The sequence below is a fragment of the Populus trichocarpa genome, chromosome 2 (assembly GCF_000002775.5).
Source record: "Populus trichocarpa isolate Nisqually-1 chromosome 2, P.trichocarpa_v4.1, whole genome shotgun sequence".
In the NCBI taxonomy this organism is placed as follows: domain Eukaryota; kingdom Viridiplantae; phylum Streptophyta; class Magnoliopsida; order Malpighiales; family Salicaceae; genus Populus; species Populus trichocarpa.
Window position 1 is genome coordinate 22,029,879 of NC_037286.2, and position 72,089 is coordinate 22,101,967.

Consider the following 72,089-nt stretch of genomic DNA (forward strand, 5'->3'; position numbering starts at 1 on the left):
TTTTTTATTTTATTTTAATTATGATTATTTTTATTGTGTTTTTTGTTTTGTGTATTGTTTGTAGATAAAATCTTCAAATCAACACACTATTAAGGTATTGAACTGTTACTGTCCAAGTGTTACTCTCTAGACATTGAACTATTATTGTCCAACTGTTAATATCTAGACATTGAACTGTTACAGTCTGAACACTCATCAGATTTTTAACTATATCTAGAGTTCTAGAACTCCATTTTAAATGAGATTGATCTCGTTGGAAAGCTAAGACATGAGGCTATAAGTTCTCTAAAGGAAGGAGCACCCAGTTTTGCCTCCAAGATAGTCAACATTGCTCATCAACTAATTAGTTCTACTGCCCTACAGAATCAGTCACGACTCAGTATCGGTTGGTGACCCATAACTGGAGCGCTACAACTCCAAATTGAGCAAGACCAGTTTCCTTGGTTAGCTAATATCCAAAACTACAATTTCTATGAGGAACCCGATCCTAATTCCCTCATCCTCCTGCTCGAAATCTCACCGAAAGTCAGTAGACAAGTCTGTCCAGATTCGTCACCCCCTTCCCTTCACACAATACTTTCACAAACTAAATTTTCTGGGTAAATTATTTTGGTTTCACACCCCCCATCATATACCACATATGAATTAACTTAATTTTAACAACAAATACTTTTTCCCCAATTCATGTCTAACAACCCTAACCTATAATTCAATATCAAGGCATCAATTCATTATCGAATTTGAAATGAATTTTAAGATCATGTTTAGAACACCTTACCCAGTACGAATTAAGATTTTGATCTTCAACCAGTTGAAGATTTTCAGCTCCCTCCTTTCTTTTCTAGTGACAGCCGGCCCTCCTTCTTCTCTTATTGTTCAATTTTCTTGTTAATCCCTTGCTCACAAGTGTTTATTCCATCTATAAACCCTTAATCTTGGATGGGTTCTTGAAATTTTAGTATTTCTCTCTTGATTTTGCAATAATGGATACAAAACTTCCTATTTTCTTTCCTTATGGTTGCTACAGATTTTTGGTAAGGAGAAGAGTATTTATACTCTATAATTTCTCTTATTTGCATTTATGCCCCATTTCCTTTAAGTGTATTATTCTCTTCAATTAAATCCAACCCTCAACATTACCAGGTTTATTTATAATGTCTCGAATTATTTCTCCTGGAAATTTATATTCAAAAATTTCTGAATTCCTGTTTTTATTTAACCATATGCATGAATTTCTTCACTTTTATTTCTCATGTAGTTAGTTTGCAATTTAAGCAACTTTGATTATATTTTTTTTCCGGGGTTACAATACCATTATTACTAAGAAACCATGGTGCAAAGACCAAAACACCCTCATAAGCTATGCTTTAAATCCGGAAAGTCAAAGGTCAATAATGTAATTTTACAGTACAAAAATAATGCAAAGACAAATAAACCCCTCCTTGCAAGGCTTTTTTTTTTCTGAGCACCCAAGGGTATAAACGTTATTTCACTTGCAAATTAAAAGAAAAGGATGAAAAAAACCCTTAGCAAAAGATCACCTTTTTTTTTTATCAAATTTCAAGAGCAAAAGAGTATTTTCACTGTGCATTATAATTTGGAATGACATCTTTGCCCCTGATCAATTATGAAATGATATTTAGATACCATGAAAAATATAATATTACCTCTAGTGCCAAAACAATTGTTAAGAGTAATGAAGGACAAAACCATAATTACACGGCTTGAATCCATGCTGATTCTCCTCACATGCTACAACGAAACACGAAACAAGAAGACCTTTTTTCTTTTTTTGGGTAATATGCGCGAATATTTTCGCGGAACTTTTTCAATATGGATCCATTGCCAGGATCAAGAAGAAAATCAAGAAACATAGGGGTTGGTTTTAACGGCAGCAGTTTAACTTTTCCATTCACACAACAAGGAGAGAAAAGAGGCGTCGCTCGAGATGAATTTGCAAGTCTCTCTTGATTCCAAAAAAGCGCACCACAGTGATGGCACTAGAAGCTCTTATCACCAAAATCAGAATATTCCTCGACACCCCCTGCAAAAATATTGACGTGGGATTTTAAAAAGCAGTAAAAAGGGGAAATACTAAGCGCTAATCCAAAAGATGAAAGAAAACATATCACAAAAGCATCCATGTCTGGTCAATTGAAATGGCATACGCTTTCTTCTTTTTCTTTGGTAAGCAGCTTGACCAACCCCTTCTTGACCTGAGGGACCAAACCTAGCTAGGCAGCTTGAAAGGTCATCTGAATTAGTGTTACCAGGAACAACACGGCAGCTTGAAAGGTCATCTGAATTCGTGTCTTGAAAGGTCATCTGAATTAGTGTTACCAGGCACAACACGGCAGCTTGAATGGTCATCTGAATTAGTGTTGCCAGGCACAACACGGCAGCTTGAAAGGTAATCTGAATTAGTGTTACCAGGCACAACACTCGTGCTTTCAATCTTATATGAATTAAGGGGATTAAATGGCGCAATCAATTGACCAGACATGGATGCTTCTATATGATCCACATGCATATTTCTATGAAGGAAATCATTGACATGCGTGGATTGAACCAACGACTCAGAATTTGGATTTGTATCTCGAGGCAGACGGCTTGATCGATGAGCCAACCATAGAAGAATGATTTTAAGCATCCTCGAGAAGGAAACAGGGTAGGTGATGGGTATTATCTGGCGCTGCTGAAGTCTTTTGTCGTCGCCTAGTCATGGTCAGAAAGACATTAAAACAGCATAGAGCTGACAGAAACAACATGTCAAAAAAAGTCTACTAAGTTATTGCTGTTGTGATATGGTGAATCACACAAACGTTAAGAGACATGCTTGATGTGTTGTTTATGTTTTGTCTTAAGAACCAATTTTCATCATACGAGCTAGGTGTTCTCTCGTCTATATTATCCAATTCATATCCACCCGAAACAGCAATCGCATGGAATTGCTTACCCTCTTCATCTGGCACCTAAATTAGCTGATGCTTAAAGAAAGCTCAATAATGTAACTTGACTGGGCATCGAACCCGTTTTGGACATAACTTCCAATCATGGAATTCCATGTAACTACGTTCTTGTCAGGCATATTATCAAACACTTTCCTTGCATCCTTTAAAATCCCACATTTTCTATACGCGTCATCAAGGTTACTTCAAACAAACACACACCTATCAAATTCCATTTTCATTACATCCCTATGAACCCCTCTCCATTTTGAAAATATTAGGTACCACAAAATTATCAGCCAGAATCGCAGTATCTATCATCTCCAAAGACCCATTAAAGCTTCTCTCTGGAAACTCATTCTAAAATTCAAACCAATAATAGCAGCCCAAGAAACACGTTCTTTACACCATAGATATCGGATGTACAAGGGATATATTAATGGAGCCTACCTGGATATTATCCAGGGATGATTTCAGTGAAAAAAAAGAAAGGCTCTAGGCCAAGGTGGTAGGACAAGGTCCTGTAACTGAATTGAGAGAGATACAAAAGAATTGCCACGCAGTTCTAGGATCATAAATTCTTCATCATTGCTTGGAATATGTTATGCCTATTTTCAGTTATCATTTATAAGCAATGCATTCTTCTGTTACAAGGCACATGGTGTAAAAAAGCAAAGGAAATAATAGGTAAATAACATTTATTCTACCAAGCGCTGCGTATTAATCAAGGGAAACGGTGTGTTTAACAATGATCATATTTTTGAAAGACAGTTACTTCAGTCCTTGCATCTTCATTTCTTCGTTTCTTTTCTTCTTCACTTTCAATCAAACCTGTGACAATACCCCCTCCTGCAAATCGACCTTTTCCATAAAGAAGAAAGTGGGAAACCTCAGCAAACTCCCAAGTGGCATCTGCTAGAGATAAACTCTTCTAGTGAATCAATAGCTGAGTTGTTGCTTAATTGCCTCTTTTAACCATTCTTTGATCTAAAAGAGCTTGAGGTTGGAAGGAATGCTCATGAGGGTTAATTGGCACGTCCTTCTGAACAATCTTATGAAGAAGGTAGTTGCAGCTTATAAGTCAGAGTTCCAATCTTCTCCATTCTGCGCACTATTGATATTTTCTGGTTTACTTCTCTGGTAGATAGGACATTCTCTCACAAATTGTCTAATCAGTCTTTGTTGATGCTTCCAATAGAAAAGACCCCCCACCCTCTTGGCAATCACCAAGGCTCCTGAATGGCCATCCATAGCAGTGTCATGGTTTAGGGCAATGAGTTTATTTTGCAGGGTAGGTTTGTGTCCCTCCACTATCTTTCCCTTTTTATTGAGATGATTGTTGACCTGCTGGTAGTGTGGATGTGTTGCAGGATCCTTCTGTAGTTCTTGAATAATTAATGGCCCTGCGGTTGGCATCTGTTTCCCAAGTTCTTCTGATAACTTCCATGATGTCAGTAGAAATGCTAGACATAGCTAATGCACACAATTCACTGCTAACCATTTAGATAAGGCATCAGCTGCCACATTTTCCCTACCACTCTAGTATATATTAAATATCATAATCATAAGCTAGCAACTTAGTTAGCCACGATGTTGAGAGGAGTGAGTTTTCTTTTGGTCCATAAGATATTCAAGGCTTATATGGTCTGTCCTGATTTTGAAATGCCTGCCCCAAAGGTAGTGTTTCCATTTTGATACAGCCTACAGTATTACTTGCATCTCCCTCTCATATGTAGATAATGCTTGTTGTCTAGGTCCCTAGGTCTTGTTGATGAAAACCAATGGATGTCCTTCTTGCATTAAAACTACCCTCATGCCATTACCTGATGCATCATTTTCAATGATAAACAACTTGTCGCGATCTGGTAATGCTAGTACTGGAGGATTTGTCATGGCTCTCTTGAGGTGATTGAAAGCCTCACTAGCTGTAGCATCCCTTTTTAAAGCATCCTTCTTCAGTAGCTGGGTTAAAAGTCAGCATATAGTGCCATAAACCTCTTGTAATATCCAATTATCCCTACGAACCCTCTCAATTGTTTGATGTTTTGTGGCATTGGCCAATCCAATACGGCCTGTATTTTATTTGGGTCAATAGCTACCCCAGCCTGAGAGATCACACATGGCCATGTACTTGACTTGATTGCTGCAGAATTCACACTTACTTTCCTTGACAAACAAATTATGAGTTCCAAGTAAGTCAAACACTCATTGTAGATGCTCCAAGTGTTCTGCCATATACTTACTATACTTAAAGAATGTCATCAAAAAATACCAATATGAATTTTCTGAGGTGCTTTTGAATATTTCATCCATCACGCTTTGAAATGTCACAAGTGTATTGGTCAAGCCAAAAGGCATAATTATAAAATCATAGTGGTCATTGTGTGTATGAAATTCAGTTTTGTAGGTATCCTGACATGCCATTTTTATTTGATGGTAACCTGATCATAGATCCACTTTTAAAAACATCACAGCTCCCATTAGTTCCCCCGGCAATTCTTCCACTAGAGGTATAGAAATTTAAAGAATTGAGTAATCTATTTTACGTTTTTCATTCATACTTTGAATACAAGAACACAAGCTTCTTTATAGTCCCTTGTACAGGTTTATCTCCTAAAGAATAAGAGATAAACATTGTAAGTGATAAACATGAAATATCACTACAACATTATCCAGTTTTACCGACGGATTAATTCCGTCGGTGATAGCAATGAAATCCGTCGGTGAAAACAATACCGACGGACTCACCGACGGAAGTGATCCGTCGGTATAACAGTCGTCGGTAAATCCCATTTCCGTCGCTAATTCTGTCGCAAATAAAAAAACCCACCCACCGACGGAAACACCGACGGTAATACAGACGGATACGCGCGCGCCAAAAAAATTCCCCGTGGGAAAATTACCGACGGCGTTTCCGTCGGTAATGTTAATGGTACTTTCCGACGGCATTACCGACGGCTTTTCCGTCGGTAATTATGGCATGGCTTGTAATTTTGTTGCAACTCTCTGTATAATACCGACGGATATTATCCGTCGGTAATGCCATCGGAAGTTAATCACCGACGGATATTATCCGTCGGTGATGCCGTCGGTAAGGATGGCATGGATGGTAATTGTTCGGCAACTCTCTGTTAAATACCGACGGATAGTATCCGTCGGTATATCCGTCGGTAGGTATTTGAAATATAAAAAAAAAATAATTTATTAATTGTAAAAAACCTTAATAAACAAATAAAAATGCATTAAACATTAAAAATGTAAAAGTAATAATATTCATTACAAATTTAATGTGTTTAAAAAACAAAATTAAACTAGAATAGCGGCGGAGCTGGAGGAGGAGGCGGAGGAGGAGGAGGCTGGTTGTTCCCGGGACCAAACGGCCAAAAAGAAGCTGCACAAGTATCGTCACCTATCTTTGATCTCATCTCCATGACTATTTGACGGAGCTCATCATAATTCGTCGAGAGTTGTTGATATTTTTGTTTCAACGCAATGAACTCCTCAGACTGGGTGTTCGATACTGATGGAGAGCTTCCAACAGTTGAGACACTACGAGTCGAACGCAAGTTGTCAGCCGTAGTGTTGGAGAGCCCGTAGACCCTGTTTTTATCGGGTCCACCAGACGATCCCGCCTCCATCCACAAATCTGGATCGAAATCTGGATGGGTCGACGGATTGTCCCCATATCTCTCCCTCAACCGGCTATTATAGGTCTCCTGAAAATTCCATCGGTAAAAAAATCATCAAATGCAATTCAAGATGCAATTCAAGAAAATAATAACTTACAAAATAAAATGAATGAACGAACATACCACGAAGTGCTGAGCACGGTTGTCCACGAACTGCTGCACCCCTTTTTGGCGGTCTTGACTCCGCACATGCGTCTCTAGAAACAGCTCCATTGGACTCGGTTCACGTCCAAGAGACGCAGCCTGTAAGGAAAAAATAGGTTGAAAGTTAAATATATTATAAGGAACGACAAATTAATTAACGATATATTTCAATAAAATTAATCTTACCATCCGCTTTGCATGTGCGCTGAATGGGACGGATCCGCCAGTGTGCGTGGTCACCGAACCATAAATTTTCCGGTTCCGGTTGTCGGCGCCAGACTGTGAGCGCCGTGAGAACCGCTCTGAGGTCACGTGCTCAATATATGCCGTCCATATTTCCCCCGAGATGAATGGCGGTTTGAATTCCTGCCAAACCGCCACCTCATTCCATCCTTCAAGACCGTTATCCCTCGCATGTCTTTTTTATTTTTTTTGGGTGTCATACCAAAAATCACGCAACCTACTTCCATAGTAACAAATTAGAATTTAAAACATTAAATTATAAAACAAAAATAAATATTATTTTTGATGTTACCTAGTTGCCGCGTGATTCTCCCATACCCTCCTCACAACATTGTTGTCTGCCCTATCCCACTCAAATTTGTTCTGTGTATATAAATAATTCATATAAAATAAAAATAGTACAAGATATAAAATTATAAAAATCATTTATTAAAAATAAGCTGGAAATTAAAAATTAACACCGACCTGAAATCGCTTAAACCATGCATCGATATTAGGTTTCCACTCAGGATGTTTGGAAACCTGGCTCCATTGAAACAATGGAATCTCCATCGACGATTTAAACGCCAATGTTATAGTCCTTGCAGCCTCAATGTTTGTAAACCTTAAATTAAATAAAAGTAGTAATTAATATTAATTAGTTGTTCATAAATTATGTTATAAGTATATAAAAAAAAAAACTAAAACCTAAACAAACTTACATTGAGAGGTCATCCTTCCATTGTGCCTGGTACTTGCGGGTGAATTGACCCCGCTGTGAAGTCACACCGCTTCTGCGCTGTGAAACCGCGCTAGAAGAGGCAGCATCACAAGTTGGCGTAGATTCCTCGCCGTGATCAGCACCTAAGGATACGTCCTCCTCGCTGCTAGAAGAACTAGCTGCAACCGTCTTCTGACGACGTGCTGTAGATTTCATTCTACGCATCTACACACATGTATACGAATAATTAACTTTGATTATTTAAAAAAAAAATTCGACAGAGTCTCCCCTGTACTGGGGGGTCCCAAGTTGTCGACAAAATCATATTACACTTCCAATTTTATTTCACATCCCGATCCAATCATCCTGGATCTCAACCCAACTCATCATCATCAACACAACATTTTATTCAATAACATCATATAGAATTATAACTATGAACATTCATTTAATTATTTTATCCTAAATTAAGATAAACTAATAATTAAATGCAATTCTATATATATAAATTAACATTTTTAAAATAAATCAACAATAACAATTATATTTATAAACTAACATTTTTAACATAAATTCAACAATAACAATTATAGCAATACAAACAATAATATCCTAAATTAAGATAAACTAATAATTAAATGCAATTCTATATATATAAATTAACATTTTTAAAATAAATCAACTCTAACAATTATATTTATAAACTAACATTTTTAACATAAATTCAACAATAACAATTATAGCAATACAAACAATAATTTCCTAAATTAAGATAAACTAATAATTAAATGCAATTCTATATATATAAATTAACATTTTTAAAATAAATCAACAATAACAATTATATTTATAAATTAACATTTTTAACATAAATTCAACAATAACAATTATAGCAATACAAACAATAATATCAAAACTAAAAAACTAAAATTAATAAATAAAATTAAAAAACTAAAAAACACTACACAACACACAAAATTAAAAAACATTATATCAATTCAAAATAAATTTGGGAATAAAAAATGCTTACCTTAATAATGTGTTGAATTTAAGATTTTATCTACAAACAATATACAAAACAAAGAACACCAAAAAAAATAATCATAATTAAAATAAAAAAAATACAAAGATAAAGAAAAAAAAATACATACCTTTGAAAACTAAATGAGAGAAGAAGAGAAAGGGAGAAGAGGAGAAGAGAAGTGAAAGGGAGAAGAGGGGAGAAGAGGAGAAGAGAAAGGGAGAAGAGGAAGGGAGAAGAGGGGGAGAAGAGGAGAAGAGGAGAAGAGGAGAAGAGGGAGGAGAAGAGGGAGGAGAAGAGGAGAGAAGAGGAGGGGAGACGAGGGGGGGAGAGGAGGGGGCGAGGGAGGAGGGGGAGACGAGGGGGGGAGAGGGAGGAGACGGTGCGGGGGGGGGGGGGTGGGAGTGGCGGTAATATATAGGTAAATTCCGACGGAATTACCGACGACACTTAATTTTTCTTATTTTTTATATGTAACCCTCTCAAAAAATCTTGAATTGCAAACTAAAAAACACACACAACACAATAACAACGGCTGACCCTTAAAGAAGAATAAATATTTCATGTTTCAAATTATTACATTATAAAAATAAGGCTTTATAACATGTTTAGTTAGTCGGAATTTTCATCTTCGTCCTCCATTGAATTGTTATCATCAGCTTCATCGCACTCTTCAATTTCGTTATCATCTTCTTCAACAACATTCTTTTTTCCACTAGTGGAGCTTAGAACAACATTCAACTCCTCTGCGTCAACATCAACAAGACTATCGTTGAAAACGCGAAAATTCGAATTTTCTTCTAAGTCAATCGACGGAGCAACTCGGTATGGTTCAACCAACTCACTAGCTTGAAAGACTTCATCTATCACACTTGTGTCTTCGTTCTCATCCTGAACAACCTCGACACGACCCTTGGGTTTTGTTTTTAAAACGGATAACCAATCAACTCTTGATCGGTCCTTTCTAAAGGAAGGGGTGTATGTGTAATAAACTTGTTGGCATTGCTTTGCGAAAACAAAGACGTTGTTTACGTTGCGGTGTCTAGCTTTTGAATTGATTTCAACGAGATCATAGTGAGGATCTACTCTGATTCCTTTGTCAGTTGTGTCATACCAATAACATTTGAATAAAAACACTCTATTTTGCTCGCTATGATATTGCAGTTCGATGACCTCTTCCAATCTACCGTAGTAGTCAACTTCAAACTCACTAGAAGTCGATCCCTTAATACAAACACCGCTGTTGTATGTCTTTCTTCCATGCCCGTATTCTTCAGTATAAAAGACATATCCATTGACAAAATATCCATTATAGCACTTGACTTTTCTTTCAGGGCCCAAACATAGTAAAGACAGTGAAATAGCAGCACTACCTCCCATTTGATAAACCTAGCTTGTAAATTAAATACAACAATAATCAATAAACGGATATTATGTAACATTGACTACAATTAATTACATTGCAAGAGATAATGAGTTTGTGCTAGGACTTACATGTGTTCTAAACCATGTGGCAAATTGTTCATCTTGTAATTGAAAGATCTGGGATTCGATCAGCTGTGAGTTATTGGACAGTAAGTATCGTCGATGTTGCCTGCAAGGTTGTTCCAAAGTATATGAGTGTATGGTATCACAAAACATAAATAGTACACTCTTGACAAAGTTTAAGTCGAACATCTACTTACTTAATAAAAGGTCTCAGCTCATCACAGTTAAATAGGACATAATTGTGTGCTTGTCTGAACTCTATTTCAGACAAATATCTTCCCCTCACGGCATTTTTAGGTGTGGGTCGTCCAGGATTAGAGAATATTGACAAGTTCCCACTTGAATGCACTTCACCACCATCATCATGCCGTGGAACATGGTTTATCCTCGTTCTCAAATGAGGTTTGAAATAGTATGAGATAAATGTTGAGATCTCCTCAACAATATACGCCTCACATATTGACGCCTCAACATGCGCCTTGTTCTTAACCTTTTTTTTAAGATTGAACAAGTACCTGCATATATATATATATTAATAAAAAATTATCAATTAAAAACATTAAAATAAAAATAAAAACATTTAATTATAAATGTCATAGCAACTGTAATATCTAACCTCTCGAATGGATACATCCATCTGTACTGGACCGGTCCTCCAACTTTTACCTCAAACGGTAAATGTACGGGTAGATGCTCCATTGAGTCAAAAAATGATGGAGGGAATATCATCTCAAGTTTGCATATTGTCTCGACGATATTCTTTTCAAGCCTCTCAATGTGATCAACATTCAACTTGCTGGAGCATATATCTCTGAAGAAATGACTAATCTTCGTTAGTGCATCCCATATCCCCTTTGGCAACAAATCACGAAAAGCTAATGGGATGAGTGTTTGCATAAACACATGGCAGTCATGACTCTTCATTCCATATAATCTGCATTCCTTCGTATTAACCAGCCTTGATATGTTCGAGGCATGTCCATCGGGGAAACGCAGACTCTTAAGCCATTTGTAGACTAGTAGTTGTGCGTTTTTCTCTAGCACGAAGCTTGCTCTTGGTTTTGCGACCCGTGACCCATCACAAACCAACTCCATATTTTTACGATTACAGAACAGCGCTACATCCAATCTAGCCTTGATGTTGTCCTTTGTCTTCCCCTTCACATCCATGACGGTGTTGAAAATGTTCTCAAACACGTTCTTTTCAATGTGCATGACGTCAAGGTTATGGCGGAGAAGATTGGTCTTCCAATAAGGAAGCTCCCAAAATATACTTCGCTTCACCCAATTATGGGTCAAACCAAAACCAGGAAACTTCTGCTTACCTGATTGGAGACCAAACACAATTTCACCGTACTCTGACACAACATCAAACAATTCTTCACCAGAAAGACGCGGGGGTGCAACATCATTTTCAACCCTGCCAACAAAGAAATCCTTTCTGTTCTTTCTGTACCTGTGGTTATGTGGCAAGAAACGACGGTGACAGTAAAAAAAAGAAGCTTTACCCCCGTTTGTTAGCGTGAATGCCTTGTTGTTCTCCATACAATATGGACATGCTAGCTTTCCATGCGTGCTCCAACCAGAAACCATTCCATAAGCTGGGAAATCATTGATAGTCCACATCAAAGCCGCTCTCATAACAAAATTTTGTTTCCTCGAGATGTCATAAGTCAAAGCTCCAGAGGACCACAACTGCGTCAACTCATCAATCAACGGACGAAGACAAACATCTATATTCCGCCCCGGACTGCTCGGACCTGGTATGACCATAGATAAAAACATGAACTCCGGCCTCATACACATCCCCGGTGGCAAGTTATAAACCGTCAGTATGACCGGCCAACAAGAATAAGGAGCAGCAAATGACCCGAATGGATTGAATCCGTCTGTACACAACCCAAGACGCATGTTCCTTGATTCAGCTGAAAAGGGAGGATGCATACTGTTAAAGTGTTTCCAGGCTTCACCGTCAGAAGGATGAACCATCACTCCATCAACCGCATGGTGTGATTGGTGCCATGTCATGTGCTCAGCAGTCCTTGGTGACATGAATAACCTCTGCAGTCTAGGTGTGATTGGGAAGTATCTAAGTTTTTTATATGCCACGAGAGTCTTCCCTCTACCAGTTCTGGGTTTGTAACGGGAATGCCCGCACGTCATGCACTCGGTCATCTCGGCATTTTCAAGGTAGTATAACATGCAGAAGTTAGGGCATATATCAATTTTCTGGTATCCTAAACCGAGGGGTTTCATCATGGACTTGGCAGCATAGAAGTTCTCTTTCAGCCTGTTCCCTTCAGGTAAAATACTTCTCGCCCATTCAATAATCTTGTCATAACCGGCCTCACTCAACCCGTGATCTGACTTGATGGTGAACACCTGTGCTACGGCTGATAATTTACTGTGGTTCGTGCAGCCATCCCATAATGGTTCGTCAGAATCTCTCAACAGATCAAAAAACCTTGCTGCATCTGCATTAGGTTCTTCTTCTACGATTGGACATCCCCTGACATTATCTTTACTCATTCTCATTGCATCCATAACCATATTCTTGTAAGGATTACTGTTCTCATTTCCAACTTCATGCATGTTACTAGCACTAGAAGTTGACCCAACCACCTGTTCTTCCATGCTCTCATCAGGAACAAATAGTTCTCCGTGAGCATACCAACACATGTAATCTTCCATGAACCCTTTGGTTAGAAGATGCATCGTTACAACATCTTGATGCAGAAACTTTAAATTTTTACACTTCCTGCATGGACACCTAATACCGCCATCAGTAAAATTCCTCGGAATAGATGTTGCGAAATTAATAAAACCCTGGACACCGTTACAATAATCCATCCTCCGCAATCCTTGGGGTGAGTCCCGATACATCCATGAACGATCATCCATGACTTCTATTGAACCTCTATAAAACATAACAAAAATATTGGTTTTCCCCGACATTATCCAACAAACTAAAACAACACTTATGTTAAATATTCATTATCAATTATCAACTATCAACGTTCATACATACAAATTTATACATATATAAATTTACAGAATTAATCACAACTTCGAAATATAATTGATAACAATTAAACAAGACACTTAAACAAGCTATTAATTATTTATTTCATCACAACGACACATTTAATTTGGTGTAATTCAAACAAAATTTCAACAATTTACAAACAAATATAATTTGACAAAATCTAAAACAACCTATAACAACTACAAAATTATACATTCATACTACAAGTTTCTTTGACAAATAACAATTAAACAAGTACAAACGTTAACAAAATACATATACTAAAACAATAAAGTTCACAATTAAATATTAAAACTAAAAAGGATAGATTTACTTACAAAAAAATGATAAAATCTACAAGAAACGGATATTGTGACCACGTACAAGATATAAGAAACTTGAGTGCTCGTGTTGAGAATAATGGAGAGTTTGGGATGGGTGTTTGGCTGCAGTTTGGGAGGAGTTTGGGAGGGGAGAGGTGGGATGGGAAAGAAGAAGAAGAAGGAGAAACAGAGGATGAGAGTGTCGGCAGATGGGTGCATATAATGGTTTTTTCCGACGGCATCACCGACGGAAGGAATCCGTCGGTGATGCCGTCGGTGACAGCAACACGTCACTGTACGGCAATCTCAGTTTGAATCCCTCGGTACTTTCCGTCGGTAAAATCGCCTGACGTCACTATGCCGTTGCGTATTTCCAGACGAACTGTATATTCTGTCGGTGAAACCGACGGTATATACCGACGGAAATATTCCGTCGGTATATACCGACGGCATTACCGACGGAATCATGCCGTCAGTATATACCGACAGATTTTGAGACGGAATTATGTCCGTCGGTATAAATTACCGATGGAATTTTTCCGTCGGTAATTCCGTTGCTTTTCTCCGGTTTTCTGGTAGTGTATAACCGAACAACTAAGAGTTCTAATCACAACTCTTTAGGAGATAATTAAAATATGAGATAATTACAATCTGCTACACTCCCTCTCAAGTTGGTGCATAAATATTTTGCATGCCCAACTTGTCTAACACTTGGTGAAAGACTTTACTTGATACTGCCTTGATGAGAATGTCAGCAAGTTGATCTTGAGATCGAACATAAGGAACTTCAATTATTTGTGCTTCTAGTTGTTCTTTAATAAAATGCCTGTCAATCTCCACATGCCTTGTTCAATCATGCTGAACAGGATTGTGAGCTATGTCACATGCAGCCTTGTTATCACAGTATAATTTCATAGGAAATGTTGGTGAAATCTTGAGTTCCTGCAACAAATTTTTAATCCATAACAGGTCACATACACCTTTAGCCATACCTCTGTACTCTGCTTCCGCACTAGATCTAGCTACAACTCCCTGTTTTTTGCTTCGCCATGTAACCAGATTTCCCCCAACAAATGTCAAGTATTCTATAGTTGAACGCCTATCATCAATTGAGCCAGCCCAATCTGCATCAGTATAGCCTTCAATATTTAAAGTATCTCCCTTAATGAACATAATTTCTTTACCTGGAGAAGACTTCAAATATTGTAAGATACATATTACTGCCTTCATATGTTCTTCACTTGGAGAGTGCATAAATTGGCTAACAACACTAAGTGAGTATGCTAAGTCAGGTCTAGTATGTGCAAGATACGTCAATCGTCCTACCAGCCTCTGATATTGTTCTTTATTTGCAGGAATCTAATTTGAAAGTACACTCAACTTGACATTTTCAGCAGCAGGTGTGTCACTCGGTTTGCAGGCTAGCATGCTAACTTTATTAAGCAAATCAATTGTGTATTTCCGTTGTGACAAGAGTATACCATGTCTAGATCTCAAGACCTCGATTCCCATAAAGTACTTTAAAGGTCCGAGATCTTTCATTTCAAATTCACGAGAGAGATAAGTTTGCAGGGCTTCCTTTTTAATAGTCATTTCCTATCACAATCATATCATCAACATATATAATCAATATTGTGAGCTTTCCTTCATTGTGCTTTATGAAAAGAGTATGGTCAGAACTACTATGTTGATATCCAAATGCCTTTATTGAGTTTGTAAATCTATCAAACCAAGCTCTTGGTGATTGCTTTAAACCATACAATGATTTTTGCAGTTTAAAAACTTGTTTGCTTCCTTCAACCTGTAACTGACATCCCGGAGGCAGCTCCATGTATGCTTCTTGGAGATTCCTGTGCAGGAATGCATTTTTTGCATCAAATTGATGTAGTCGCACCCGACATCACGGCGGCCTTAAAAATTATCACTCAATTGGAGAGAAAAAAAGAACAGATATCTGGCATCTTGTTCTTTTAAGGGAAAATGTCTTGTTCAAGGGGTCGCTACCTAGTATTATGGTCACTAGGAACCCTAACTGGTCAACAGAGATTCTATGGTACGGGACTGGTTACGCAAAAAGGAAGATGCTATCACCCCTTAAGCGTCCTACCTAAGGCAAACTGCATTGCTGGTTTTGTCTAGAATTGCTAATAATTTGTCCTTTTTTTCCTTTTTTATTCTTCCTTTCATGTTCCTGACTCTGGCATCAGTGAACAATTCTTACGAATATTTCTAAATCTGGCGTTGGTAAATATCGCACAAATCCAAAAAAATACGATACTCCTGACTCTGGTGTCAGTGAATATTTTCGCAAAATTTGAATTAAGAGAAAGAAAAACTATTTTTTTCTTTTATTATTTTTTTTATTTATGTAGCCCGGTCTCAAAACTTAAAAAAAAGGGTCGGGTCACTAGTCCAAACCAGTGACCCGGCTAGCCACTGTTGCATGCATGCGTGAACAATTCACGCATGCAAGCAACATGCTAATTAATTTTAGCGAAACAGTGAAAGAAGAAGAGAACTCTGGCGTGGCTGTGGCTGGAGGCGAAACTGAGGGAGACGGTTGGGCGCTGCTCGCGGTTGAAGATCCAGCTTGTTGTTCACGGTGGAGACAGCTTTGGTGGGGTGAAGATGATCATCTCAATGGTGGCCTTTGGTGTTGCTACGATCGGTGCAGCCTCTGCAGGGAAAGAAGGTTGGCCTTTGGTGTTGCTACGATCGGTGCAGCCTCTGCAGGGAAAGAAGGTTGTTGCCGGAGGAGTAACCTATGCCCGAAGTGAAGATCTCCTCTGCTGCTGCTGGCTTGCGTGCTCATATTGGCTGAGGAATTTGCAATGGCTGGTGATGACTGCACACCTCTGCTACTGGTTGCTCCCAGTGCAGAGAAGGTAACACTGCTACTGCTGGCGATGGGGCAAAGATATGGTGAGGGAGACAACTGGGATCAGCTGCTGGTGCAGAAACGAGGCTGGTCGCACTGCTGGATTGTTGCTAAAAGGATATGCACGCCGTTGCTGGGTTGCAGAGAAGGAAACCACGCTGCTGCTACTCCGACTATGATAATGAAACTCTAGTGTTACCGTGACTAGGGGCAACCAATTCTGCTGCTGCTGCTGCTGCTGATGGGGTGGTTTGGTTGCGGGCCAGAAAAGAAAAAAAAATGAAGATGGAGCTTCTTCCCCTATGTTCTGTTCTTGCAAACCGGGGAAGAAGAAAGGAAGCTCTCTGTGCCAACGAGGGGAGGGGGCGTTTTATGGCTGGTTATGAGACTAGGGAAGAAGAGGAAAAAGCTGGGGGAGGGGGCAGTAGCGGCTGGTCTACGATTAGGCTGCGCCCCCTCTTTTTTTGTATTTTTTTTGTAGGGTTTCTGATAATGGCCTTTTTTTTTTTTGGGGGTTTTCTCTGTTTCTCCTCCTCCCTTATCGTCCTTCTAAGATATGTATTTATAGTGCTAGAGTCCCTTCACGTGTGAGAAACCAAGTTTCAATCAAACTCATTCTCTTTTTTGAAGTTTGAATTTGATTAAGAATCAAATTTGAAAGCGGATAACTATCATTATCTTAAAGACAAGGATTATCTCGAAGATAAAGATTATCTTGAAGATAGGGATTATCTTGAAGATAAAGATAGAATGACAAAAGCATATTGTAGTCCTTAATTTTCATGGAAGTTGACAAATCATACTTTTCATCGAAATAAATCTCAGATCTTTGAATTTTTCATTTTAAAACCCTGTAAAAATTAAATTAAAAGCCAAAGGGCCAAAATTAGGTTATGACAGTGGCCAATCAAAATTTGCAGCTAATGAATACGGACTATGTTTATTTTAGCCATTGGTGCAAAAGTTTCTGCATAATCAATCCCGTATGTTTGACTGTATCCCTTGGCCATAAGTTGTGCTTTAAATCTCTCAATTCCACCATCAGCTTTGTATTTGACTGTAAAAATCCATTGACATCCCATAGGTTTCTTTCCAACAGGTAAGTCAATAACGTCCCATGTTGCATTTCTTTAGAGAGATTTCATTTCTTCGTTCATTGCATTTTTCCACCTAGGATCCTTTATAGCTTCCTGCACACTGTTAGGAACATGTACAGTAGACAATTGATTTGCAAATGATTCACATGCCTTTGATAGCCTATGGTAAGATACATAATTATTTAGTGGGTATTTAGGGGTAAAAGTACAAACAAGTTCATAACTAACTCTACGAACTCCTCTTGTGATACAATTAGGAAGTATTCGGAGTGGAGGTTTAGGATTTACCTGATATTCATCAATTGATGGTGACTCATGAGGAATGGAAGCATCAAGTGGAGATAATTTTTGTTGTGATACATTTGGTTCAACTATATTAGGATGATCACATGATTGAAGCTCAAGTGTTGTTGGCAGTCGAAGCTCAAGTGTTGTTGGCTCAGTTGTTGCATCCATGTGTTCTGGTTCTGCTGGTTCCTGTTCGAGTGGTTCAAGTTCAATTAAAGTGTGACATATGTTCTTAGTTTGATGGTTAAGAGACTGTAAGTCAAGACTTCCCTCCCCCTGATTTGTGGTTGTTGTTGCAGGAAAATACATCTGGTGTTCATGGAATTGTACATCCATTGTGACATACAATTTTTGAGTTGGTAGATGGAAACACCGATACCCTTTCTGATGGAGACCATAACCAACAAAGACACATCAGCGAGCACATGGTTGAAGTTTATGGCAGGTATGTTTTGGTATGTGCATAAAGGTAGTATAACCAAAGACTTTTGGGGGCAGGTTTGGTGTGAGTGGTGAGGACAAACTTTGGTTTAATGTTTCAAGTGGTGTATGGAAGTCTAAGTTGTGGGATGGAATACGGTTTATTGTATACGATGCAGTTGTAAGTGATTCGCCCCCATAATCAAGGGGTATATTGGCTTCAAATAGTGTGGCTCGAACCATTTTCAGGAGATGTCTATTTTTTCTTTCTGCAACCCCATTCTGTTGAGGGGAATAGGGGCATGTAGTTTAATGGATTATGCCCTGACCATGTAAAAATTACTGCATCTCATGATTGACAAACTCCCCACCATTATCAATGCAAATGACCTGAATTGCTGTTTTATACTGAGTAGCAACCATTGAATAAAATTATTTAAAGAGTGAGCACACAACCTGCTTTGTTTCATCAAACATACCCAAGTTATCCGACTATTATCATCAATAAAGGAGACAAACCAACGTGATCCATTCAAAGTTGGAACTTTTGCAGGCCCCCAAACATCAGAGTGTATAAGTGTAAATGGCAAAGGACTTTTATTCAAACTTGGTGGAAAAGGAACACGGTGGCTCTTTATCAATCACAGGTTTCACATTTAAATAATGGTGGAGATGCGTTTAAAAATAATTCAGGAAACAAATATTTTAAATATCCAAATGAAACATGTCCAAATTGCTTGTGCCACAACCAAATATTAGAAGTAGATGTTGAACTGGTAACTGATAATGATTGAGCCAATGCATTTGAGCTAGATGATGTGAGATCAAGATAATAGAGCTTCCCCTTTTATTACCACAACCAATCATCTTCCTTGTCTTGATGTCCTTGAAAACACATTGGTCAGGCCAAAAAATCACGACACAATTCAAAGAAGTTGTAATTTGTGAGACATATATCAAATTAAAATTAAAGGAAAGAAATATAAGAACAAAGTCTAAATTTAGTTTATTTAAAGAAAATGAACCTTTTCCAACAACTGTGACTTCAATTCCATTAGTTGTAGATACAACTTATTTTTCAGATGGTTTCAATTTAGAGACAGATACGGTAGTATCAAAGGACATATGATTTGTTGATCTAGAATCAATAATCCATACACAAGATCCAATAGGTGTAGGTTTATCAAATGACTTACCTGGTGATTCTAAGGAGATGTGTAATGCAGTAGCATTAGTATTGGGTGAAGACATTTCAGCTATGGCGGTGGAAATAGATGGTGTTGCAGGTAGAGTCTTGCCTTTACGTTTTGGAGCCTTGGAAGGATCCCACCATTCAGGATATCCAATCAGGTCATAGCAGCGGCTTTTAGTGTGTCCAGTGTTTCCACAATGAGTACAGTATCTAGATGAGCCATACTGTTTGTTTCCAATATCAAAACTACGAGATGTCGCCATGGAACCAGAGTAAGTTTGTCGGACAGGTGGTGTGTTTCGGCGAGCTAACATGGCCACAGAATCAAAAGTAGTCAGGTCACTAGTTAGAAGGGTTCGATGATTTGCTTCACGATGAATATATGCATATGTGCATTTAAGATCCAGAATTGGATCCATGCGAAGTATTCTTCCTCGTACTTGCTCAAATTCAGCATTAAGGCCATTTAAGAAGATATTTATCATTAATTTTTCAACTGCTACTTTATACATAATAATATCTTCAGGGTCCCTCATTTTTACTTTGTCATGATAATCAAGTTCTTGAATTATTTCAATTAGCTCACCATAATATGTAGGAAGAGAACGACCAGATTGACGAATGGAGAAGGCATGCTGATTGAGAGCGAAGATTTGTGTTTCATCCGATCCATCATAGAATGCTTTAGCAAGAGCACTCCAAATTTCACGAGTAGTACGTAGGCAAAGATACCTCTTCATAATCTCTGAGGTCATTGATATGAGTAACCAGCGTTTAATTTTTTTATTTTCAACATACCACTTGGAGTAAGAAGGGTCTTTTGTATTAGGTTAAGGTGAGTCACCAATAATATAATCGAGTTTCTCACGACTTGCAATTTGCATTTCGATGATTTGGGACCAGGTGTCATAATTTGTTTCGGTGAGGATTATGCCAACATTGAAACCTAAGTTTTCAGTTTGGACATGTATAATAGAAGAGGATGATTCGGTAGTCATTGTATTGAGGGGTAATTTGATTCAGTGGGTTTGCAGGGATTTAGAAAACCTACTCTGATACCATAAAGAATTGAGTAATCTATTTTACATTTTTCATTCATACTTTGAATACAAGAACGCATGGCTTCTTTATAGTCCCTTGTACAGGTTTATCTCCTAAAGAATAAGAGATAAACATTGTAAGTGATAGACATGGAATATAACTGAACAACTAAGAGTTCTAATCACAACTCTTCATGAGATAATTACAATCTGCTACAAAATTAATGTGGAAACTAAAATAAAGTTAGACAAAACCTGATTTAAGAGTTTTATTTTGATACCAACTTGTACAAATCTGGAGGGTAAAAACCTTTAAACCCTTGCATGAATTGTATTAGATCCTATGATTCGTCAACCTAAGATTCAGTTTCGAGCAGGTTTGTTTTTTAAGTTGATTAGTAATGACAATATTCCTGTAATTCATTTCTATTTAGAAAGAAAACAATTTCTTTAAAAAATGATTATATATTTGATTGAATTTACTGTTAAGAAGAAGACTTATACCATAGAACACGGTCTATCCTTTTTGTTGCTAACAAACGTGGTCTCTTTTTTATATATATATAATTTGAGTATGATCTGCACAAACAAAAGCATTTGCTTTACATGCAAGATGTGCATTTCTTTTGATTATGAGTTTGCTTCATCTGTTAATTAAGATATTACACGATTGTACGTCATTACACATGTTTATTTGGGCTTTAACAATTTCTTATTGACTTCCTTTCAACTTATACTAATTACAAGGATACAACCCAATAACTTTTATTGAAAATTTAAAATTTGAACTCCATTTAGCCTTTTCATGTCTATAATTTATATATTTAGCAAGCTAATTATTTGCCCACCTTTCAATAACCAAAGTTCCAAATATTGGTATTTGAAAAGAGGAAGAATGACTATTAGATTTGTTGAAGAAAAAGGCAAAATACTTGCTTTAGGAATCTTCATGTTGATGTTACGTCCAAACCTCACTAAAATAATCAGTTTAGAGGCAGATGCAGCTTTTATTGCATATGAAAACACATAGATAAATCTCACTGTAGCAATACTAGCATAAACTATCTTAATACTTAACCATTGTAAGAGGGTTGGCAAAGGATTAATAAGATCTTGTGAATAGTTGTTGTGCATATGACTAATTAGCCATATTGAAACTAAGAAGCCGATATTTAACAAATTCTGGTAGTTTAATCAAAGACCATTGGAGATAGTTAAATAAAAGGAGTGGAAAGACCTGAGCGGGGAAAACTAGAAAGTAAAATTGCAAGGAATCCCGCAAAGAGAAGTGAAGTGGAAAGCTTCATAGATGAGAGCAACAAATTGCTTGATAAGTTGTGGGCAAAGACGATGGGTATCTTTGATTGGAGTGACTGGATATGTCAATTACGCACCCACTTTGGTTGTAAGGCAAGTTGGAGGCATACAAAATGTGCCAAGGATGGCCAGGTTATCCTAATTTTTCAGGTTATTTAAGGACTAATTTGTTTTGGAAGGATCGGAGAACATCAAGCAAGCTAGGAGCTTCTGGTACTGGTCAACAAGGAATCAGATGGTTTGAGAGATCCAGTTACTAGTGAAAAGTATCCAAAGTGAAGAAATATATCACTAATCACCATCCTTATAACTCTTGGATTTGAATTCAAGACTTCACAAGCTATTTAACCATTTAAAAGAAAGAGGATTAGCAATGAGGAAGAGTTGAGAGAACAACTAGAAAAGTTTCAAATAGTGGTGGGCACTAGTAAAGCCCTCGGGATATTCCTCGAGGAGCAACTCATTACTGAAGAGAAATTGAGAAAGTTTGTAAAGCAACAATTAGAGGAAAAGGACACAAAAATCATATCCTTAGAGAAACAACTGAAAGAAGAAAAGGTGGCTAGAAACTGAGCTGAGAAAGAGTGAAGAGAATTGGGAACACATTGGATGCAAACCAGTATTGAGCTAGAGGCTTTGAAATCCAATTTCAACGATTGCCAAGAAAAGGATGAAATGTCTTTAGGGACCTAAGTTGAGTTATAAAGCTAAATTTAGTAGTATGAAAGGCTATACAAGAAGCATGTGATGCTGGAAAGTGAGTTAGCTGAAGAAAAAGCTAAAGGAAAAGTCGTTGGGGTTTTCAAAATTGATTTGGATAAAAAAAAAATGAGATCAACCTGCTAGAGAAGAAGCTCGACAAAAAAAAGGTCAAGACAAAACATTTGAAAGAAAATAACGGAATGCTCAAATTCCATAACTAGATGATTGACACCAACAACAATGAACTAAATAGGAACAACAAATTACTCCTGGACAATATGAGAAACATGGATGAGTAGATTGACCGAGCCTATGATTATGCCTAAAGAATCTGCCACAATGCCTAGCAGGTTGGAAGTGATGTCCATTGATATCAAGAACCAATGCTTTTCTTAGGGACATATAAAATAAAAGGTTTATCCTTTTTCCCTATAAATGATGATGATGAGTGAACTAGCTTTCAAATATAAAAGTTTCCATCAAGTATTAATGAAAAGGGCTTAAACCGAACCTTTTTAGCAATATCTCTTTGTGATGAGTGTATTTTTATTAAACATTGGCTTAGATTAAATTGTCTCAACAGCTACGAAAGGATCAAAACCCTACATGTTTATACAGGAATGGTGGCCATATATCAGCCTGGGGTATAGTTAATCCATATCCAACATACATCATCACGCAGAATCATGCATCCATATGAATTTATGAATTATGGAATGTGCATGGTAGGTATTCAAAATATAGCCCCCCAACCAGAGTCTATAATATTAAGCTTCCCAAGAAGGATGGAAAACGAAGAGAGGGCTCATATTGAGGCCCACTACCAAAAAAAGCTGGAAGATGTTAAGAATATTATAGCTTAAATGGCTAGCTTACTTGAGCGACTCCTGCGAGCGCAGTCTGGGAAAGGGACATCCAGTCAGTAGCCAACCATGTTATCACCACCAACAACTTTGGTTATCCTTGATTCACAAAACTTGTGAGCAAAACCTATTACTAGACCACAAAGAACAATGAGCATTTTGATGACTCGCCTGATTACGCTTGCTTAATTGTTGGCCATAATAGATCTAACAATGAAGGGATCCCACGAGGTTGAATCCTTTGATCATTGCAAACAAGATAAGTGAGTTGTTTGAAAGGAAAAAATAAGGTTTGTTAAGGGATTTTGCGTCTATAAACTAGTTAAAGCAACTAAGATATGCTTAGTGTCAGATATAGTGGTGCCTAAGAAGTTTAGGGTGTCAGAATTTGTCAAGTATGTGACAATGAAATGCCCTAATATGCACTTGAGGTCGTACTACAACAAAATAACAAAAGTCATACGCGATGAGAAGTTTCTCATCCATTTCTTCGAAGACAGCTTGATCGGTTCTGCATTAAGTTGGTACATGACCTTGGATAACACAAGGGTCAAGAAATGGAGTGATTTTGCTGATATTTTCTTAAAACAATACAAGTTCAATATTGACATTTCTCTGAACAGAACGAGCTTAATGGTCGTGGAGAAGAGAAACAAGAAAATTGTAAGGGAGTACGCTTATAGGTGGAACAACAAGCCAATTCATATACAACCATCTTTATTGGAGAAAGGGATGGTGACTTTATTCGCCAATACTTTCAAGTCCTCATATTATGAACATCTTATGGGTAGTTGCGCCCAATATTTTTATGATGTTGTTATTGCTGAGAAAATAGAATAAGGGATAAAAGCTGGTAGAATATCAGAACCTACCGAGAAAAAAAGGTTTACTGGAAGGAAAAAGGATGTTGAAGTGAGCAATATGAAAATAGGGTATAAAGGTAAGAGGAATTACCAAAGCCAAAGCTACCAAAGCTAAAGTTACTAAACCGTGTTTTCCTAAATATCTAGTATTAACTTTGCTAAGTCTCTTCTGGTAAACCAGCCCACTAACCCATTAGAAAACCAAGCCAAAAACAATCTAAGAAGAGCCTACCAAAGTAACCAATAAAAAATCTCACCTCTACTTATGCCCTTAGGAGAAATATATGCAAAACTACTAAGTAGGATGTATGACCTTTGAAGTGGAAAAGGGGCCACACAACCATACCAAAAATCTCACCTCACATATGAGTACCATGTCAGAAACCTTGGCCATAGTATTGATACTTGCTCATCATTCAAGAGGAAGCTCTTGCAATTATTCAAAGCAGAATGTATAACCTTTGAAGATACCCTTAACATCAATTCCAACCTTCTACCTAATCATGCTTCTAGTAGTGGGGGAGTAAATGTTGTAGAGTTTGGAAGAAAGAAAGAGAAGGTTTTAAGGGTAATTACAAATAGGTTATATGACATGTTAGTGTAAGCCGAGTGTTTGCCAACAAAAAATAAATTAGGTTCAAGAAAGAGTGATAGTTTTTGCCATAAAACAATAAGACATGACATCAATGAATGTGAAGAGTTTCACCAGAAAGTGATACAAATGATAACTTGTGGTTTGTTATAAATAGAGAATGAGGAAAATAATGATGTCGTAGACATGATAAGTTTCAAGGAAGAAAATAGAGATGTGTAGACTTCAACATACCAAGAGTGGTGCATCAAAACTCATCCTAATAAGGCCTATCATTGCCTATAATAGGAAGTATAATGCATTGCCTCATAACTATAAAAATTCTCATAATATTGAGGATCCTGCTTTTGTGTTTCAGAACGAGATTAATAGATTAACTCAAAGTAGAATGTGTTTTACACTTGAAGAACTAGAAAGGTAATGAAAATCCAAATGCAAAGAGGTTCTAGATGTCATCAAATAGATGGAAATAAACAAACCTGTAAGTGATGAAGAAACTAGTGAATTCTTAAAGCTGATGAAGCACAATGAGTATAGTATGGTAGAGCAACCGAAGAAAACCTTTGTCAAGATATCCATAATTTCTCTTATCCAGAGTTCCAAGCCACACCACAATGCATTATAAAAAGTATTGAGTGAGGTATATGTGCCCCAAGACATGCTCCAAAAGACTATGAAGCATCTGGTTAGAAGAATCCATCTTATAAATTACTTATACTTCATTGAATACGAGCATGATGTTGGAGAAACGGGTCATAATAAACCTCTATACATCACTGTGAGGTGCAAAGATTGCACAATTAACAAAGTATTGGTGGATGACGGTTCAACTTTAAATGTACTCTCATAGCATGTGCTGGATGAAATGCTAGTTGATTCGATGCATATGCTACCAAGCACCATGACAACTATGGCTTATGATGGTTCCCCAAGGCAAGTGGTGGGGACCATTGAAATAGAATTGTTTATTGCCCTGCAAGTATTTTTAGTAACCTTGCAAGTTATGGACATCCACCTATCATACATCATGTTATTATAAAGGTATTGGATACATCCTGCTAGTGTCGTGGCATCATCCTTACATCAATGTTTGAAGTATCTTATGAATGAAATATTGGTAACAATTAAGGCCAAAAAGACCTTGGGAATTGTGCATAATATGGTTGTTCCCTAGATAGAAGTTGAAGGGATCAAAGATAAAAATCTTTATGCTTTATTGTTAATACAAAATGGGTGCTAGAAAACATGGTATTGAGAAAACCGATGATTTCTAAAGTCATAAGAATGGCGGCCAAATATTTCTTAAAGCATAGACTTTTTTTTCAATATGATCTTATCTCTGGGAATCCTGAGAGTATAAGTCTGATAAAGTTGAAGACTATAAATTAAAGATTTGGGCTCAACTTTAAGCCTGAAAAGAGAGACTATAAAAGAGATGCTGATATCAAATGAGAAAAAAGATGGGTGGGCTGAAAAGAAGGGAATCGGAAGAGGAAGAGATTATCATCCCCTTGATCCAGGTATCATTCCCCAAGACTGCTTATGTAATGCACTTTGAAGATATGACAGATGTCCCTTCCCAAGGCTTGGCTGTTATGGGCATCAACACATTGGAATAAGGTGATAGTAAGGTCAAGAGCTGCAGTGAAAAAGGAAAGGTTGTGGAAAGGAAAGAGTTGTTACAACAACTAACTGTCCACACCATGGAAGAAACGTCTGCAAAGACCTTTATGTGAAAACTGACAAATGGTGAAACGTTTCAAAATTGGGTGATCTAAGAAGCTCTTATAGTCTTAAAAAAGTCAATGATAATGTTGTTCTTGTGTGCTTTTTGTGCTTTCTGTGTTTGTCCATGTTTTTGTCTTTACTTTCATACTAAGTTGGCAATCTTGGCTCAAGATATCAATATATGGTTTTTGTTATAGTTAAGCCTTTCCCTTTTATCAATGAAATCATGCATTTTCATAAAAAAATTTGTCTCTTTATCTTTGCAAAATACACATTTACACTGAAACACCTTCTGCATTTAGAAAATCTAAAAGTGGATCGTCCACAAAATCATGAGTACATTACACTAAGAAATAATGACCAAATTTTAATGAGTAGACAATTGCAATGGAAGAAAATGAATGAGAATAGGATGACGTAAAATAATTTGCTAGGTTAGTAAAGTAATCAAAGCAAGCTTTGAAACCGACAAAAAAAGGATTAAAGACAATTAATGTTAGTATATGGCAGGATGAAAGAGAATTGAAAATAAAGACTCTAATCACTGCTAGTGAAAGGGAAAACTTGATCTCACTGCTACGTGGGTATATTGATGTGTTTGCTTAGTCCTACGCAAATATGTCTGGTTTAGATTCTAACATTGTAGTTTATAAGGTGTCATTAAATGAAGGAAGTATACTTGTGAAGCAAAAATTATGAAGAACCCATTCGGATATGGTGCTCAAGGTGAAAACCAAGATAAAAAAGTAATAGGATGCTGATTTTTTGGAAGTGGTTAGGTACCCACAATGGGTATTTAATATAGTAATAGTTTCCAAGAAAGGCGATAAAATAATAGTATGTGTAGACTCTAGAGATTTAAATAAAGCAAGCCTAAAAAATGACTTCCATTTGCCACACATCGATGTCTTAATTGATAATATGACGCAAAGCTTAACATACTCCTTCATGGATTGTTTTTTTGGATCAAACCATATCAAAATGGTCAATGAAGATAAAGAGAAGACAACCTTCATTACTTCTTGGGGAACCTTTTGTTACAAGGTGATGCCATTCAAACTGAAAAATGTTAAGGCCACTTATCAAAAAGCAATGGTAACTCTATTCCATAACATGATGTATAAAGAAATTGAAGTGTATGTGGATAATATGATTGCTAAATCTAGAGAGAGAAAAAACTATTTTCAGAATCTGAGAAAGTTGTTTTAAAGGTTGATAAGATATCAGTTGAAACTAAACTTTCAAAATTCTCATTCAGGGTAAAATCTGGAAAGCTGCTGTGATTTATGGTGAGTAGCCAAGGTATTGAAGTTGACCTAATAAAAGAAAAGCAATTCAGGCCATGTCTACTCTTAAAGCAAAAAAAAAATAAGAGGGTTCTTAGGTTGTTTGAATTACATTGCTTAGTTTATATCTCAAATGACACTAACTTATGAGCCAATCTTCCGAGTCATTTGAAAGAAAACTCTTGGGGTATGGAACGAGGAACGCCAAGAAAGTTTCAATAAAATCAAGCAGTATTTGCAAAGTTCACTTTTGTTGTGCCTCATATTCCTGGCAAACCATTGATTCTATATCTAACAATAACTGAAAAGGCAATAAAATGTGTACTTGGGCAACATGATGAGTCTAAAGATCTATTATCTGAGTAAGAAGTTCACAAATTATGAGTCTAGATACACAATGGTAAAAAAGCTTTGTTATGCACTTGAATAGGCTACAAAATGATTTTCAACAATACATGTTGTATTACAATACATGGCTAATTTCAAAACTAGATCCTCTCATACATATCTTTGAAAAGCCTTATTTATCAAGGAAAAAAGCAAGATGACAGGTGTTGTTGGCTGAATATGATATAGTGTAGATGACAAGAAAAGTTATGAAATGAAGTGTTATCGCTGATCATTTGGTAAACAATAAAATTAAAGATTATAAGCCTTTGAATTTTGATTTCCCAGATGAAGATGTGTTGGTGGTAAAAAAAAAAGAACTAGACTGGTGAACAATGTATTTTGATGAAGTAGTAAATATAGTGGCAATAAGGTAGGAGTAGTGATAATTTCTCCTAACAGAAAGTAATACCTTGTTTTGATCAAGCTATAGTTTGAGTGCACCAATAACACTACTAAGTATAAAGCTTGCACCCTCAGATTAGAAGTTGCATTAGAAATAAAGATAGAGAAACTTGATGTCTATGGAGACTCAATGCTTATAATCTGCCAAATGAAAGTTGAATTACAAACAAAAGATGAGAAGCTGAGGCCATATCAAAAATATCTATAGAAACTAGCAAAAGAATTTAATGAGATAAAATTCACTCATATAGGGAGAGACAAAAACCAATTTACTAATGTTTTGGCCATTTTAGCTTTCATGGCCAAAATTGATTATGGGAACAAAGTGCAACCTATAGGTATTGAAGTAAAAAATTCTTTGGCTCAATACTGCTTAGTCGAAGGAGAAGTGGATGGAAATTTATGGTATTGTAATATCAAACAGTTTATCCAACACTAGAAGTATCCCTTAGGGGCATCCAATACATATATGAAACCCTGCAAAGATTATACATGGACTATTACCTAGATGCAAAAGTGTTATACAAAAAGTCATCCAATGAAACTTTGTTGAGATGTTTAGATGGGATAGAAGCAAAAAAAAAAAGCACTTCAGAAAGTTCACGAAGGGATTTGTGCAACTCATGCTAGTAGACATATGATGGATAGGCAAATACAGAGGTCAGGGTATTTATGGATGAACATGGAAAGGGATTATATAGAATATGTCAAAAAAAGCCACAAATGTCAAGTGTATAGTGATAAGATAAATGCGCCTCCAACTCCTCTATTCAATTTGACATCTTCATGGCCATTTGCAATGTGAAGAATTAATGTAATTGGGCCTGTCGATCCAAAAGCCAGCAACAAACATCGGTTTATCCTAGTGGCTATTGACTACTTCACAAAATGGGTGGAAACTAGTTCATATGATCATGTAACCTAGAAGGTAGTGTAGAGATTCATCGAATGAGATTTAATCTATTGATATGGAGTACCTGAAAAGATAGTGACTGATAATGTTAAGAACTTCAATGGAAGGATGATAGTACAACTTTACACAAAATGGAAAATCAAGCACTCAAATTCATCTCAATTTAGACCAAAGATGAATAGTGTTGTAGAAGCTGTCAATAAGAATATCAAGAAGATTATGCAAAAAATGGTAGTTATGTACAAGAACTAGCATGAAATGCTCCCTTTTGCTTTACATACATATCACACCGCAATAAGAATGTCTACAGTAGCTACACCTTATTCCTTGGTTTACGGGATAGAAGTAGTAATGCCGCTAGAAGCAAAAATCTCATCTTTAAGGGTATTATTGGAATAAAAACTTGAGGAAGCTGATTGGGTTAAGATGAGATACGAGCAATTAAATCTGATCAATAAAAAAAGGTTAGCTATAATTTTTCATCACCAGTTATTTCAACAGAAAATGGCTAAAGCATATGACAAGAAAGTCAGACCCATGTTATTTCACAAAGGAGATCTAGTGCTGAGAAAGATCTCACCTCCACCCAATAAAGATCAAAATAAGTGGGCACCCAACCATAAAGGCCCATATATAGTGAAGAAAGTGTTCTCTGAGGGAGCTCAGTTATTGACGAGAATGAATGAAGACGACTTTTCTAGGTTGGTGAACTCTAATTCTATAAAGAAATATCATGCGTAATGTACTCATCTTCTTTAAATCAATAAAGTTCAATTATTTATTCTCATTACATCTTTTTTATTTTGCAAATGATCTCAAAAGGCTAAAAAAAAACCCTTTTTCAAATATCATTTTCTCTTAAACAAGGTTTTCAAGATTTGACTTTGGCTAATGATTTTAAGAAAAATCAATGATCTGTCAAGAGCAACGATTCACACCTAGCAAATCTTTAGGAGATGCCTAAATATCTAAAAACCTAAATGGATGACCCAACTATCAAAGTTTGTTTTGCAAAAGCTATATGAAACAAAGATGATGAAGTTTTCATGAGTCATGAACTCGCAAAACAAATTTGTGCAAATCGCTACGGTAATGAGGTCAAAATTTATTAGTCCTAGCCAATCTTGCCTAAAATGAGAAAATGTTATTTTTGATATCCCCTAGAGATGAATATGCCCCCTGCAGTTCCAATTTAAGCTGAAGTGAATTTTTTCCTTTATAAAATAACCCTGACTAGGATCACACCCCATATTAGGGACAAATATTAAAAAATGATGAGAATGAAGGTATTTGAGAATGTCCACTAACGATGAGAAAGTGGTCAGAGAACTCAAAAAAGGTAGAATACATGTGAACATAATTCACAAGATCTTGATTGAGGCCGCAGAGTAGGATAACCTAGCAAGCCCAACAAAAAAAAGGGGCTTTGCTAAATGACAAATCTTGAAAAGACACACAAGTATCTAAAAAACAAGCAAAAGCTTCTCATGCAGCTTTGACGACCAAAAAAAAGGAAAATCGTTGAGGAACTTATAAATAAAATAGAAAAAGGGCGTTGGTATCTTGATATGAGCAAATAAAGAAATTTCAAGAAAGAAAAGTCGATTAGGTGTTCGATCAAAGGTTTAAAGTGAAAAGAAAAACCTGGAAAAATCCATTGTCTCAAAGAAAAGGTATTTGATAGCATAACATATCCTAGAAAAATAACAAAAGATGATGAAAAGGCATAAATGAGTGAAAGTGATCCTAAACCCATAAAAACCCTCAAATACCATTTGAGCCTATGAACTCCTTTTCTTTGGTAGCCATGAAACTCAGCCTTCATTACATGCCTTGAAAAGTCTATTCTAATCAAGTAAGTGGGAAAACACACTTAAAATGTAAGGAACCATTTATAAGAATCATGATGAAGTGAAAAGGTATTCGTCTTTGTTCATGTTGAGAAAATCCAAACACAAGACTTCAAACAAGAATTTGATCTTTTTTTAACCCAAAGCAAAATAGGCCATCTCCTAAACCAATCACCAAGATGAAATATCTTTCTTCAAATAGTAATATAAATCATGAGAGATGCATGAACGTTGTTATTTGACATGTCATTGAAAAATCTCAAGTTTTCAAAAAGACAAAGTAAATCTTGTGAAATCTTTATTAGGGAAAACACCCTAAAAAACCAAAGTAATTGTTAAAAGCACACGAAAAACAACGTTGTCATAAGACAAAGAGTTTTAATTCATTCCCAATTAGGAAAAATATGATAGCATTTGTCATGGCCTAAATACTCACAAAAGAAGAAGGATACAAAGGCAGCTTGACAATCAAGATTTGAAAGTAACTTGCATGAACTTGCTCGAGTAAACTAGGAGGGTGAGCCGATAAGGGAGACCACCTTAAAAATTATAACCCTCGGCAATAAAAAAAGAGATTATGAAGAAAAGAGGGGCCTATATTTCGAAAGGCATGCATTGCATATGGTTTAAACTCAATTTTGAAATTTTTTAGGCAGTGAAATTTGCACAGGTGAATAGAATTGATAAATGAAAAAGAAATATCATCCATAGGGTGTGGACAACAAAGGTCATAAGACAAGGTGCTAGTTTTAAGAGTTTACCCTTGGAGAGTATGTTTTTCAATTTTAGAAGGATCTGATGTGGATCTTAATATTTGAAATTTGAAAAGGATAAGTCAACCGTGAAAATAAGCCAATTTTTTTAATTTCAAAATGAGCAGGTCACCCATGAAAATAGACCAATTTTAGGGGAGCATGGATGCTTGCTGAAATTCTTTTTGGAATTTGAAAAGAGGCAGGTCGCCCGTGAAAATAGACAAATTTCAGGAAAATATAGAGGCTTGTTGAAATTCTTTTTAGAATTTGAAAAATGGCAAGTCACCCGTAAAATAGATCAATCTCAGGGAAACATGAAGACTTGCTGAAATTCTTTTTGGAATTTGAAAATGGCAGGTTTCCCGTGAAAAATAAGCCAATTTTTTAATTTTAAAAAGTACAAGTCACCCGTGAAAATTGACCAATTTCAGGAAAGAATAAAGGCTTGCTGAAATTATTTTTGGAATTTAAAAAAAGGGAGGTCGCCTATGAAAATAGATCAATCTTTGAATATCAAAATGAGCAGGTCACCTATGAAAACAGATAAATTTTAGAATGTCAAAATAGACAAGTACCTGTGAAAATAGACCAATTTTTGAATTTTAAAAAGGGCAGATCACCCATGATAATGAGATCATTTTCTTTATAAAAAAAAGTCTTTGGAATTCCAAGATGGGTGGATCACCCAGCAAGACCAACAAACACTTTTTTCTTTACAAGCTCATTATGCAAAACCTTGATTAGAATTTGCTTTGTAAGCATTGTAAAGCCTATCTCTAGCTTTATATTGTTACTCACTTTTGACCCTACAAAAAAATCAAGAAAAATAAAGAAAAATAAATTCAAAATACAAGAGGATATACATGAAGAAAGCCTAGAAGATTGCTCAAGTTGGTAGTGAAGGACCAAAGTGACAAGTGGAAAAGTTAGAGGATCAAAACATATAAAATTGACAAAATTAGCAACCCAATTATGTTTGACAAAATGCCTCATTGGTTAAAATAGTTTTATTTGGGGTAAAGAAATCCGAATTTGGATAAGTAAGGATTCAATGAAAATTTTGGAACGACTTAATTGGAAGAAAATTGATTTTTGAAGTCAATTTAGGCTTTAATTAGAAGAAATTAAAGTTTGGAGCTCGAATTGTAATTTTAAAGAGTTAATTTGGTGAAATCAGGGACTTAATTGCATAAATATTAAAGTTTGATGGGCAATTAGGAACTTGATTAAAGAAATCCAAAACTAAGGATCAAACTGAAAAGGGCACGTGATTATAGGAGTTGAAATTGACCAAATCAGGGGCCAAATTGAATAAAATTGAAAGTTTGATTGTCAATTAAGGGTCCAAGTGCACAAATCAGAAACTGAGGACCAAGATGAAAATAACGCTAAACTTTGGGACTAATAATTGATTTTGATAAGGATGAAATTGCATGAAATTAAGAGTTTGGGAGGCAATTACAAGTGCAATAAAAAGCAATTAGAAGAATATGGACTAAAATAAAATCTATTAGATCCCAAATTAAAAATCCTGATTTCTATGGTTTAACCTAGATGACGTGTCATTCAACCACTGTTTAGCTACTTCGTCGATAGTTTTTGCTAATTGAATAGACAATTTCAGATAAATGAATGTAGCATTTTAAACCACCTCTAGGTTATAACCACCACCATTCAATTAAGAAACACCCCCTCTACAAAGATTAGCTACTCCCATCAAACATTTACATCTCATATTCTTCAACGAACTGAACAACATTTTGTCCCTGATTAACCATCATTGCATTTTTAAATTTCTAGGTTAATCGAGTTAGCACTTTCAAATGAATAAATGTGGAGCTACATACCTCCAAATTGAGCAAGGTTAGATCTAAATAAAAGTTGTGCACCCCCTTTACCAATATTAGGTGGTTTTTAGCAATGATGATGTCGAAGTTGTTCCGTCAAAGTCTTAAAAGTGGTTAACTCATTCATTAATGGATGTGTTACCCATTTCATAGAATCACTAATCTTTTGTTTGAACCTATCAAAAACCCTAGAAAAATTCTATAAATACCCCCTGAAAATTAGAGCAAAGAAAATTAAAAAAAAAAAAGGGAGAAAAGGTTGATAAAGGAACTCTAAATGTGAAGGTTTAAGAGTCTAACACAAGGATTTCTTAAGTTTTGAAAGAGTAGCAAACTTATGGAAGCAATACTTTACAATGAAAGCTAAGAGAGTAGTAGCTACTCTAGAAGCTTGATGGTATACTTTCTAACCTAAAAGTGGAATCTATGTCACCTGCTTTAGTGGGTTTTTTTATTTTCATTTGGTTTGTATTTATGTTTACAAGCATGGAGATAAGATTAGAATACTTGGCAAGTAGCGTTGTGGTTGCCCATTTTGTTACTATGATAGTTTAATTATGTTTTCTGAAGTTTTTTATTATTATTTTTTAGACGTAATATAAGTCTTCTATTTAAATTGTTTTTTTATAACACAATGTTGTTTTAGTTTAACTTAAGCAATGCATGTTGAAGCAATGATGTTTATCCTAGATCTGTTAGGTCTGTTCATAACCAAAATGAGTTTAGAAAAACAAATTTTGAATCCAAATTGTATGAATATGTAGGTTGTTTAAGTTGATAGTTTTTGGATTTGGAAGATCTTGTATAATCTTAATGATTTGATGTTGTTTGTTGGTTCTTTTAATTCAAATATGCATGGTTATGGTAATGTGGTTTGTTGGAACTAAGAAAGCATGTTTTATGGGCCTAAAATGCCATTTCTGGATTTGATAATGGCTGGTTTTATTTTTGGGCATTTTTATGGTAATGTGGTTTGTTAGAACTAAGAAAGCATGTTTTATGGGCCTAAAATGCCATTTCTGGATTTGACAATGGCTGGTTTTATTTTTGGGCATTTTCTAGGTTTAAGGCAATGTTCTTCGTGTTCTGGGAAGAACATTGCCTTGGCCCCATGATTTGAATTATTTTTTATCCAAATTTTGCACAAAACCCGTTGGGTAACTTTATTAGTTAATAATCTAAGGTTTATTTGCATCAATAAAATGTTTTCGATACTGAAACCCATTTTGACAACATCATGGTTTTTTAATGATAATCGAAGTGCATGAATGCTAGATTATTGATCCTTCCATGATTTTCACTATGTTTGTGTCCTTGGTTTATCCATATCTAGTCTTATTTGAAATCTACGTTGTTAGGTTCATGTTGAATGTTCTTCGGTGTTCTTCATATTCTTCTTTTTTCTGGGTTTTGATCCGTTTTGATAAAAAGTTTTTGTGTTTTTTTTTGTTTGATTTTATTTTGGATTCTGGTTTTGGTTTTGGTTTGTTTTATAGTCGAATTAAAAGTTTTGGGTCAACCCTTTCGGGTCAAAATCAGGTCAACGGTTAAGACCCTGATTGGCTGGCAATGTTTTTGCTAAAGGTTTTTTTTTTTTTTTTAGCTTAAGGGTGTGTTTGACAAATATCCCCTGAATCTATTTTGATAATTTTGGTTTTAGGGAAAAATAGGGTTTTGTTAAACATGGTTGTTTTTTTTTTAAAAAAAATGATTTCTGCCTATTGCATACGGCCCCATCCTTACAAAAAATATTGCATTTTATTTATAAAAAAAGGGGAGAGAATGATTTTTTTAGCATTGTTTTAGAAAAATTGTGTGTTTTTTTTTTTGAATTTACAATAAGTTTGTAAAATTCTTTAAGCATTTGGTCAATATTTCAATAACCCTAAATTGTTTTTTTCTATAAAAATTAATGGTCAATATTCTGGTATAAATGTTGAATCTACAAGTAGGCCGGTATTCAAATATTAGAAGTTGATTAGAAAATTCTTAGAACTATTTTGAATATTCATCAATTTTAATTGAAAGTATTTTTCACCATATTATATGAGTTGTGGAAAACGTTTTTGCCATCCGGGATTGATGAACTCTATTAGAGCACCTACATGGATTCTTCCTATAAGAATTTATTTATGCATACGAACCCATAATAAATTTGAAATGCCAGATTTATTTATAAGTGTAAATCTTTGTTTGAAATTATAGACGAACCACCGGTTAGGAATCCATTAACACTTTTAAACCATATTCAGACCAAACAACACAACTTAACTGAGGTAAGGTGCGCTAGAGGTGCTAATACTTTTCTTAACGACAACCAACTCCTTACTCTAAAATTTCAAATAAGACTACTTCATTCAGGTCTTCTAATAATCCTAAACCAAACAACTAAATGTAACTCCTTTACCTTTATATCCCACCACAAAAAGATAAAGAAAACAGGAAATAGAAAAACCTTTGCTCGCCTGATACCCACCCTGTTTAATATCTAAGGCCACATATCCTCACTCTCTTATGATTGAATGATTTTGATAGGTAGAGTGGTTGTTGGCTACGGGAGTGGGGAAGAAAATGACTGGTTGAGTTGTGAGAGAGAGAGAGAGAGAGGGAGGAGGGTGGTTGTCGTTTGAGGTTAGGTAATTAGGGTTTCTTAATTTCAATTTTTATGTAACGTATTCCTTATGTACTCGGCTTCTTTTTTCTTTTTTTTGGTTCAGCTATGATTCGGTCCGGTCAATTTCAGACCTTTTAAATTCAAATCGAATTAAACCAAAATTATTTTTACATTTTTCAATTGGTTTTTTTACTTAGTTCAATTTTTTGCAGTTAATTTTTTCTTGATTTTTCAGTTACTCAATTATTTTAAACATCCTTAATAATAACATAACACAAGGAATTGTAATCTTTCACCAATAAGACCTCGTTCTAGAGTGAAACTCAAATGAAAATGGACCAAAATTCAAAAAATTAAATATTAAAATTAAATTTTTTTTATTTTTAGATCATTTTAATATATTTATATCACAATTATTTCAACATATTTGTAAACAAAAATTACTTGAAAAAAAATAAACCCCCCTGTTTAAAGATAAGCATAAGCATGGAAGAACTGTCACAACAGCTAAAGAAAAAGCATGGAAGAACTGTCACAACAGCTAAAGAAAAAGAAAAGGAGTACCAGACTCTTCACAGGGAAGTTGGACCGAGAGGAGGAAGTTGAAATGGGTGAAAAAATTTGTTGACGGCATATCACTTTCACATTGGCATTGAATGTATCTGGTGGATCTGTCTGTTGACAGTTAACTCAAAATCAAATTAAAATTCAGTTTGAATTTTTAAGATTTCTTCTAAAAAACATCATTTTAACTTTTAAAAGAAAAATACTAATTGACTAAGATCATCCTACCAAATTTAGGTTTAAAAATTTTACTTTTGATATTATTAAAATGATTTAAAAATATTGAAAAAAAATATTTTTTTTTTCAAAAAAACATTTTTTTAAAGTGAAAACAAAAGTATCTTCACTTTTATTACAGTTGTTAACTTTGGACGCGTATGAATTTGGTCTACGAGTGGGAATCCACCGAGTAGTTAACAGAAGGAAATCATTTGCATGCAAGTTGGATAGCCAATGCTTGCATCTCTTTCCTAGGATGGATGCCTTTTCTACTTTGAATTGCCCAATTCCCACCTCAGCCTGTCTCGGGTGGGGTAACTGGGGACTCCCTTTGCTTCCTCAATTAATGCTCTCTTTCTCTCCCAAAACTGTGCATCTCGTTTTTCTTTATCTTGTTTTGACGTGTACCAGTGATGTGTTAGAGTACATGATTCCCACAAGTCCATGTTCATCTTCTTGTTTGAATTTTCTCATTTGATATTATTGGCCATCAGTCTCCAGCCAGTCTCCCCTGTCCTCACCAAACTCATTTACTGTTTAAAGATTTTTCTTTTTGTGTGTGCATGTTCATACATATATATTTCTAGTTTGTTGCTTCTCTTGCTGTAAAGTTACACTAGTCTCTCTTCAATACATCAAGAAACATAACCCACTTGGTCATTTTTTCAGCTCACCGTTTCTTGAATCCACTCTTTCTACTCTCTTCTTCATCAATTAGAATTCAGGCTTTTTAAAGCTTAAATTTTAGGGGGTGGTCGAGTCCCCACTGCGAAGGTCTTTGTGTGTGTGTGTGTGTAACTGGAGATATGAAAGAGCTTGTGATCCTCCTACTGTTCGTTTCTATATGGGTAATTGTCAGTGGTTTCGTGTGCTGCCAAAGACCTGCTGTTGTAAATATAGGTGCAATTTTCACCTTTGATTCGGTTATTGGTAAAGCTGCAAAGCCAGCCATGGAGGCTGCAGTGTCTGATGTTAACAATGATAGCAGAATTCGGACTAAACTGAATTTGCTCATGGATGATGTAAATTCTAGTGTGTTTTTGGGGACTATTGACGGTAACTTTCAAATCCTCTGTCTTAGTTTTTCTCTATTTACCTTCTTTCTCAACTTTGCTGTTCTCTCATTGATAGATATATTTTTCAATATCTACAGTCATCTCAAAAGTTAGCTAGCATGATTTAAAGTAGTAGAGCTAGAATATGGATTGGGATTCTCAGGATTTTGTTTTTCTGCTTCTGAATCTTCCTCATTTTACTCTTGCAGTTTATTTTATCTGTTTGATCTTTTGTGCTTATAGTTCTGGTAAAATCCTATCTTATATATCTTGAGTGAACCTCCCCTTTTTCTGTCAGCTTTTCAGCTAATTGAGAAAGAAGTAGTGGCCATAATAGGCCCTCAGGTTTCTGGAATAGCCCATATGATTTCTTCAATTGCCAATGGTCTCCAAGTGCCTCTTATATCATATGCTGCCACTGATCCAACTCTATCTGCCCTCCAATTCCCCTTTTTCGTAAGAACTACTCAAAGCGACTCCTATCAGATGGCTGCAATGGCTGATTTAGTTGACTTTTTCAGGTGGAAAGAGGTCATCGTTGTTGGGGTTGACGATGATTATGGGCGGAATGGGATAGCTGCTTTGGAAGAAGAGCTCAACAAGAAAATGGCAAAAATTTCATACAAGTTGATGTTGTGTAACCAACTTGATGAAAGTGAGGTCATGGACAAACTCAGCAAATCTAAATTGCTTGGGTCTCGTGTTTATGTTGTTCATGTTAATCCAGACCCCAAATTGAGAATCTTTACCGTTGCCCAAAAACTTCAAATGATGACCGACACTTACACATGGCTTGCAACAGATTGGCTTTCTGCTACCTTAGATTCGTTCCCTCCGACAAAGAAAACTTCACTTGGTTTCCTTCAAGGGGTAGTTGGGCTTCGTCAGCATACCCCAGAATCCAGCCAGAAGAGAGCTTTGATGTCTAGGTGGAAGAGAATGCAGCAAAAAGGGTCAGCAAGTTCTGAGTTGAATACCTATGGACTTCAAGCTTATGATACAGTATGGTTAGTTGCATATGCCATTGATAGGTTCCTTGATGAACACAAAAACATCACATTTTCTCCCAATAGCAACATACTTCATATGAAAATATCCGGATTGCAGATTGAGAAGCTCAAAGTCTTCACTGGTGGAAATGATTTGCGTGACATTGTATTGCAGACAAACTTCACTGGTCTAAGTGGTCAGATTCAGTTTAATGAAGACCGAAACGTTTTCAGTGGTGGCTATGATGTCCTTAACATCGACGGGGTGTCTATTCGTACAGTGGGTTACTGGTCTAATGCTGCAGGTTTCTCACTTTCACCCCCAGATGCTCGGAAAGGGAAACAAGATAGCAATTGTTGCCTAGACCAGAGGCTTCACAATATTACCTGGCCAGGTGGAAAGTCTAAAACGCCACGTGGTTGGGTAATTGCTGTGGATGAAAGGCCATTGCGAATTGGAGTGCCAAACAGAGCCAGTTTCACTGATTTTGTTACTGAAGTACATGTAAGCCATAAAATCAAAGGATATTGCATCGATGTGTTCCTCAAGGCACTGGAATTAGTCCCATATCATGTACCTTACATGTTCCAGCCTTTTGGGAATGGTCGGTCCAACCCCAAATACGACGATCTTGTAAAAATGGTGGCGGCAGATGTAAGTACATCGTTTTGGCTTTTACAATTGCAGAGTACAAAACAACAAATAAATATTAAAACATGGTTTATGGGAATTCATTAAAGCAATGCATGCTGAATCTCTGGATTTGCCACACTTAGGCAGTGTTTGAATGATGGGGCTATCGCTATCCGTTGCCTGAATTGTAAACAAATGGAGTTTATAATGGATTGCATGGTTCTCATTCTTTTTTCTTTTGGTAAACCTTGGTTTGAGTTACATCCATGCAATGGAATCTCTATTCTGAACCTTGTATTCATAAATGTATGCGCTTCTATGTGAATTAGATGGGCAAAGCTTGTTTATTCTTTAAATGTTTTGATGTCAGGTGTTTGATGCAGCTGTTGGGGACATTGCTATTGTGACAAACAGAACAAAGATAGTGGATTTCTCTCAGCCTTATGCATCTACTGGTCTTGTCATTGTGGCTCCAATCCGCAATTCAAAATCAAGTGCTTGGGTATTTCTTAAACCATTTACAGCGGAGATGTGGTGTGTCACAGCAGCTTCGTTTGTGGTGATTGCAGTGGTTATCTGGGTTCTTGAGCATCGTGTAAACGATGATTTCAGGGGTCCTCCTAGAAGACAACTTGTGACGATGTTCATGTAAGCTCTGTTAATGTTCAACTTACGTCTACTTGTATTGTCAGCCCAACTTTACACTAGCAATACACAACAGTTTTAGCTGTTCTATATAATGATTTCTTTTTTTCTCCTTCTTCCAGTTTGTTGTACAATATGATGAACCTAATGCATGTACAATAACTAAGCTCTTAACTTTTTTCAACTTTTGCATGTGGCAGGTTCAGCTTCTCAACTCTGTTCAAAACAAATAGTGAGGAATTCTTGACTTCTATAACTTATGTTGGTTTATTTTTCCAAAGCAGTGTATCTGTCATGAAAGGATACTTGATAGATGGCATAAGGCTACCCTGAGCATCAAAACATGTTTCTTTTTAAAGCCCTTTCCTGGATACATACCCTGAACGGCGTAGAAGCACAGAATTTCCTCACTCTTTTGCTATTTACATGGTAGTAAATGGACAAACCATTGCAATTCTGATTGAAAGTGATGTGCAAGTGAAAATATGGACATAATTTCATTGATAAGTTGCTTTGAAATTCTCCTCTTTACCTCAAGTTTAGTTTGGTGTGGATTCCATGGGGTTGGATGCTTATTTGCACATGTACCTTCCTGATTTTTTGCAAATTCCTTTCTACAGTGTTGCTGGCATTGCAAATCCTCTCATGAAACAATTTGGTAATTGTAAAAATGCAGTTAGGCTATTGTCACGAAGTTTTTTGGGGAGTGTTAGTTTATGTCTAGCAGCATTTCCTTGCATATTGAAAAGGAATTTTGTATTGCGATCCTGTTGAAGGAAGTAAAGGAAGCAATACTTGAACATCTGTCGCTGAAAGATGGCAATTCTTGGATCCCTGATAGTTTTAATTTTAAGTCTTTGTGTTATCATTTAATTGCAGAAGAAACTACTGTAAGTCCACTTGGAAAGCTGGTGATGGTGGTATGGCTTTTCCTTTTGATGGTGATAACAGCGAGCTACACTGCAAGCTTGACTTCAATCCTTACAATTCAGCAGCTTTCATCACCAATCACCGGAATTGAAAGCTTGATTGCAAGCCATTGGCCCATTGGATACCAAACAGGCTCATTTGCTTATAACTATTTATCAGAGACTCTTTACATAGCTCGTTCAAGACTTGTTCCTTTAGGCTCCCCAGAAGAGTATGAAAGTGCATTGCGGCGAGGGCCAAGTGACGGAGGGGTGGCAGCTATTGTAGATGAGCTTCCATATGTAGAGTTGTTTCTTTCAAGCCAAAAGGATTTTGGGATCATTGGGCAACCATTTACCCGGGGTGGATGGGGATTTGTAAGTACCTTTCTCTACAAGCAAATGCATTCATCCATATTTACATATAAATGAACATGCATCATGCCTAATGCCTCTTGTATTATTGTAGTCATGGACCTTGATTCAAACCATGAGATTGTCTCCCCTGAGTCATAGTGCATTTAGAGCATTCAAATCATTGTTATGAAACTTTGAAAAGTTTACGACACTTCATTCTAAGTTATGATGATGTAATGGAACAATCTGCTATTTACTTTTGTTTTTGCCACTTTAAACCAGGCTTTTCAAAGGGAATCTCCACTTGCTCTTGATATCTCTACAGCAATTTTGAAACTTTCTGAGAATGGGGAGCTGCAAAAGATCTATGAGAAATGGTTCTGTAAGATGGGATGTCATGGAGAGAAAAAACACGGCGACGGGCCTAATCAACTCAAACTGACCAGCTTCTGGGGTCTATACATTCTATGTGGTGCCTTCGCTCTCACTGCCCTTGTTGTGTTTCTGCTACGAATGGTTCGCCAATTTGTGCGCTATAAACGTAGACAGTTGCGCTGTTCCTCTCCGTCCTCAATTTCACCAAGCACTCGCTGTTCTCATGTCATCTATCATTTTTTCGACTTCATCGATGAGAGAGAAGAAGCTATCAAGAAAATGTTTAATCAGCGCGAGCATCCTCACCCTCAGGCTAACCCATAGACACGCATGTCCATTTCAAGGAAATTGAAGGATCTGCCATTGGTGCCATTTGAAGAGCTTGCTATTGAATAGAATTTAGTCCCTGTACATAAGCATTATATTATATATGTCAATTAGAAGTTGGGAACTATATATGCCTGTAAAACAGTAGACTCTGCAACTCCGAATAAAAATTTCTCCTTTCCCTTGCATTTTGTCATTCCAGCTAGCCATTTTCTTCGAGTCTTCATCTTGGACATTCAAGAATTTAAAAGTTCTTGAGGTGATCTTGTTGATAGTAAATACACCTATTACGTGATGGCTCAGACAGTTCATTGAGGTAATCCTTTCAGCAATTTTTCCCTTTCCAAAGCCTTGAAATTTCTGGCCAGGGATGAGCTTATTTTTCATACACAAGACTCCCATTTCATACCATTGATGCAGCTGTACTATACAATTTACGTTTACAACAGGATAGAGAGGGCCATATCGCAGAAATTTCTTTTTTTTTTTAATTGTAGATTCTGCCCTTTTACTATAGATTATGTTAAAGATCTTACCATTCTGTCCAATTTCATCATAAAATCCGAAATCTGAATTAGTAAAAATATTGAATAAATGGTGTGTACTTTACCCAATTCTAATTTAGTTTTTTTAATATTTTTTAATTTTTAATTTTAGAAACCCATGCCTTTTTTTCTAATTAAAGGGAAAAAAAAGGTGACACTTTAAGCAGTAATTTTGTTTTAATTTATTTAATAAATTATGATTTATAATATAAAAAAAAACACACTTTTTCCCTATAATTTTAATTTAATTTCTTTGATTTTCATATTTGTGTTTTCTTCTTTTTTCTTTAATGTTTTGACTATTTTTTCTAATTTTTCACATGTAATTTTCTTATGTATAATGCACAGTTATTTGACACATGACATTTCGTACTGACAAAGACCTTAACAAAACCTAAAATACAAGGATGGAATCCATAAAAAGAAATTCAAGGACAAAACCATAATAACATCATAAGTAAAAAAAAAAAGATCGTAATATGTTTTTCAGCTATTTTATTAAAACATACTCTTTTAACTTGGTCTCCGTTTAGGCTGGTGATTTCAATCACGTTCCTTTAAATTTAAAAAAAAAAATTATTTTTTTTATATTTTTAATTATTTTAATATACTGATTTTAAAAATGATTTTTAAAAAAAAAAAAAAAATATTTTAATATATTTCTAAACATAAAACATTTTAAACCTTTTAAACCATAACTGGCAATCTTAAACAAATCATTAGCAGTAGTAAAACAATATGTGAATAGATGCCAATGCTCCAAACTTTCTTGGACAATCCAAGACTGCTGCAACTAAAATAACACTAAAGCAATTATTTAGGTGGTGACCCAGTGGTAAGAGCTTGGGACTAAAAGGTTTGCTCCCTCTGTGGTCTCAAATTCGAGCCCTGTGGTTGCTCATATGATGGCCACTGGAGGCTTACATGATCGTTAACTTCAGGGCCCGTGAGATTAGTTGAGGTACGCGTAAGCTGACCCGGACAACTACGTTAAACTAAAAAAAAATAACCCTAAAGCAACCTGAAAAGGGTTAGCAGGGAATCTGTGCATGTGGGCGAATTGTAAGAAATTTGTGATAAGTTACTTAGCCACTCTCTCACACTTGTTTGAAGATCTTTCTGGATACTTGCATAGGAAGTTTTTGTGTTGCATCGATTCTCCTAACAGATGCTAATTACTTTTCTAAAAGTTTGGTGTTATGCTCGACATAAACTCATTCTTTGGAAGCTTAATAAGCTATTTACATGGACTTTGCAACAGGAAAATTAATATTCAAGCATCATTTTGTACTATCTCGTAAGTTAAGAATGAAATTGTTGCTTTGTTTGTATCCTCGTTCAGACCATCATCAAGGAGCAGGTTCGGTAGTTTAAAAAAAAAATTGATTTCTTTTTTTTTATTATTATTATTTATAATCAATTTTGATATAAAACATGTAGTTAATGTTTAAGTTGATCCAAAACCACACCTTATTAGTCAATAAAAAAAATCTTCATAGACAAAATTTTTTTTATGAAATTAAGTTGAACATAATTTTGTACTCTTATTGTTACATCATCCAGTCTTCTATGCATGACTTAACCCCAAAGATTGTAATTATCTGACTCACAAAAAATAATAAATTACCAGGTTTTAAAATACAAGAGTAATTAATTAGTTTTTAAAATCAGAAGGGATATTTTATTTATTTTGAAAAGGTATAGAAAATAATTTATAATTTTATCAATTTAAATGTCATAATTATCGGAAACAGAGTGTAGGAGGAAGAAAACAAATCAACAACTCGATGACTTGGATGCGGTAGTCTTGGCTGTCGCTTGCAAGTTGATGTCCATGGGGCGTCACTCGTAAGGTTCTTTCCATGATGGAGGACCAAGAAACTGCAAGAAAATGCTGGGAATCTACTTTAAACAGGAAAATATCTATGAGCCAGGACAAATTCATTAATATGCTATCACCTCCTGCGTTTGAGATCCTCACGCACATTTGGTAGAACTTTTGGGAAAATTATAAGGGTTAAAAAAAGTATTATCAGTTTGAATATAATTGTTATGTTGTTTTAAAATTTATGTTTCATTCAAATTAATTAATATGTACAATAAATAATTTAAAATTTTATAAAGATTCAATTGCCAATAAATTAGATTTAAGATTCAAGATCCAATAAACAATAAAAAAAAGGAGATAAGCTGATGTGGTGAGAGAGAGAATAAATGAAGAGAAAATAAAAGAATAGGTCATTGAAAACATATTGAAGCTCTATTTTTAGCACATTCAATAGCGTTACAAAGATTTTGACAAGATAATTCTAACAATACTATGATAAACTATCTAACAAGATCATAATTGCTTAGGGATTTTATTCGGAGTTGATTTAGGGTTAATTATGATTTTATTTGGTGGTCTTTCAAGGTGTGGTTAAAATTGTCTCGTTGAAATCTTTTTAACAATACCAAGTTTGTCAAAAACAAAACTCCAGTGACACATTATTTATTTGTCTTGTTTTTCCTTTCCTCATTTCTATCTTCTACCACATTATAATGTCTCTTTTTTTTTTCTTAACAATTAGATCTTAAGTCTCATCTTTTGATCCTTTGATCTTTATAAAATTTTGGGTTAATTTTTGTTCATGTTAATTAATTTGTATAAGACGTACATTTCTATTTTGAATAAACAATCGATATTGAGAATAACGGTTGCATATAAAACTAATATTAAAAAATATGATTGTGTTATACTATTTCTGAAATACATTTTCAATCTATATCATTCTCCTATAATTTATACCAAATTGTATTATTTTTCAAAAAAAAAAAGAAAAGAAAGATTTGTGGAAGACTACAGCATACATATGACAAAGTCAATTAGTTAGACATAGAAACCCATCTTTGGGGTTAAGTCATATAATAGAAGACTGGATGATGTAACATTCCACTAAAAAATTATGTTCATTTTACTAAATTATACACTGGTTTTTCTAGAACTCCTCAAAAGATAAAAAAATCTTAACAATTAAAGAAATAATAAAATAAAAATAATTATGCAAAAAATAATAAAGAAAGTGCCCCTATCATAAAACTATATAACAATTTATTTTTTAATTTTTAACCCTTTATCTAATAATTTACTAAGGTGTCTATGCAACAAACATATAAGCACTCCGTTCTATTGAATTAAATTAATAAAAATAAACATATTATAAGTTATTTTTCATACATCAAGATAATATGAATAGTATATCATTTGCTTTCAGTGCATCTAGATTATATGGTTGGTCTAATTTAAATATTGTTATTTAATTTTTTTAATGAGGTATTTGAGACAATAATAGTAATTGTTTTTTAAAATATTTTTTGTTTAAAATACATTAAATTAATTTTTTTATTTTTAAAAAAATTATTTTTAATTTTAACACATCAAAACAATTCAAAAAATCAAAAATTTATTAATTTTAAAAAAATCGGAATTTTTTAAAACTCCACTATTGAGCAGAGCAGCCACTCCTCGACACGCGTAGAAAAATTAAATCTAGAATAGAATAGAATGGGAGATTTTATTGGACAGATTTTATTGGACAGGATGATCAGGTACCTATAATTTGTCATGTAGTTGAGTTGAAAACCCACGTCTGTGTTGGGAACTTGTGCTGGGAAGCAAGAACGTTGACAGATATAGTGACGGAACATGCATCGCAGCCAACGGACGACAATTCATGGGGCCTGACAAAGATCACATAGTTATGTCATGCTAGCTCGTGAATGCGTGTATTTTATTTATTTTACAAGAGAACTGGGCAGCATCCTCGAATTGACATTGATTTTAGAGATATCATTTGCGATTTTTTTAAATTATAAAAATGGACTAATATAATTAATAATAAAAAAAAGAAAAAAAAATTATTTCAAAGATATTAAAACTTCGATAATGCCACCACCAATATCGTTCAAAAATATTAACAAGATGAATCTAAAAATAGTAAGGAAGGTCACTAACGACAATTGAAGTGGGTCATACAAGTCATCTAAATATGTTGAGGTATGTGTGGCATACTCTAGTCACCATTAATGATTTTTTTTTTATGTCGTTGAATTCATCTCTTCGAGATTTTTCTAACGGTATTGTTGTTGTTGTGACTAAAGCTTTGGTATGTTTCTGGGATCTTTTTCTTTTTTTCTCTCTCTCTCTTCTTCTTGTAATTTGTGAACAGAGAGGAGAAAGTAAAAAATAAAATAAAAAATTTTTGGAGGCACATCGAAACTCCGATGATAACACCAACGACACCGTTGGAAATATCTCGACAAGAAAAATTAAACGACATCAAAGAAGGTTATTAATAATGACAAAAGTGTGGCACACAAGCCGTCCGAAAACAAATGAGCTCCGACATATTTGAACGCCTACTCCGGTCATCATTCTTGACTTTCTTTAGTGTTTTTAGATTCATCTAATCAATATCTTTTCAATAATATTAGTGGTGTCATTATCGAAATTTCAGTGTAGAATGTCTTTTTCTTTCTTTCTTTCTTTGTTTTTCTCTCTCTCCTATTTGCTTTTTTTTTTATTGTAAATTGTATCAATTTATTTTTAAAATTTAAGAGAGTCATGAATAATATCATTTACACTCTTTAAACTGTACTACTTTCCTAAATGTTTTCTATACTATTTTATTTTATTTTATTTTATTTTTGTTAAATTCTAGAGACAAAAATATTCTAAAAGAGCAGCTGAAGACCGAATTCCAATTTTTTTGGGTTTTTGTCGTGCGGTCAAATGTTACAATATATCAGCAAATGAATAATATATGCCCACATGTTTCACACTGGACCCACTTCTTTTAAGGACAATATTTTTAATTTAATGTAAGAAGTAGAAGAGCCGTTAGGTATGAAAACATCAATTACTGTTGTCTTCTCTCAACTTTCCAGATAACGTGGACCGAATCTTAACCACAACTTGGGTAATGAAAAACAAATAAAAAAAAATCTAATTCATACCTTTATGTCCCAAGTTTCGAAAATTGGCTATAGTTATCCACAATCGAGTTTCTAACATATTCATTTTCTATTCATTAAATTTAAAAAATCAATTATACAAGTATGATTTATTATTCAATATAAAATAAAAAAGTAATATATATATATATATACACACACGTGTGTGTGTTTTTTTTTTTTTTGAGAAAAAGAGTTATGTTAATATTAAAGTATGCATATATATTATTAGATAGATGACTCGTGTTATGCTACTTGGCTTACTTGATTTTTTTTTAATATAAAAAACATGCTAAGACAATGCAAGTGTTTAAAAAAAAACAAAAAAAAGACAGTTTAACAAGCCTGGCTAATTTAATAACATGATTTTTTTTAAAAAAAAATACAATGATTGTAAATAAGGCAAAGAATATGACAATAATAAAAGGTAAAAAAAACTCTAATCGAGCCCATCTTGATTAGTATGTCAAATATACAACTTAGTTATGACACCAAGATAATCATGCCAAGAGTAAATTGAATAAAATCATGAATGTCAATTATAAAACAACTCAATGTTAAAGAGTGATATTTTTTTAAAAAATAAACAATGAAAAAAAAAACTTAATTTAAACAAGGTTAATCCAATAACACCATGATCTTAGGTATAAAATTGAGATCACCGCATAAAAAAAAGTGGAAAAAAAAGTATCAACACTAATTCCCGAACAAATCCAAAAAACGTTTGCGGAAAATTCATTCATAATATTTATATTTTAAACAATAAAAAAATAAGTGAAAAAAAAATATTAATTTCTAAACAATTATATATAATATATACGGAGTTGGGTTTAAATGGATTTCATTCATACTATTTATATTTTATCAATTATCTATCAAATAAGGAAAGTATTCAAAACAAATCCATGCATTCGGGCAACATCTATCGAGTTCAAGCAAACTTGCTATCCCTAAAAGTCACCATACATGTATGACTATAGATTCAAAACGTAAGAGTTGATATCCCAAATTATGCTGAGATAAAAAAAAAGGTGATTTAACTAATTTTTAAAACTTGAGGGATGACATAATGAATTTCTACCTATTAAAAAAATATAGAGTAGAAAGTTAAGGTTTCATATTCTGAATATTAATATTAATTAAATATTACTATTATTATATTACTATAATTTATATTATTATATTAAATTAAACTTGTATTAAATGCTAGCTAATATTCAGAACTAATAAAATAAGCCGACATGAGAGAAAGAGAGAATCATTCCTTACTTGAGCTTGCAAGACTTTTTAGAGCTCCTTTTCATCTCATCTCCAGAGTTTAACTATGATGCACTCGAACTGTTCAAAGCTCTCTAGCTAGCTAGTTTCCATATTCGGTGGGTTTCACGGTAAATAATATATGCTACCATTTCAAGGTAAATAATATATGCTACCATAGCTAAACCTTAAAGCCACACCAAAATATTTCACCATCTCTCTTCTTAGTTAATATCCTCCCTTCTCTGTTTTCTTCTCTTGCATGTGCGCTTCACAACTAGTTCTTCTACTTTAATATATTTTCTTGTTAATCATATTTCTGTTCTTGATGTTCGTTGATATATATGTTTGCTGTCTTACATCATTGGCAGGTGCTTGTTATATTGAAGAAACTAAATGGTGGTTGGACTTGGAGAATCATTTTTATATTTTTAATTTAATTTGCAAGCTTGGTTAGATGCCATGGCCATGTCTTTGTTGAATATTTCAGGTGGTAGGGCTAGTATGAAAAGAATGTTGTTGTTGATGTTGATTGCTGGTATTTGTGTGCCCATTGAAGTTGTTTTTGGTCAGGCAGCTGCAAAGGGAAATGGAACTGCTGTTTCTTCTTCCTCTTCTTCAAGGCCGAGTGTTGCAAATATAGGAACTTTATATACTTATGATTCAGTGATAGGGAAAGCAGCTGGGCCAGCTATTGCAGCTGCTGTTGATGATGTCAATTCTGATCCAACCATTCTTCCTGGGACTAGATTGAACCTTATTTCTCACAACACTAATTGCAGTGGATTTCTTGCAACTGTTGAAGGTATTTCTTTCACAAAATCATTTTCAAGATATTCTTTTTCCTGTCTTTGAATCTGGGATTGCTTTGCCTTTTCTTCCCTTCAAATTCTGGCACTCTTGTTGTAATTGCGGTCTCTGTTTCCATTGCCTGCTATGGTTTAGTTCTCAAGCTCCATTTTTCCTTACTAGCTTTGCAGTTACAATTTCCATTGACAAAATATGATTAACACTGTCTCTAGCTCTAAAGATGCAGCTTTGAACTATATTGGTGTAGCTGTATGATTGTCTTGGGTACAGTAGTGCTAGCATTTATTATCAATGCCTGCAAAAATCTCCCTTTATTTTTTTCAGAACTTTGAAAGCCATGGAAATGTTGTAATTTCAAAATGCGAAACAAATTTGAAGCTCATGTTTGGTGGTTGTAGTTATAGGCAAATTTTGGAGTGAGGACATAATTCAAATCATATCTAGCTTGAATTTTGTTGAGATGTTCATGCCAACTAACTGGTAAGTGTGACTATTAGATCCTGTTTAATTAGGAGTCTCGAACAAGAAAAGAACACACTAGGATCATGTGCATAACATCCTTCCCTTTGCAACACAGAGAACATATTGATGAAGATTTTGATGGAAGTTTCCTTGCCCATGATGCAGTTTTGCAGCTGATGGTAAATGACGTTGTTGCTGTAATTGGCCCCCAATCTTCTGGAGTAGCCCATATCATATCTCATGTTGTCAACGAGCTTCATGTTACACTTTTGTCATTTGCAGCAACAGATCCCACCCTTTCTGCATTACAGTACCCATATTTCCTCCGCACCACACAGAATGACTATTTCCAGATGTATGCAATAGCTGATATCGTTACGTATTTTGGGTGGCGAGAGGTGATTGCCATTTTTGTGGATGATGATTATGGAAGAAGTGGGATATCTATACTGGGTGATGCCCTGGCAATGAAGCGTGCCAAGATCTCTTACAAGGCTGCCCTCGCCCCAAGAGCTTCTAGAAGTCAAATCTCCGACTTGTTACTTAAAGTTAACCAGATGGAATCTCGGGTTTATGTTGTACATGTAAATCCTGATTCTGGTTTGTCACTTTTTTCTACTGCTAAAAGCCTTCATATGATGACCAAAGGCTATGTTTGGATTGCTACAGATTGGCTACCTTCGGTTTTAGATGCATTAGAGCCAGATGACACTGACACAATGAATCTTTTGCAAGGGGTTATTGCTCTTCGCCATCACACTCAAGATACTGATCTCAAGAAAAAATTTATGTCCAAGTGGAGCAGCCTAAACCACAAGAATAGCATTGGTGCTTCTGGTTTCAATTCTTATGCACTCTATGCCTATGATACAGTATGGTTAGCTGCCCGAGCTCTTGATGTTTTTCTCAATGAAGGTAGAAATCTATCATACTCAAGTGATCCAAAGTTGAACGACACAAATGGAAGCGCACTGAACTTATCATCAATGCGTATTTTTGATGGAGGCCAAGAGTTTCTACAGACACTTCTTAGAATGAACTTCACTGGTCTAAGCGGTCAAATTCAATTTGACATGGATAAGAACTTAGTTCATCCAGCCTATGATGTTCTTAACATTGGTGGGACAGGGTCCAGAAGGATTGGTTATTGGTCAGATTACTCTGGTCTCTCAACTGTTACTCCAGAGGTCTTATATACAAAGCCTAAAAATACTTCTGCCAGTAGTCAACATCTTTACAGTGCAATATGGCCTGGTGAAACTTCGCTTGTACCTCGAGGATGGGTATTCCCTGAAAATGGGAAGCCACTGCGCATTGCAGTGCCCAATCGTATAAGTTATGTACAATTTGTCTCTAAAGACAGGAATCCCCCAGGGGTTAGGGGATACTGCATTGACGTCTTCGAAGCTGCAATAAACTTGCTGCCATATCCTGTCCCGCACATGTATGTGTTACACGGAAATGGCAAGAGAAATCCAGTCTACAATGAGATTGTCCAAGCGGTTGCGGAAGATGTGAGTATCTGGCTATAATTTGTAACTTAGTTTTTTCATTATTTTGGAGCTATACCTTTGATGATTACATTATAGTAGTTTTTTTTGTTCTCTTCCTCTTCAGCGTTATGATGCAGCTGTTGGAGATGTTACAATAGTCACAAATAGGACAAAGATTGTCGATTTTACACAGCCTTTTATGGAATCAGGGCTGGTTGTAGTAGCTCCGGTCAAGGAGGTGCAGTCTAGCCCCTGGGCTTTCCTTAAGCCATTTACTTTTCAAATGTGGCTTGTTACAGGTGCCTTCTTTCTTCTCGTGGGAGCTGTAGTCTGGATTCTTGAACACCGAATCAATCATGAATTCAGGGGTTCACCAAGGCAACAACTTATGACAATATTCTGGTTAGCATGCTTTGAAGTCGTTGATATTTGATAGGCCCTGGTTTTGTTAGAGTTGCACTTCTTTTTAGTCGTAATTTCAGAGCAATTAGGCAACGTCCCTCACTGCTGCACAGGTGCCTTGAAGTGTCCTGGTGATCCCGCAGAACTAATACATGAAGTAGAAGTACATGCAATGAAAATCACTATTTTAGTATGCACATAGCATGAAAGTAGCTGAGAGATCATGATGTCGGTTCGTTTTAGTTCAAAGAAAGTAGTCTAACAGATCATGATAGAATGTGGAACATGCTAGTAATCAACGATAAGTAAATATATTTAGGCAGTAGTAGGCACAATGTAGTCAGCCGGTTTAAAGCCTTAGTTTTAAGCATTCTTCTGCCAAGGAGGTACATTTATGTTATGTGCTTTGCTTCACAAATATTAGAATGCTTCTAATAGACATATGTGTTGATCTTGCAGGTTTAGTTTCTCAACAATGTTTTTTTCACACAGTAAGTGAGCTATGCCTATCAATTTATTCTCTCTTTACTTGGTCCTTCACATAAGCTTTCTAGTGGAAACTCCTAACAATCTCAGCTGCTTGGACGTGGTGTAGGAGAGAACACTCTGAGCACCTTGGGACGATTTGTGCTGATCATTTGGCTATTTGTAGTGTTGATTATCAATTCAAGCTACACAGCAAGTTTGACATCCATCCTCACAGTGCAGCAATTAACATCACGGATTGAAGGGATTGACAGCTTGGCCGCGGGTAATGAACCAATTGGAGTTCAAGATGGGTCATTTGCAAGGAACTACCTGATCGACGAGCTCAACATCGCAGAATCTAGACTTGTAATATTGAAAAGCCAGGAGGAATACAGTACTTTCCTTCAACTTGGACCAAATCGTGGTGGTGTGGCTGCCATTGTTGACGAGCTTCCTTACATTGAGCTCTTCTTGTCTGCCTCCAATTGTGCATTTAAAATTGTGGGGCAAGAATTCACAAAAAGTGGATGGGGATTTGTAAGTATCTACGTTATTTGTCAGTCTAAGCTTGAAAACATCATTAGTGCAACTAATCTTGTACCTAGGATTAGCTAGATTTCTATAAATGATTTCTTTCGCATGGATGCTGCATCCTTGTTTTCAGCTTATTTGGGCAAAATAATAGGCATTTGATATTTTTCCTTCATTTTGTGTTCTTTCTCCAATGGATGGGCGACCATAAAGGGGGCAACCTCTCACTTTCTTGATCTCTCCCTCTCTTAAGTTAGAACCAGTACTTAGTAAGTTAACACAGAATCTCCCTGTTACAAAGGGAGAGACTAGGACCAAAGGACTGGTGGTATGCTTTCTATAGAATTTGAAATGCTTGCAGTCAAAGTCCAGAATAGGATATGAAATGTCTGTAGGGAACTCCAGAAATTTTCTTACAATCAGATTTTCTTGTTACAGGCGTTTCAAAGGGACTCTCCTCTAGCAGTTGACTTGTCAACTGCCATTCTTCAACTTTCAGAAAATGGTGATCTCCAAAAAATCCACAACAAATGGCTGACACATGCAGATTGCTCGGCGCAAGGCAATGAAATTGATGAAAATCATCTCTCCCTGAAGAGTTTCTGGGGTCTGTTTCTTATCTGCGGCATTGCGTGCTCCATTTCCCTTGTCGTGTTCTTCTGTAATATCATTTGTCAGTACCGTAGATTTACTCCAGAAGATGGTGAGGAGGCAGAGGTGGATGAGATTCAGCCACCAAGGCCTCAACGCTCCGTTTGCTCAACTAGCCTCAAGAAATTGATCGGTTTTATAGACAGGAAAGAGGAAGCGATTAATGAGATGATTAAACCAAAGAGTACTGACATCAAACGACAAGGTAGCCCGAGCTCCGATGGGCACACCATTTCATCAGCTTAAGGAAAAGATTTCCCTGCTGAAGTTTCTTAATACTCCCTCCTCATGACAATAAAATCAATTTCAGATTCCCCACCTCCTCTCCTTTGATTCAAAAATGTTAGGCAGCTAGAGCCAAAATAGAAAAATATCAATTACTGATTAGAGGTAGATCTTACTGTAACATACTCTATATATATTATTAGATTATTAGTGAAAGTAATGTATTGAATTATTTAGCTTTTCATGTAAATCAAGAGAATACTAAATTAGTTCTCTTTTTAGAGTTTTCTTTAGTTCTTATGATTGTATTTATTTTCTAGCCCTAAATAACTCTTGGTTTCACAAGTATTTAGAGAATTTAAACATTTTAAAAATTTCAAAAACATAATCATATTTTTCACTTATATAGATGATTTATCATTAAAAGTATTATATTATATTCTAGTTCATAAGTCAAGATATAAAAATAATTAAGAGTACATCTCACCATTTTTATGTTAGTTAATTTTGTCATGTTAGTTAATTTTTATGTTATAGTTAGGACCCTTTTTATTATAGAAGTATCATGAAATTATTATTTTTTAGTGTTATTAAAAATGCAACAAGACTTGATTTTTTATTTAAACCTAGACCTTAAGATCTTTATTAAAATAGATAAGATTACCATCATAATATGCTTTCATCTTTAAAAGCTTCAAACCCATTCCTTTTGATAAACCATATATACATAAGCTCTCTCATTAAGTCTTTTATATGATGTTCCACAATATTTTCCTTCGACTTTACGTAATCAATAAAAATAACATCATTTGAGATCAAATGTTTAATAGTATTTTGTTTATGATGTATATATCTAGATTTATTACTATACATACTATTTTGTGTCATTATAGTTGCTAACTATTTGTCACATGAATATAGATTGTAGACACTAGCATTAGAAAACATGAAATATCATTTAAGAAATTCATAAGTCATATGGGTTTCTTTCTAGCTTTATCAAGAGCTGTAAAATCTAATTCCATTATAAATCTTGCAATGCACATTTTCTTAGAAAATTTCCAACACACATCTACTCCATCGAGTACGAAAACATACCCACTAGTGATTTTTAAATCCTTGGTATAATATATTCAATTCGCGTTACATTACCCTTCTAATACCATTAAGTACCCAATATAATACAATCCATAGTCCAAGGTATACCTCAAATATTTAAATATCTTATTTTATTTCTTTTTAATAATTCATACTAAGATTATTGGTAAATTTACTCAATTTGCTATTTAAGTATGTAATATTTGGTCTTGTATAGTTCATAAAATACATCAAACTCCTAATTTCACAGACTTTACTCCTAAGGCTACTATCGTGTGAATGTGAATTGGTTTCAATATTAAATTCGCTTGATGATAAGAAATTGATTATAGAGCTTTGTCTAATTAATTTACTCATAATATCCTCGATTTCTCTTAGCTTTAAGGGATATCAAATTTATTTGCTTGACGTGAAAGAATATTTATTTTACTTTGATGACCAATACACTTATAGGAATGGATGTGTGGACCCTTGAACTAAGTTAACGACATATCAATTTATTATTTTTATTTTCAGAATTTTGTTTCTTTAATTTTTTATTCAAATTTTTTATTGTTTCTTTAATTTTTTATTCAAATTTTTTATTTTAGTATTTTATAGGAAAATTAAATGGAATCCCCCTTGGGGTCAACATAGTTTTCACAATCATACTATGAATTTATTTTGTTTGTGATAGTAAAGTCAGAATTATATTTTGAAATTTCCGACGACCGACCAAAAACTCTAAAATGACTAACGTGTGAGATAGTCGACAGATGAACGAATATTGTTGTGAAAAGGTTTTTGAAACCTTGATACCTTATTCAACAAATTTATTATGCCAAGTAATGGAAAATATGTTAAATGTAGTATGTTCTTATTTTCATATTAATATGCATGGAACTAGTTACCTAATAATGGGGCCAGTGCCCGACAATGGGTGGTGAAACTAGTTATCCTGGTTAATGCGACTAGTGCCCTGGTTAATGGGCTATAGAAGAAACTAGTTATCCTGGTTAATAGGACTAGTGCCCTGGTTAATAGGCAATAAAAAAAACTAGTTACCTTAATTAATGAGATTAGTGCCATAGTAAATGGACAATTAGAGAGACAAGTTAATTTAGTAATGAAACAAATGCCTGGTTTGGATTAGAGAGGACATTGGTATGTCGTTAATTTGTGCTAATTATACTGATTTGAAGGTTAAGGATAAAATAAGAAATTAATTGTTTCGTAATTGATGTGGTAAATATATAGAAGAGATAATAGCAAATAATCATTATGTATAAAACTGATTATGTTGGATATTAAATAAATTTTCAAATACCTTGCAACATTGTGCCGAGTAGTAGATCATGTATTTGGTATTAATAATAACATGTAATGAAGCAAGGTGTATATGAGTTTGAATGTGTTAACATGTTAATGATTAGGTATTCAATTAGCCCTGCCAATAAAGTTTCATGAAAAAGAAAGATAATTTGAGCACGGCTTGCAAGTATAAAAGTAACGGAAAGTTATGTGATAAATTATAATAAATAGAATTGGACATGAAATAAGTGGAATGAATAATGAATTGAGGAAATTTCACAATATAACAAGGATGTTATATGAACTGAAGTACAATGTATCATAGATGAAATAAATTCTAGGGAAGTAAAAAGGCGGCATGAATTAAAGATGTTGTGAATTAAATAATGATGTAAATTAGACATGCTTATGTAATGACTTACAATATGTATTAAAGATAGTTGGGAGAGGAAAATATCATATGAATTATATGTGTTAAAAACAAATTATGAGGTAAATTCCATGAGTTGTTAAATAATAATATTAATATAAATTGAATATATTCATGAAGAGGAAATAATTATGAAATAACCTCGATATGAAAAGGGATACTGTATGAAAGTGGTTGGAGAAGACTAGTAAATTTTAAAGTTGTAAGGAATATAACGTATAATGATGAGTTAAACTAGATTACAAAAGAAACAATTATCATGATGCAAGGATGATAATGTGATGAATAAAATGATGAGAAGAACATTTATTGGGGAATAATAAAAAAATAAAAGATGTTGGAAATTATATTAGATCAACATTCTTAAAAAAAAATATATGAAATTGGTTCTAATCATATAATTGTTAAATGTTAATAACTCGGAAGACACAAATATTTAATATGATATATTTTATAATTTATGTATGTCACAGGTAAATTCCATGAGGACATCCATTTTGTAGGGTCATTAAGCTACCCAATATTATACAAAAAAAATATTTGTATTTTAAGAAAAGAAAAACTTATAAATAGTTAACATGGATGTAATTCTTAATAAGAATTTTAATAAATTGTGTACATTTATAAAAAAAATTGGAAGGTTATTGGGTCTTTCCTTCCACACACACACCATGTTTTTGATGGGTTCAAGCCTTATAAGGTTGTTAAAATACTTGGTTGTTACATTTTCCCACCGTCTAGTTCACATAAATTTTAAATCACCAATATTCGAGTGAATTAAATCTAGAAATTCACCGCTTCTTTTAATTATTTTTTTAAAAAAATCTTTGTGAATTTTGATTCTACATAAACTTTATACTTATATTTTTGTTTCAAAAACTAGTTGGTAATAGCTCAAGATTAATTAATATTTGTATCAAATCATAATTTACATGTCCTAATTTATCATGTCACGTATCATAATACTCAACCAAATAAGAAGAAGAAACATTATTTTTGTTATTATTCTCATCCTTGATTACCATGATCATTATATTCATTTTAAAAAGACCATCACTTATATACCTTCTACCTATAAATATCATACTTTTAGTAAGTAAGAATATATCACTTTAAAAAACTATCTTGAAACCATAGTTTTGAAACCCGACCCGGTCATCAACCCGGTCAAGTAATCGGGTCACGGGTCAGATGGGTTGACTTGAGTTGACCCGGGTCAACCCAAAAATAAACACCTATAAAAAAACATAAACCAAATTTAAATTATAAACCAAATAAATAGAATCTTGGGCATCAGAACAAGCATGAAAGGCAGATGAGTTCTACTAGTTTTAGGGAGAGATTCCTGGATTCTTTAAATGCAAGGAATGGAGGATTCAATAAAAATGAACACATTACTCAGGTACCAATCTTAATTTTCTGGAACTTGTGGGTAGAATTTATTTCTAAGCAACCAAATCTTTGCATTTTTGTTGGTGATGCAGGTCAATGAGAAGGCCTTGGAAGGACATTATGAACTTGAGGAAGAAGAGAACCCTCAAGTTTTGCTCTACAAGAATTTGTGGCTCGAGGCTGAAGCAGCTCTTTGTTCCATGAAGTATAAAGCTTCTGTTCTGGGTATGAAAACTGAGATGGCAAAGATAAAGATGACAATAAGATAAAAGATATTGTAATTACCTGAGCTCTCCCTTAAAGGCTTTCGATGCAACCTTCTGTTCTTCCTGCCCTCTGCTGTGAGGTTGGTGATTTTATTGTAAAGTTCTTGCGTTGGGAACCCACCTTGCATCCAGATGTAATAAGCATCAAATCAGACGTCCTCAGATGCTCCTCAGCTGGGTTTCAAAGAATTAAGTTAATTAGGTTTGCAAATTGCTTCGTTCTTCTTCACTTTTCGGTCTTCAGCGTTTTGGCCTTTTAAAAGGCCAAAACGACGTTGTTTAATGACTGTCAATATAAAAAAAAATTGACCGGGTGGACCGGGTCCCGGGTCGACCCGCCGGGTTGACCGGGTTTCACCGGGCCAATTCCCAAACGAGTTTTTGCCTCCACCCAGACCGATCCCAGGCCCGGGTCGGCCGGGTCCCGGGTCGACCCGCCGAGCCGGTCCGGGTTTTAAAACTCTGCTTGAAACTATATGTGTTCAACAATGAGCTAAATACTAAATTAGTTCTAATGTCAACAACATAAATCACATTGTTAAGGGTGAGAATTTTCATAAGACTCATCTTTAGTACGAACCTTCTAATGCTAAATGCCTTTGAGATTGATGAATTCTCCATGTTTAGTTGTATACCATCTATTTTGTTATAAGTGAAGAACATCCTCCTTTTAGGCTAGATATGTCTTATAACACCAATATCAACCCATCACTACTTATAGTTGTTGATTAGATTAATTTCAGAGACAATTGTAGATAAGATCATCTACGACACTTTAGTTGTGAGGTTATTTGCCTTAATGACATTGTCTTATGCAATCATTCTTCTCTGAGAGTTGCCTTGTTGTTTCCTATTTCTACCATCCTTGACTTAGTATCTATTCTTATTACAGTTGAAGCATTTACCATTTACTTTTCTTAGCAATGCCCTTCCCCTTCATCATAAGTTCTTTTGGTTTCTAGTGTAGTTCTTCATTACTTGTTCAATATTCATTTATGGGTTATAAAGAAAGTGTTTGCTCTCTTTTTAGAAAACTTATTGTTCTGTTTTATCCTAAACCTTAGAATAAAGTCAACCATTCCTATTTTTTTATGTTTATGCTGAAGGTACCTCTTTAAGTTTTTCTAAGATGGTGGAAATTTTTTAATAATTGTAGTCACCTAAAAGAATTCAATTAAAACCATCCTTTCAGAATGAATGTCATGCAAGATGAGTTGAGAGTCTTGAACGTGGTTGATTTTAGTTCTTGAATCGACCATCTTAAAATCCAAAAAATTACCGACTATGAACTTTTTCACACTAGCATATTTGGTCGTATGTTTTTTATACAAAGCTTTCCATAACGGCTTTGCACTTTTGATTAAACTATATAAATTAAACAATGTATTTCCTAAACTATTCAAGATGTAGTTCTTGCACTTGGAATCATTATGATTCTATGTGTCCACAACTTCCATAACAACAAGATTAGATTCATCATTTAACAACTTTAATGCATTGTTATTCAATAACTTTTTCAACTTCAAGGTGGTAAGATAAAAAACAATATCTTTTACCACCACCTTTTAAATTTCAGTCCATTTAGCCTTTTAGGTTTCTCGCCATGAACCATAAAAGACGACGATGAAATCATCCCTTTCAAAATAGTACTTGCCCAAGCAGTATTGATTGAAGTAACCATAATGACTAGAAGGCATACTTGATAATTTTCTATAATAATAGTCAAATATATATCTAATTAAAAATTGGACTTATCATATGCGAGAATAATTAACAAATTGTTTTAGAATAATAACAATAACAATAACAATAATAATAAATCACGGTAATTAAATTTAACAATTTACACAATATGGTTAATGCCTTGTCAATTCGCTTAGTTCAATTAACAACATATAAAAGTTAATTTACTAGTACAATTAATTAATAAGATTATAAAAAACACATAATTCATTCTATTTAGATTAACTTAGCATGCAAATAAATTTAAATTAACTTAGCATATAATAATAAATCACGGTAATTAAATTTAACAATTTACACAATATGGTTAATGCCTTGTCAATTCGCTTAGTTCAATTAACAACATATAAAAGTTAATTTACTAGTACAATTAATTAATAAGATTATAAAAAACACATAATTCAGATTAACTTAGCATGCAAATAAATTTAAATTAACTTAGCATGCAAATAAGATCATGGTCGATCCATCATGATTGATTATAATCAATCTTGATCAATCATAATCTTTTAATCATGATTGATTATAATTAATCTAAATTAATAATATCCTAATCAATCATGATCGATCTACTAGGTTATGTTTAAATTAATATTAACACTTTTTTTTTGAATAAAATCATCATGGATAGACTTGCTGTAGAATTACATATGATCAAAGAAAAATTAAGTTATCGTCAAGGATTCAACCATTTATCTTTAAGGTGTAATTGCTTACAACTTCGTATCAAAGGTCTCAATGTAAGTTGCCTAGTTTAAAAACAAACTTAAATTCTCTCTGCAAAATAAATAACCTAAAGCTCTAGAATACACGGAAGACAAAAAAGAAATTAGAATAAAACAAAAATAGTAGGAATTAAAAGGGTGTCGATAGCATTAAAGATTAATTTGATTGCTATAATCCGTTACTTCCCAACCTCCTCCGTCTCCTTTTTCTATAGGATTTAATAGGATGATATAAAATAAAACTCGATAGTTTTAGAATTAGCTAAGATCACTCATTTCTAATTAAAGGTTTTGTTGCTCTATAAACCTAATTTAAATTTCTTAAAGTTTCAGCATATAAATTTCTTCTAAAGTTTTTAGTCTTCCAATGTGGGATATAATATGATAGATGTGAATTTGATCAACTAAGAGTTATTTAAAATGGCACTTGAAGTCGTGGCCTAGTGAGGGAAGGGCCTTGTTCCCTTCCTCTGCACCCGGGTTTGATTCTCTCTGTGCCTGCCTGTCACCCCAGCGGTGCCTTACCTGTCCATTGGGCTTGCAGGGTGTTCAGTGGGCCTGAGGATTAGTCATGGTGCGTGTAAGTTGGCCTGAACACCCCGGTTATTAAAAAAAAAAGTTATTTAAAATGATTTTCTCATTAATCCACTTATGGCTTCAGAAATAGTAAAATTTTATGTTAAATTAATTACTTTTGTTGGGGAACATTTCCCAATTGACTCTAAATATTTATTTGAATGGACCTGATATTTATTACACTAAAAAAATTGGCATTTAACCATGTTTAATGACCATTTTCCCAACAGCTACTGCAACAGTTCTTTCGTACAATAATCTCATTACTATCTAGCAAGAGTATTGCCCCGTACCAAAGCTAAGGCTGGCCTATATATCTATATGCTATTTTTTGGCAAGCAGATAGGGGCCTAGGAATATAGATGTGGGGGACTTGCTGGCTTCACGGCAAGGTTGAGGCCGCTAGAAATTGTAGGAGAAAATTAACTGGAGCTAGCATCATCCCATTATAACTTATACAAGTATACCTTTCGTTTCTTGTGAAAATAACGTGAAAACAGACAGGAGCCGGCAATTTGTACCATAGGATCGATCATGTCCACATATTAGGTTATGGTCAATTGTATTCCTGTTAAAGTAGTTACATAATTGATTAGCAGAATTGATAAAATAATAGCTGAAAATTTAATTATCATGTTTAAAAAATACCCATGATCTTTGAATGATATACTACAAGCTAGCTAGCAATTCCATTTTTTCTTTTATGGCCAAAGGGATACACATGCAGTCCTTGACGACCATTGCCAAAGAAAAACGGTAGGAATCAATTATGTCAAAGAAAAATGGTATATATTTTTTTAATATTGTGGTAACAATTATTTTTTAAAATATTTTTTTATTTAAAAATACATTAAAAATATATATATATTATTTTTTAAAATTAATTTTTGACATCAGCACATTAAAACGATATAAAAGAACCAAAAAACTAATTTGAAGCAAAGAAAAATATATATTTTTAAATTTTTTCTAAAATCACTTTTAAAACACAAAAACAAATGGGCTTGAATGATCGTTAGAAAGTACATTATATAAATATGAGATTACATTCTCAAGTGTTCATTATGGAAGCCTATTTGGTATTGTCGCACGTAATCACATCTCCCAGAGAACTTCTTCCTTGACTTCAGCTACCAAGAAGAGAGTGCCAAGTGCAACACCATCAGCATAGCCACTATGATGATGACTCAAACTTGGTTTCCTTAAATATTAGCCTTTTAGGTGATTGCCAAAATGGCTAATCTATATCTTAAGTTGTATTTTTGTATAGAAAAATTTGAGTTATATATTTTTTTAGTTTGTTTAACTTATTTAGTAATGCATCTAAATAAGATGATATTATTGGAATCTTAAAAGGTTTATTGCATATATTCTATTTCAACCAACTGATTTAGATACTTTTACCTAACTGGACTTCCAATAGCTTATCAATCAAGTACGACTCTTGACTCAAATGGTGCTAGCTACTCAGGGGCGGAATCAAGTTGTGCCACTATAACAAGTCTCAACTCTATCAATAACATCAACACGCCACTCTGAAAGCTTTAGGCAAAATGACCTTCGAGAATGCAACTCGCATCAACATCTATCAAGTCCCTTAAGAGGCAGTTTTCACCGTTATGCCGCCCCTACGCAAAACGGGTATTCAAGGTATGCTGCTTCTCATTACCGTGGGATGGATGGTAGCTATCAATCTCGTCATTCCACACAAGAATACTTAAGTCCCCCGGAACCAATTAGACAAAAGATGGAGGGGAGATCAACTTTTGAGCGCATCATTGGAGACTTATATAGCCCTCATCAAGTACGAGGCACCACTCTATCTAGGCAGGTTCTGAACACATGAATTTCTTGGGACTATATCTCTACAAAGATGTGTCTGGATAACCACAATGGTCTTACAGATTCAAGGGGACATGTGCAAAATATGTGTAGTAGCTTGGAGTTTGTGATTCAGGAGAGTGACACAATGTGTTTGATATAGAAAATTGGAACCAGGTTCTATAGAGGGATTTCACTACTAGAAATTCGCCTAAAACCAATGGAATTACCGACAAAATGATTCTGTCGATACTATTCCGTTTGTAATTCGGTAGGTATTTACTGAAGGAATAATGTGATCGGTATATACCAACAGAATTACAGACGGAATATATAGAATTTAAAAAAGAGGCGGTTCGTTGACGTGGAAGTTTTTGCGGGCGATTTCATCGACGGAATCACCGAGGGATTCAAACCGGGATCTCCGTATAGTGATGTGATCAAATCACCGTCAGAATTGCCGACGGAACCACCGACATCATGAGTCCGTCGATGATTCCATCGGCAAAAGTTAATATATCACAACTCTGCCGACTGTCTCCTCCCCTATTTCTCCTTCTTCTTCCCCATCCCAACTCTCCCCTCCCAAACTACAAACAACCACCCCCCAAAAAAATCCCTCTCTTCTCAACACAAGTTATAGTTCTTTAAGTTCTGTGGTCACAATATCCATTGTCTGATTTATTGTGGATTTTATCATTTTTTGTAAGCAAATCTATCTTCTTTTTTTAATTTTAACATTTAAATGTCAATTTTATTGTTTTTTAGTATATGTATTTTATTAGTGTATGTACATGTTTTATTGTTATTTCTCAAACAAACTTGTAGTATGAATGTATAATTTTATACTCGTTATGGTTTGTTTTAGATTTTATAAAATTGTATTTGTTTGTAAATTGTTGAAACTTTGTTGAATTACTGAATTACATGTGTTGTGGTGAAATAATTAATAGCTTGTTTAACGGATCCGTTTTAATTTTTATCAATGCTATTGTAGAGTTGTAATTTCCGTAAATTTATATGTATAAATTTGTATGGACGTTGATAATTGATAATGAATATTTATGAGAAATTTTAATTAGTTTGTTGGATAATCTCGAGGTATATGAATATTTTTGCAAATTTATTTTCCTAACATAGTTAATTAATACATGTTGTCATCATAATTTTATAGAGGTTCGATAGAAGTCATGGATGATCGTTCATGGATGTATCGAGATTCACCCCAAGGATTGCGGATGGATTATTGTAACGGGGTTCAGGGTTTTATTAATTTCACAACATCTATTCCCAGAAATTTTACTAGAGGCGGTATTAGGTGTCCATACATGTCAAAATAAAAAGTATCTATATCTAGATGTTTTAATGATACATCTTTTACATAAAGGGTTTATGGAGAATTACCTGTGTTGATATGCACACGGAGAACTATATGTTTGTAATAAGAGCATGGGAGAAAGGGTGGTTGGGTCAACTTCTAGTGCTAGTAACGTGCATGGAGTTGCAAATGACAACAGTAATCCTTACAGGAATATGGTTATGGATGCAATGAGAATGAATCAAGGTAATGTCAGTCAATGTTCAATTGTAGAAGAAGAACCTAATGCAGATGCAATTAGGTTTTTTGATCTGTTGAAGGATTCTGACGAACCATTATGGAATGGCTGCACAAACCACAGTAAATTATTGGTTGTAGCACAGGTGTTCACCATCAAGTCAGATCATGGGTTGAGTGAGGCTAGTTATGATAAAATTATCGAATGGGCGAGAAGCATTTTACCTGAAGGGAACAAGCTGAAAGAGAACTTCTATGTTGCAAAGTCCATGATGAAACCCCTCAGTTTAGGAGACTAGAAAATTGACATGTGCCCTAACTTTTGTATGTTATGCTACCTTGAAATTACTGAGCTAACCAAGTGCATGACATGAGGGCATTCCCGTTACAAACCCAGAACTGGCAGGGGAAAGACTCTCGTAACATATAAAAAACTTAGATACTTCCCAATCACACTTAGACTGCAAAGGTTATTCATGCCACCAAGGACTGCTGAGCACATGACATGGCACCAATCACATGATGCGGTTGATGGAGTGATGGTGCATCCTTTTAACGGTGAAGCATGGAAACACTTTAACAATGTGCATCCTCACTTTTCAGTTGAATCAAGAAACGTGCATCTTAGGTTGTGTATAGACAGATTCAACCCTTTCGGGTCATTTGCTGCTCCTTATTCTTGTTGGCCAGTCATACTCACGATTTATAACTTGCCACCGGGGATGTGTATGAGGACGGAGTTCATGTTTTTATCTACTGTCATACCCGATCCAAGCAACCCGGGTCGGAATATAGATGTTTGTCTTCGACCGTTGATTGATGAGTTGATTTGACTTATGATATATCGAGGAAACAAACTTTTATTATAAGGGTGGCTTTGATGTGGAGTATCAATGATTTTCCAGCTTATGGAATGGTTTCTGGTTGGAGCATGCATGAAACACTGGCATGTCCATACTGCATGGAAAACAACAAGGCATTCACGCTAACAAACAGAGGTAAAGCTTCTTTTTTTTACTGTCATCGTCGTTTCTTGCCACCGAATCACAGGTACAGAAAGAACAGAAAGGATTTATTTGTTGGCAGAATTGAAAAGGATGTTGCACCCCCGTGTCTTTCTGGTGAAGAATTGCATGATGTTGTATCAGAGTACGGTGACATTGTGTTTGGTCTCCAATCAGGTAGGTAGAAGTTTCCTGATTTTGGTTTGACCCATAATTGGGTAAAGCGAAGTATCTTTTGGGAGCTTCCTTATTGGAAGACCAATCTCCTCCGTCATAACCTTGACGTCATGCACATAGAAAAGAATGTGTTTGAGAACATTTTTAACATTGTTATGGATGTGAAGGGGAAGAAAAAGGACAACATCAAGGCTAGATTGAATATAGCTTTGTTCTGTAACTGTAAAAATATGGAGTTGGTTTGTGATGGGTCATGGGTCGCAAAACCAAGAGCAAGCTTCGTGTTAGAGAAAAAGGCACAACTACTAGTCTACAAATGGCTTAAGAGTCTGTTTTTTCCCAATGGATATGCCTTGAACATATCAAGATTGGTTAATATGGAGGAATATAGATTGTATGGAATGAAGAGTTATGACTACCATGTTTTTATGCAAACACTCATTCTATTAGCTTATCGTGTTTTGTTGCTAAAAGGGATATGGGATGCACTCACGGAGATTAGTCATTTTTTTAGAGATATATGCTTCAGCAAGTTGAATGTTGATCACATTGAGAGGCTTGAAACAAATATCGTCGAGACACTATGCAAACTTAAGATGATATTTCCTCCATTATTTTTTGACTCAATAGAGCATCTCCCCATACATTTACCGTTTGAGGCAAAAGTTAGAGGACTGGTCCAGTATAGATTGATGTATCTATTTGAACGATTACATATTACAGTTGCAATGTAGTTCATATATAAAAATATTTTCTTTGTTTTTCTTATTTGAAAATATATGATTAATTCAAAGCAGGTACTTGTTCCATCTTAAGAAAAAGGTTAAGAATAAAGCGCATGTTGAGGCTTCGATATGTGAGGCCTATATTGTTAAGGAGATCTCAACATTTATCTCGTACTATTTCGAACCTCATTTGAGAACGAAAATCAATCGCGTTCCACAACATGATGATGGTTGTCACATGTCCCTGCACAATATTTGTTGGTGATTTTCGTTCATTTGCTTGATTTGAGGAGTCGCCACCTAGTATTTGAATGAAGGTTACTAGGAAACCCGGATGTACTGGTCTTTGTCAGAGATTCACGAGTAAGGAACTGGTTAAAGCTAGGGAACGTATTAGTACCCTTAGCGCACCCTACCTGAGGCAAGCTGCTTCGTGATTTGATGAGATTTAAAAGGTTTTGAAAGTTGTCTTGCCAATGACTTATTAAAAAAAAAAAGTTATCATCGATAAAGAGATTCTTATCTTATCAAATAAAGAAAACTTAATTGCTCTAGCATTAATAAAAACAAAATAAATTTTTTTATTTAATATTAAGAATACATCTTACGTATAAGATTGTAATCTTCAATATAAAAAAAAAAACAAAAAAGAATTTTTTTTAAAAAAATATAAACTAAATTCAATTCAAATTAAATCATTTAATTTTTTTTGTTTTTTTAATTTTTTTTGTCTTTTTAGCTTTTATCATTCAAAAACATACATAAAAAAAGTACAAACACACACATTATTTTTTACTATATTTTGCTCACACCCAGAACTACATATTACAAAATAATCAATAAAAACAAAACAAACTTTTCTATTTAATATCAAGAATACATCTTACGTATAATATTGTAATCCCGAATATAAAAAATATAAACCAAATTCAATGCAAATTAAATCATTTAATTTTTTTTGTTTATTTAATTCTTTTTGTCTTTTTAGCTTTTATCATTCAAAAACATACATAAAAAAAGTACAAACACACATATCATTTTTTACTATATTTTGCCCACACCCAGAACTACATATTACAAAATAATCAATAAAAACAAAACAAACTTTTCTATTTAATATCAAAAATACATCTTACGTATAAGATTGTAATCCCGAATATAAAAAATATAAACCAAATTCAATGCAAATTAAATAATTTAATTTTTTTTCATTTTTTTAATTCTTTTTGTCTTTTTAGCTTTTATCATTCAAAAAAATACATAAAAAAAGTACAAACACACACATCATTTTTTACTATATTTTGCCCACACCTAGAACTACATATTACAAAATAATCAATAAAAACAAAACAAACTTTTCTATTTAATAACAAGAATACATCTTACGTATAAGATTATAATCCCGAATATAAAAAATATAAACCAAATTCAATGCAAATTAAATCATTTAATTTTTTTTTTGTTTTTTAATTCTTTTTGTCTTTTTAGCTTTTATCATTCAAAAACATACATAAAAAAAAGTACAAACACACACATCATTTTTTACTATATTTTTCCCACACCCAAAACTACATATTACAAAATAATCAACGTTCAAAATAATCTAAACAACACATTAAACTATTGAAATTTACAAAAAGAGGCCCCAAAATAAAATCAGGAACAATGCTGGGAGCCCCAAGTCACGACAACAATGTTTTTGAAACCTCAAGGACAGTAGGAAACATGGTGGCGTGTTTGCTCCATGCGCCACTGGCGGTGCGTGGGTTCATGCACCGCTGCAAGAAAATCCAGGCAACGGGGGAGATCTGTAATGGCTTGCTCCCCTCTTCCCTTCCTCGTCTGCGGTGACCTGCACAAACAGCAAAATTGCAATAACTAGTTGATTTTAGTTTTTTTCCCTTTTTAGATCTGTTCTTGGTCTTCTTTCTTCCTCTCGGTTTGCTGTGAAGGGGAGCTGCTGCGGGGGAAGAAGGTAGACAGATCTGGGTCTATATGTGCTGCTGTGTTCGGTCTGATCTTCAGTTGGTGTCGGCCATTACTATTGGAGGCCAAATGGAGGGAGATCTAGTTTAATCAGTGATTTTGGTTGGAAGTGGAGCTGGATCTGTGGGCCGGTCGAAGGAAATGAAGAAGAGAGCGGAGCTGCTGCTGTGTTTGGTCGGCGAGAATGGTCGCTCATGAGAGAGTGTATGGTCTCTGTAGTTTTGTCTTTGGGCTAAGGGAGAGGAGCGGTCGAGAGAAGAAAGGGAAGGGCTGCCTCTATGTTGTGGGGAAGTGGAAGGCTGAAGAGCGGCTAAGAGAGTGAGGAAACGGGGACGGTGTTTGTCTGCAGGGAGGGTGAGGTCGTGGCTGAGGGGAGAAGAAAAAGGGAGCAGAGGTTGGAGGGGGGCGACGACTCCTTTTGCTTCAAAAGGGAGAACGACGGTTGCCTTAGAGTGGGAGAAGAAAGGGTTAGGTTGTTTAGGGTTTTTTGTGTTGCCCCCTAATTTTGGTACAACATTGTCCCCCCTCTTTATGTGTTAGAGACTCATATTTATAGGCAAAATATTGTTTGGTCCTTAAACATGGTCCCTCAACTTCTTCTTTTTTTGATTTTTCTTATTTTTTTTTTGTATTTTTTTAAAACGAGCAACATCAACGTCGACTCAATGAGGAAAATCAATGATTTTAAAAATGACGTGTGAAAAGTCGAACGCATTCAAGACTTTTAAAATTTAAATTCTTTTGAGACGATGCTAAAAATGCTAAAACGATGCAAATGTATTAAAAAATATATTTTTTTGGATTTTCATTGTTTTTTGCTTTTTTTGGATTTTTTGAAATTTTATAAAAAAGATGGGTCAAAAATTAGGTAGCAACAATGGTGGTGAAGGGTCTTCTAGTGAGAACTTGTCAATATTCTCCAATCCTGGGTGACCCACACCTAAAAATGTTGTAAGAGGAAGATATTTGTCGGAAATAAAGTTTAGACAAGCACACAATTATGTTCTATTTAATTGTGATGAGCTGAGACCTTTTATTCTGTAAGCATATGTACTACTAATTAAACTTTGTTAAGAATGTACTATTTATATATTGTAATATCATAAACTCATATAACTTTGAACAACCTTGCAGGCAACATCAACAATATTTATTGTCCAATAACTCACAGCTAACCGAATCCCAAATCTTTCAATTACAAAATGAACAATTTGCCACGTGGTTCAGAACACATGTAAGTACTATCACAAACTCATTATCTCTTGCAAAGATAGTACTGTATGTCATTACAAAATTCTCGTTTACTGTTCATTGTTGTACATTATATACAAGGTTTATAAAATAGGAATGAGTGCTGCTATGTGATTGTCTTCACTAAGCCTGGGCCCTAAAAGAAAAGTTAACTGCTACAATGGGTATTTTATTAATGGATATGTGTTCCATAAAGAAGAATACGGGCATGGAAGAAAGACATACAACAGTGGTGTTTGTGTTAAGGGATCGACGTGTAGTGAGTTAAAAGTTGACTACTATGGTAGATTAGAAGAGGTTGTCAAACTGCAATATCATAGTGAGCATAATAGAGTGTTTTTATTCAAATATTATTGGTATGACACCACTGACAAAGGATTCAGAGTGGATCCTCACTATGGTCTGGTCGAAATCAACTCGAAAGCTAGACTTTGCAACGTAAACGATGTCTTTGTTTTTGCAAAGCAATGTCAACAAGTTTATTACACATACACCCCTTCCTTTAGAAAAGATCAATCAAGAGTTGATTGGTTATCCATTTTAAAAACAAAACTCATGGGTCATGTCAAGGTTGTTCAGGATGAGAACGAAGACACAAGTGTGCGAGATGAAGTATTTCAAGTTAGTGAGTTGGTTGAACCATATTGAGTTGGTCCTTCGATTGACTTGGAAGAAAATTCAAATTTTCGTGTTTTCTTTGAGTCTTGTTGATGTTGACACATAGGAGTTGAATGTGTTTTGAGCTCTAGCGAACAAGCAAATATCGTTGAAGATGATGATGATATCCATATTGAAAATTGTGATGGAGCAGATGACTATTCAATTGACAATGAAGAAGAAACAAATTCTGACTAACTATTAGAATCAAGGAAAGTATAAAGCATTTTTTTATAATGTAATATATATTATGGATGATATTTTATAACACAAAATATTTATTTTACAAGTGTTAACTGTTGTTATTGTTTTGTGCAATGTGCATTTTGTAATTTAAGTGTTTGCAGGAAGTGTTATTCAATGAAAGTGTTATTTATTTTACAAAGCATAATATTTCATGCACAGTGCTCGATCACCAACATCTATACCGACGGATTACACGTCCATAGGCATTTCACAGAATATTGCAAAATATTTACTGGAAATGCCACTATCACTGATGTCCATACCGACGGATACAGTTCGTCGACATTTCACAAAGAGTTGTAAAATATTTACTGGAAATGCCACAAACATCGATGACTCTACAGACGGATACAGTCCGTCAGCATTTGTCAGCAGTTCATAATTACCGACAAAATCACCGATGAAAAATGCGAATTTCAAAGGGCGGGCATTAATGCATCTCTATCCTTGTGCATTTGCCGACGGAATTACCGATGGACTGTGAAAAATATGAAGGGTAATTAAAAAATTCTGGTGTGAAATTCAAAATTTACCGACGGAATTTCGAAACATCACCGACGGAATAATTAAAATTAATATTATTTAAATGTCCGTCGGTGAATCCTTCGGGAAAAGTATGT

General features: G+C 34.9%; 2 protein-coding genes across 5 annotated transcripts; both read left to right on the forward strand.

The window, feature by feature from the left end:
• The first annotated feature begins 37,644 nt into the window (after positions 1-37,644).
• Positions 37,645-42,879, forward strand: LOC7489904 (glutamate receptor 3.7). The gene is made up of 6 exons (XM_002301590.3): positions 37,645-38,457; positions 38,755-40,100; positions 40,450-40,727; positions 40,925-40,956; positions 41,604-42,010; positions 42,272-42,879. Exons 1-6 carry the CDS (start codon positions 38,208-38,210, stop codon positions 42,686-42,688), a joined length of 2,730 nt encoding a protein of 909 aa, XP_002301626.2. The 5' UTR covers positions 37,645-38,207; the 3' UTR covers positions 42,689-42,879.
• A 6,591-nt stretch (positions 42,880-49,470) lies between these two features.
• LOC7489905 (glutamate receptor 3.4) lies at positions 49,471-54,820 on the forward strand. 4 transcript variants are annotated; one of them, XM_024596215.2, is made up of 7 exons: positions 49,471-49,616; positions 49,857-50,290; positions 50,923-52,271; positions 52,375-52,652; positions 53,112-53,143; positions 53,248-53,657; positions 54,090-54,820. In XM_024596215.2, the coding sequence occupies exons 2-7, from the start codon at positions 49,948-49,950 to the stop codon at positions 54,546-54,548; spliced, it is 2,871 nt and encodes a 956-aa protein (XP_024451983.1). In that variant the 5' UTR covers positions 49,471-49,616; positions 49,857-49,947; the 3' UTR covers positions 54,549-54,820. The 4 variants fall into 4 exon arrangements, with proteins under 4 accessions (XP_024451983.1, XP_024451984.1, XP_002301627.1 ...); XM_002301591.4 differs by having other exon boundaries at positions 49,479-49,643; XM_024596214.2 differs by lacking the exon at positions 49,471-49,616 and adding an exon at positions 49,637-49,749.
• The last annotated feature ends 17,269 nt before the right edge of the window (positions 54,821-72,089 follow it).

What these genes read in the sequence shown, in the direction of transcription:
- LOC7489904 (XM_002301590.3), top strand. Translation starts at nt 38,208, where the DNA reads ATGAAAGAGCTTGTGATCCTCCTACTGTTCGTTTCTATATGGGTAATT. An exon ending in TAAAAATGGTGGCGGCAGAT is followed by an intron (nt 40,101 to 40,449) that starts GTAAGTACATCG and finishes TTTTGATGTCAG; the next exon opens with GTGTTTGATGCAGCTGTTGG. An exon ending in CAACTTGTGACGATGTTCAT is followed by an intron (nt 40,728 to 40,924) that starts GTAAGCTCTGTT and finishes TGCATGTGGCAG; the next exon opens with GTTCAGCTTCTCAACTCTGT.
- LOC7489905 (XM_024596215.2), top strand. Translation starts at nt 49,948, where the DNA reads ATGGCCATGTCTTTGTTGAATATTTCAGGTGGTAGGGCTAGTATGAAA. An exon ending in TCCAAGCGGTTGCGGAAGAT is followed by an intron (nt 52,272 to 52,374) that starts GTGAGTATCTGG and finishes CTTCCTCTTCAG; the next exon opens with CGTTATGATGCAGCTGTTGG. An exon ending in CAACTTATGACAATATTCTG is followed by an intron (nt 52,653 to 53,111) that starts GTTAGCATGCTT and finishes TTGATCTTGCAG; the next exon opens with GTTTAGTTTCTCAACAATGT.